Here is a 72,089-nt window from a genome sequence, read left to right as displayed (position 1 = left end):
TACCTTCTTCACCTGGTGTGTGTAATTTCTTTTTATAGGGAAATTAAAAAAAAAACTTGAATTAAGAGATAAGCAAGTTTTTGTAAGAATGAACTTTCAACCATTCAATGGATGGACTAGGTTCCCACTGAGAGAAAGAGGCACATCTTTTCTTTATTGCAATAGAAAGTCAAGACAGTCCATGCCTTCTAAGAATGTTTTTTTAAATGGTTAAAAAAATTAAAAGAAGAAAATCTTGTAATGTGAAAACGATAAGAAGTTCACATTTTAGTGTCCGCAAATAAGGTTTTATTGGCATACAGTCATGCTCATTCATTTTTTAAAATATATATTTTTATTGATTTCAGAGAGGAAGGGAGAGGAGAGAGAGATAGAAACATCAATGATGAGAGAGAATCATTGATGGGCTACCTCCAGTATGTCCCTCACTGGGGATCAAGCCCACAACTCTGAGGATGTGCCCTGACCAGAATCAGGCCAGTGTTCTCCTGGTGCACAGGATGATGCTCAACCAATGGAGCCACACCTGCAGACTCTCTCTCTTTTTATACGTGGCCATTAAATATATATATATATATTATTGATTTCAGAGAGGAAGGAAGAGGGGGAGAGAGATTAAAATATGAATGATGAGAATCATTGATCGGCTGCCTCCTACACGCCCTCTACTGGGGATCGAGCCTGCAACCTAAGCAGGTGCCCTTGACCAGAATCGAACCCAGAACCCTTCAGTCCATAGGCCAATGCTCTATCCACTGAGCCAAACTTGTTAGGGCAACTGAGCCCTTTCGTGGGACTAAAGTTCCAGAAAACATGACTTGTTGATAAATAATGCTGAAAAATAATTGGTGAATTATATATATACAATGGGAAGGAGGGGAAATCCTGCTACTAAAAAAACTGATAATAGAATTTCAGAGGGAAACCTATTTTTTGTTTTACAAAACACGTTAGTAGGTCATTTGGTCATAAAAAGCTAGGCTCAAGGAACTTGATCTGGATGATGGAAAATGGAAACAAAGAGAGTTAGATAATTTTACATATACAGCGAGGGCAATTTGGAATTTGGGGCTAAGATTGAGAGGTAGACAGGGCAGGCAAAGAGGGAGATGAGAAGGATACTTGGGAGCTTGAGAAGAATCAAAGAAATCTAGTGGGTAAGGTTGCCAGTGAGAAACTCCCTAAGACAGAAAGGGCCACACATCAGAGCAATGACAGCCAGGACTGGCTAGATAATTTGTGGAGTCCGTAGCAAAATGAAAATGTCCAAAATGCAGCAAAAGGTGCTGTAGAGTTACTGAGATATGAACCTTTCACTTTCAACTGCTCTCTCTCTCTCTCTCTCTCTCTCTCTCTCTCTCTCTCTCTCTCTGTCTTGCTGTTTTTAATTTGCCATTTAATGTCATGCTTCCTCCTGGCACATGGAATCCAGGAGCACAGATCCTTCTGGGCACCGTGACTACGCCTGTCCGCCCTTGCTGCCTGCCCCTGCGGCCTGCTGGCTGCAGCCCTCTCACCACCTCTGCACACAGATGCTCTGCCCAAGTGGGGATGGGGGGTGGGGAAGTGGGGCCTGGGGAAGTCAGACCGGGCATCTCCCCTTCCCATGTGCCCACCATCCCAAGCCATACTGGATTGAGGGGAAGTTTTGGAGGGGAGGTCATTGGGTGAGGGGAGGGAGGGGCCTGGACACCAGGCAGAGAAGGGAGGTAGTTGGATGGGAATGGGAGGTCTAGCAGAGAACCTGGTCCAGGAAGGCAGGGAGTTGGTGGGAGGCAGGCCTGAGTGTGTACAGAGACTCTGAACCCCTGGCATATGCACCATTGACCCGCCAGACTTCACATACAAACACAAACTCAAAGATACAATTATTAAGCATTTCAAGATGACCACTGAGCATGAAACCACAAATTTGGGATCCTGCTGAGCTTAGGGCCTGTGAGACTGCATTAGCTGTACACCCATGAAGCCAGCTTTGGTGATGCCGGATCACTTTGACTTTAAAAAAAGGAACGATCCCCACACCTTTATGTCCACACCCTTGGCGAAAGCTGCTGCACGAACAGCCCTGTGAAAGCTGCTGCACGAACAGCCCTGTGTTGGGCCAGCAGTTGCCTTGGCAAATTAAAAGCAAAAGGGGCTGATTTCCCTGTTTGGGTCCATGCCAGCTGAGGAAACAAAACAGTAGTGAGCAGGCAAGGCTAGGAGACTCATATTTCAGCATAAACAAGACACGGGACGAGAGGTGACCGTGAGAGCACAGTCCCACTGGGAACATGCAGACATTTTGGGTTTCCAACCACGCAAGTGACCAGAGCCAGCGGGAGGACTTGGAGACAGCCAGATGGCCAACGCTTGGGTTTCCCATAGTTTGACTTATGTTTATGGGGAATATGTTAGAAACATGTAAAAATCATCAGAGGATATTTACTAGTCGGTGTGCATTTCTCTACGCTAGCAGTCATCTTACCTGTGGTCTTGTGCTCCTTTAATTTGTCACTGTTAATCATTAACGACAAGGAATCAGCAGAGAGGGATGGCAATAAATCTTAGCTTAGTTCTGGTTCCTACATCATGCCTCAGCTTCCATGTGACTTGAGGGAGAAGCTGGCCATATGCCAAGAGCCACTCTCTCCAAGTAAAGAATATCTAATGCATCTTTTTAAAAAATGTCTAACATGGCCAAAACCGGTTTGGCTCAGTGGATAGAGCGTCGGCCTGTAGACTAAAAGGTCCCAGGTTCAATTCCCGTCAAGGGCTTGTACCTTGGTTGCGGGCATGTCCCAGTAGGCGGTGTACAGGAGGCAGCTGATCGATGTTTCTAACTCTCTATCCCTCCCTCTTCTTCTCTGTAAAAATGCAATAAAATATATTTTAAAAATAAATAAATTTTAAAAATGTCTAAGACAATGGGGAGTAGAATCACATCTGTCCAACCAACCTGGCTTGGATCAGAATAGGTTGATGGAGAACTTGGGGAAAGAGGGTAGTGACCTTGTTTAGCTTACCTGCCCAGGTTGAAGACATTGGGTAAGTAAAAATAATTAACTGACACAAACCACTATTGATGGAACACTTTCCAAGTGTCAGGCATCTTCTCCAGGCATTCTCATGCATTACCTCACGTCATTGCCACATTGATTGTATGAAGTGAATTACCTCTTATTTCACAGATGAGAACACCGAAGCACAGAGAAGTTATACTTGTTTATGGTCACACAGCCCCTAAGTGCCAGAGCCCTGATCAAACCCAGATCTGTCTGCTTGCAAAGTCCCATCTCATCTGTCACATCTAAGAAAATGAGCTTATACAGGCTTTTGCCAAAAGCTGAAACTTTTCTTACCCTGACATATCTATATTCAGGAGGTCCTGAAGCTGTTTGAAAAGTTTGTTAATAGTAGTAACCTCAGATAAAACCACTTTTCCAAACATAAAATAGAGTCAATGAGGGGCTCGGTGGCATTGGTGTCTGATATTATTCCTTTGATTTGAAGTGCTTTATATCAAAAGTTGAGGACTGAAGTCACGTCTCTGTTGCCTCATTATATCCTCAATGCCTTACACCTAGCAGTTAGTCAATAAATGCTAAAGAATGTAATGCTTAGAGAAGGACCTTATGATTGTTCATCTTCTTGAAACTTTTGGAAAATAACAATGTACAGCTGCTTTAGGAAATAATAACGTATAAGGAAAGATCAGGCTCTAATTTGTTATTGGGTTAATCTGTGGTTTAAAATAAAGTGGTATTACAATCAGATATCACCTACCAGTTGTCAGAATGGTTATCATCAATACAACAACAAACACGTGTTGGAAAGAAGATAGAAAAAAGGGAACCTTTGTGCACTGCTGATGGAAATTCAGAGTGGTGCATTCACTATGGAAAACAGTATGGAGGTTCCTCAAAAAATTAAAAATGGAACTGCCTCATGACACAATTCCACTTCTCAGTATATTATCTGAAGAAATCCAAAACACTAATTCTAAAGAATATATGCACCCTTATGCTCATGGCAGCATTATTTATAATAGCCAAGATACGGAAGCAACCCAAGTGCCCATCAATAGATGAGTGAATAGAAAAGCGGTGGTATATACAATGGAATATTACTCAGCCATAAATCTTACCATTTGCAACAGCATGGATGGACCTAGAGGGTATTATGCAAAGTTAAATAAGATAAAGACAAATACCAAATTATTTCACTTACATGTGGAATCTAAGAAGCAAGTTAAACAAACAAAATAGAAATAGGTACAGGGATCAGAAGATGGTTGCCCAGGAAGGGGGGCTGGAGAGTTAGTGAAGAGATTAATAAGAACAAACCGGTAGTCACAAAATAATCACAGGAATGTAAAGTACAGCATCGGGAATATAGTCAATATTATTGTAATTACTGAAGCCCTTTCTCCTGGGAGCCTGCCCATGCCTTTCTCTTCCCATCCTTTTCCCTTCCCCCTCTTTTCCAGCCCCAGGCATGCTTCCATCAGCTTCCTCACCCCAAGCTCCAAGAGCCCTTCCTTTACCTCTATAACTTGTTTCCTAAGCCCATGTCTTCCTGGAATTACTTTTTCTACCTCTGTAATTACCCAATAAATGTTCTCTTACCAAAAAAATTAGAACATACAATGCTAGGTGCGTATATGAAATATTGGGGTGACCACTTTGTAAAGTATATGATTATCTAACCACTCTGCTGTACAACTGAAACTAGTACAAAATGATATTTAAAAAAATATTACTGGCCAAAACCGGTTTGGCTCAGTGAATAGAGCGTCGGCGTGCGGACTGAAAGGTCCCAGGTTTGATTCCGGTCTAGGGCATGTACCTTGGTTGCGGGCACATCCCCAGTAGGGGGTGTGCAAGAGGCAGCTGATCGATGATTCTCTCTCATTGATGTTTTTAACTCTCTATCCCTCTCTCTTCCTCTCTGTAAGAAATCAATAAAAATATATTTAAAAATATTACAAAGTAAAATGTATTTAAATAAAAATGATTTGAAATGAAAGAGTAAACATTTAAATATGGCCTGTGTGACTGTGGAATGGAGTTTTAAATTTTACTTACTTTTAATTAATTGACATGCTTGCATGTGACTAATGACTACTGTATTGGACAATGCAGGTCTGGGATGGCATGCAAATTACTTAGCATGGCCCTCAGGGCCTTTTATGTTGCCCTTATGCCCTCTTCTTATCCTCATTTTCTACAGCTTACCCCTCCACACTCTAAGCCCCAATAGAACTGCTTGCTTTTTTCTTCTTTTCCCCTTCCTGGAATCCCCTATCCTGTCTTATTTGCCTGACAAAGTTCCTACTCAGTTTTCATGACTCAGTTGAAATTGCCTTTTCCTCGGTGAGGCCTTCCCGAATTCCCTCAGGTTGAATTCACATTCCTCCGCTGGGCTTCCACCAAGGCCACTGCCCAAGCTAGGGGCCACCATTTACACCGGAGTCCATGCGAAGGACACCTCGGTTTGTGCAATGCTCAGTATATGTGGCCTTCATGGGTCAAAGTCCAAACTTTAAAAAAAAAATATGTTGATATTTTGACACAACACTTTTACTCAATTCATTCATTCGTTCACTTGTTCATTTATTCATTCATGAGGCACTGGACTTGGCTTGCATAAAGCTGTTGTCATTTGTTCCTCTGTCCTACTCCTGTGTCACTCTGTGCCACTGTAGGGAGTCACCTTGTTCCTAAGACCTGGCTTAGTGCCTGGCACATAAACTCAAGTCTCAGTTATCATGCAGTATTAAGTGTGAGTACTGTAGTTGCATAATGTACAAACTTCGCTGCTGGCTCTTCAGTCCACGCATCACTATGAAAGTAATGGTTGGCAGCATGACCAGTGAACAGTTATGCCACTGGTTTTAAATCTGTCGGTGACTGATTACTGTGCATCTGTTATCCGGTTTATGCAGAAAAGCACCTGGCTGGGTTGCCTCCTTGCCTCCCAATGTTAAACCCAGGTGACATTTTATGTAAATGGTGATTCAAAAGCGGGAATTGGCCAACAAAGACGAAAGTGCAGCCAAGAAATGCACAGTGATGACACGAGAAGTGAAATGGATGTGATTAGAAGATTGGAAAATGGGGACAGCAAAGCAAGGATAGGGCTGAGATCAAAACCTGCATGAAACGATGGCACAAACCGCATTGGAAAAGTCCGATGGGTATGAAAGCAAACTAACGTCCTTCCACACCTTGTAGTTGAAGTTGCACTAGGAACAGAAAGCTGCTTATGGTTGAAATGGAGCATTTACTTCGGCTTCGGATTACCTGCAGCGTGGCAGTAACTTGTACTCCCCTGTACAAATAACTTTGCCGGGTTTGAATCTCTTATGATTGGAATTAGAGGAAAGATAGCTGGTCCCCGGAATATTGATACTACCGCCGTTAGAGAGACTCTATATGTGAGGCCAGAGGAATATAGTGAAGGGGGACTTGTTGGCATAAATGAGGAAAGTGGTTGTGACAAAAATGAGGAAGATGTCCCAGAGAAAGTGACATCTGCAAAAAAACATTGACATTAAAGGACCGCTTAGCGATATTTCACAACATTGAAAGTGCGATGGATAAAATGTTAGAAAGATCCAAAAGAGTAGGAAAATTCACCAAGGCATATCAATGGTGTTCACTCTGCATTGTGAATTACATAATTATGTAGAAAAAGAAGCAAGGCCTTAGCTGGTTTGGCTCAGTGAATAGAGTATAGGCCCTTGACAGGACTCCTGGGTTTGAGTCCTGTCAAGGGCCTATACCCGGGTTCCAGGCTCGATCCCCACTAGGGGGCATGCAAGAAGCAGCCAATCAATGATTCTCTCTCATCATTGATGTTTCTCTCCCCCTCCCTTCCTCTCTGAAATCAATAAAAATATATTAAAAAAAAAAAAAAAGAGGCAAGCACTATTCAAACTATTCTTGTTAAGGTTTTTTTTGTTTGTTTTACAAAGAAATAGAGCATGTTAATTCTCAACATTTCTAATGTGTTTTTTTTTAATATATATATTTTATTGATTTTGTACAGAGAGGAAGGGAGAGAGATAGTTAGAAACATCGATGAGAGAGAGTCATCGATCAGCTGCCTCTTGCACCACCCTCACTGGGGATATGCCCGCAACCAAGGTACATGCCCCTGACCGGAATCGAACCCGGGACCCTTCAGTCCCCAAGCTGACACTCTATCCATTGAGCCAAACAGGTTTTGGCTCAACATTTCTAATATTTTAAATAACAATGTACTATATAAATATTAGAGTTACTATTTTAAAAATACCCCTCTATATTTATAACTTTCAGAGGGTTTTTAATGTTTTGACAAAAATTTTAAAGGTCACAGAACCATCATAATTTTTCCAACTTACTATTTAGGTCACTTTGAGTAGTTTCAGCTTTGCACGGCCATGTTCATGGTCCCGTGCTGTCCTGCAAAGTGAGGGTTGCCCATACTTCCTTGTGGAAGAGTACATATCAGACTCTTGTTTTAAATTGTGGTAAAATATGCATAACATAAAATTTATTATTTTCACCATTTTAAATGCACAATTTAATGCATTTATTACATTTACAAGGTTGTATAATCATCACCACTATTCATCTCCAGAACTGTTTCATTCTACCAAACTGAAATTCTATGCCCCTTAAACATAATTCACCATTGCCTTCCTTTCTCCCCCTCCCCCCTGCCTCCCCTGCCCCCTTTTCCCGGCTTCTGGCAACCACATTTCTAATTTTTGTCTCCGGGATTGCTACAAACATGGGTGTCCTATTAGAGAGTTAAGAGTAGTTCTCTCTGGAAAGTGGGAGCAGGCTCAGAGAGTACTGTTACTCTTCACGTTAGATCCTTCTCTACCATTTAATTTTTTTAAAAATTAGAAGCACATGACATTTAAAAAATATATGTATATTTTGGAGAATTTGGAAAATCTGATCACATAGGATTGGGTTTAATGTGGACAATAGGTGTGAAGCACTAAGTTTGGAGCCAGAGAATAGAAGGCACATGACACCTGCTACTTATATGGAGTCAGAATCCCATATGCTTTCCTTTGGAGAGAGGGCGTGGCAGTACCTGAGATGGACAAGAGGGTAGAACTCAAAGGCAGAGGATATGGGGTTACATTAGAATTTGGGGGCTGCTGCCTTCACTTTTGGGGGTTTCCCTTGGTTAGCCAAACAGGGTGAGGATTCCCAGTGGGTTTGGCTACCGACTTCCTAGATCCGGAGTCGGCAAACTGCGGCTCTTTGGCCCCTTGAGTGTGGCTCTTCCACAAAATACCACAGCCTAGGCGAGTCTATTTTGAAGAAGTGGCATTATAAGAAGTTTAAGTTTAAAAAATTTGGCTCTCAAAAGAAATTTCAATCGTTGTACTGTTGATATTTGGCTCTGCTGACTAATGAGTTTGCCGACCACTGTCCTAGATCAAGCTGTGAGCCCTGCACACTGTAGGTGAAACCATTAACAGCCTACCATTAACAGTTTTAAATTTTGTTTTTGTTTTTTTTTGTTTTTGTTGACCTAGGACTGGAGATGCATCTTCCATAAGGGCCAGCCTTGGGAAGCCAAGGCCGTCAATTCAGATGCTCATCACCCCTAGGACTGGAGATGCATCTTCCATAAGGGCCAGCCTTGGGAAGCCAAGGCTGTCAATTCAGATGCTCATCACCCCTAATGACAAAAGTAATAAACAACAAGAGTAGTAGCAATCATTAAGAGTTTACTATGTGCCAGGCACTGTGTTAAGTGATCTGTAAACATTATCTCTCTTAATCCTTACAACAACCCTAAGAGGTAGGAACTCTCATCTTATAGATGAAGAGATGGAGGTTTAGAGAAGTTAAGCTATTTATCCAAAGTGACTCCTAAGGGAAAAGGCAGAGCGTGGATTTGAATCTATACGACTAACTCTAGATGCCTTAACCACTAGGCCACTTGAAGAGATGACTTTTTCCTGTAAAACTTTTAATGGAAACTCTGAGAACATGATGGGCAGCCGTGTGGTGGCTGATCCTGGGGAGATATTCCAATGCCCTAAAAGTAGGCACTGGCTGTCAGATTCCCTCCTCTCCCCTTCTCTCCCTCTCTCCCCTTTTCCTTCCCTCTGTCTCCAGCTTACCCCTCTTCTCCATTCCTCTCCTCCAAATCGCTGTGGCCTGTGAATGGGACTCCTCACTCAGATCAGCTGGCCCAGCAAAACCCTCAGAGCAGGGTCCTCCCGATCCTCCCACCTGTGTCCTCCCATGCAAAGACCCTGCCTCCTCCAGCTCCCACAGCAGCCTGGTGACATCCAGCTGCCTGCTGGGTTCAGAGCTCTTGGCCTGAGACTCTGGGGACACTGGGGACAAGGGGAAGGCAAGGCCCCCTCCCAGCAGAGGGGGGGGGGCAGGCCTGGCAGGAGCGGTGGCCACACAGTGATTGCTGGGTCTTGGAAGTATTCGAGGCAGATGCAGCGGGTGGCTTCCTCCTTGTGGTGGGAAGCAGGCCAGCAGCAGCCAGGGCTTTGGAAGTCAGGGGAAGGGAAGGGCTGTTTTACTCCCCTGGTGTCCACACCCTCTGCTGCGTCTCCTCTGAACTGACGGCGGTGCCTGTGGCCGCCCAGACCAGCCTCTGCAAGTCATCAGAGCCTTTTGGCTTTGGGTTCCTTTCAGTGTCGCAGGCAGAAGCTGCTTCTCTCAGCCCAGCCGCTTTTCCATCAGCAGTAACTGGGAAGGAGACTGTGTAAGGTGGGCAAAGTGGGGGTTTATCTCTCTTTCCCATTCCATGGCCCAAGGGGCTCCCTCTTTGTCAGGTCAGGATCTTTGGAAAAGGGCTCTGCCTTCACTGCTGTGCTGGCCCGGAAAGATGGGAGCCCATGAGGGCTGCGATGGCCGGTTCCCAGAGTGGCTCTACTGACCCCACAGCTCGGCTGCTCCCAGGGCTGGGGGAGGGGCCGGAAGTCTGGCTTCCTAAGGATTAGGAAGGACTCTAAGAAATTGGCAGGGTGACATTGCCTGAGTCACATCTCAAGAGAATTGGGGAGAAGTCACTTTCTAAAACTTTTCTTTGTTGAGAATTAGTTTGCATTCAATAGGGAGACAGGAGAGAGTGTTAGGTAGGAAGTCAGACCTGAGTGGCTGGGGTGGGGCCTGCCCTGGGTCCTGAACTGAGACCGGACCCACAGGACCCACATTGCCTTCAGACCGCCTCTCTCTGGCCGGCCCAGCAGCAGGCAAGTTCGGAACCAGCCAGTTCTTGGCACCAGCTCCGAAGAAAACGACATGACCTCAATGTGACCTTCCTAGGACTCTGGACAAATAATAATAAAATTTGCATTGCTGTTTTGATGCCCCCCCCCCGCAACCCGTGGGTTTGTCTGTAATGCATTATGGGTAAGGGCATGCGCACAAGAAATATAGTTATATAACCCTTTTCTGTCAATCATCCCTGAATGCAAATGAAAGTCTCCAGCCAGAAAAATCCCTCATTTAAACCATCTAACCCAGTAGTTCGGGGCCATTGTCTCTCTTGACTGGTGCACTCCTCGCATGCAATGTATCTTTAATAAATCCCACTTTGCTTTACTTTCATTTTCATTGACCTTAAAAATCTTTTCTTCGTTGACTAGAAGAACCAAGGTTCCGGTCGGTAACACAAATCAGTAACAGTAGTGGGCTGGGCGTGCTTTTCCAGGGATGCCTCACTGAGAGGGACACCTGAGGCTTATGGAGGGGAGAATGGGGGGAGGGAAGCGTGGACATCCCAGTTCTGTTGGTGGCTGCTGCAGGATGTAATTAAATCATCCTGATGACCGCAGGGTGGGAGCTCCAGCCTCTACGTTGACCTCTGCTCCGGAAGGGGAGGCTGTGTGCATGTTGGTGGGGAGGAGGGGAAGAGGGAAGAAGGGGAGGAGGGGAAAAGGGGAGGAGGGGATGAGGGGAGGGGTCTTGCCCTGTTTTGAAGTAGGTTCTGGAGCCCTGGACGGGAATCAGAGAATTGCTGTTCTTCCTTGGCCCAGGGAGGTGAGCCTACAAAGAGGAGATTATAAAAAGGGGATGTGCTTTACCAATAACTGAGCCCCAGACCTTTAGGGAAGACCTGCTCAGTGGTGGGAGTAGGCCTCAGGGTTGGCCTCACCAGCTCAGCTCTACCAGAGAGAAGAGTCCAGAGCTGACTGTGGAAGGGCTGTGATCAATAGGACTGTGAACTTCCAGTGAAAAGAGAGAGGCACCAGGGTGTGGGAGCAGTGAGAACCCTCTGGCGGGCCCAGCCAGACTGCGGCAGCTTTGTGTGAGAACAAAGTGTGGAGTGGCCTGTTCCATGAGCCCCTTCTCCCTCATTTCCATTTCCTCAGTACTTCGTGTGCCCCAGGCAATATTCTGCAATTGCATGCATCCTTTAAAAAATGACCGCTGCTGGGCTTACTTACAGCCACCTTCAAGTTCAGGGGGCAGAGGCCAAACTTACTGGGCAGCAGTGGAGCCCAGGTCAACCTGAGGTTAAGGCCGAGGTTTTTTTTTTTTTTTACATGAACACTAGTGACCTGGTGCACGCTGTGAAGGACTCCAAAGCAATAAGACAGGACCTGACCTCTGGGTGGGGTAAACATTCTCCTTGGAGAGAGAAGTCTCAGAGGCTTTTTTTCTTGCAGCAGCAGAGAGGACCTTCTTTGCTCCGTGCACTTCTGTGTATCTGGAGAGAGGCAGTGTCAGGAAGCTGCTGGACTTGTCCTAGGCATTCGAGGGGAGAGTCCTGCCCTGCCCTGGTGTTCCCACATTCTAGCCCGAAACATCTGGACTGGGAGTAGCCACATGCTCTTCTGCAGCCACCAGCAGCGACATTTCAGACTCGGCTCTTAGGACATTTTCTCTCAAGAGGGCCCTTTTAGTCACCTGACCCTCTGCTGCCCCTCCCAAGGATTTGGAGACCTGAAGTTACCCCCTACTCTGAGTTGGACTGGAAAATCGCAAAGTCACGGGGAGGAGGTCTCAGGCCGAGGGCCAGCTGTTATCATTCCGAAGGAGACGAGACCCACGCAGTTTCTGACCGCCTAGAAGCACCTGTTTCAGAGATGAACTGAGGGAACAATCTTAGTAACACGGATGGAAAGATGACAGTTTGTCAGATACCGACGGAAGCCAGCAGAATAAATTTGCACTTATGTTCTACATGGGCTCCTCTGGTGATTCACGGGCCATCCACGGGGGGCAGGGGTGGCGGGGGAGGGTTGTGTGAGGGTTTCTAAAGTATTTCCTACAGCAAATTCAGTTCCACATGGAACAGGGCCTGAGAACGAGCATTTCAACAAACACGGCGGCAGCAAGATATGCTTTCCTAAGTGAAAAGCTTCCCAATTGTAATTTTCAAAAAACCGCAGTTGACAAATTAGACCAGGCAGGCAAGGCGAGTCAGAAGGGCAAAACGGCTTGCAGAGTCAGCAGTTTGAAGGGCTCTGTCAGGAAGAACAGGGTCTGTCTCAAGGTCTCCTAATATGGGCCTTGTTTCAAGTGTTTAGTAGGAGGCTAACTCCACCCCCCTTCCCACTCAGAGAGGGAGAGAAATGCAATGTCAGGTCTGCAGGTGGGTGAAGGGAGAGACCACTGCCCTTGAGAGCCCTCATCCTTTCTTTTCACAACATTGCACGTATGGACAGACAGAAAAAAGGCCCGGGGAAGCCGCCAACTGTGCATGGTGATTAACTCTGCGTGATCTTTTATTTTTTACTTTTAATACCCAAATGTATTTTTCAGGATTTCCACAAAGAATGCATGTTCCATGCAAAAGGAGAAAAGATTGTAAATATCTCTCTCAGCTAGAAAAATAGCATTTATATAATACTCTAATTTATAAAGTCCTTTTCACACCCATTCTAATGTAATCCTCTCCACAGCCGGCTCCTGACGATTGCTTCCAGTTGGGCTCCAGAACGCACTCCTCAGGAGGTTCAGAGTCTTTCTCAAGGACACACAACCCCGAGGGGCTGAGCCGGAGCAGGGCCCAGCCTTCTCCCTGCAGCTGTCATTGTGGTCCAGAAGCTAGAACCTTGGGATGAGTGGGCTGGGGCTGCAGAAGGGAGTCTGGGGGCAGGTTGAGGGAGAAAGCAAGGGGAATGCTAATGAACCTCCTGAGAGGTGGGGGTTTGGCAGCTGCTGTTTGGAAAACTGGGGTCGTGACGCTACTGGTTCTGTTTGGGCCCCGGAAACATTTCTGGGTTGAGTGGAAAGTGCCCTCGGAGGAGACTGGTCCTCTGCGGCTCCTTGGCGCTGGGTTGGCTCTGCCTGGCTCGCCCCTCTAGTTGAAGACAACTGGGAACGGAAAGGGGCCTAGCCAGTCTCCCTCTGGCCAGCCTGCAGTGTGTGGGTTCTTGATTTTGCGCAGGAAAGATTATTTCCCCAATGTGAGTCCAGGTGATTTTTGAGAGTACGTTCATGAAAGCTGGGGACAGTAAAACAAGGGCCTAGGAGAGATGAAGCACTGGAGAACCAAGGCAGGGCTGCTGTCAGCATGGGAAGTCAGAGAAAAGGGGGCCTTGGAGGCAGGTTCAGAGAGCTAGCCCAGGACAAGCTGCAGCTGCCCATTGCTCCCCTGGTTGCAAGTCCTGTGGGGTTCCTTCGAGTTTAGGAAGTGCACGCCCGTGGGGGAATGAAGAGGGGGAAAATCCCAGGAAGGAGAGCAAGCCCTGGGTCCTTGGTCTTGAGGGTTTTAAAGGCTGGGAGTTTAGGGGAGGACCTCAACAGAATATTCATGAGCTTTATGCTGATGCACCAACATGAGATTTAGTCCCTCAACTTCATCTGTCAAGTGGCTGCAGCAATATATGCTTCACTAAGTGAAAAGCTTCCCAATTCCTGCTATCTGTCTCCCCGAGTAGGGTGATTTTAAACTACTTACCCTCTGGTTGGGGAGGAGAAGCGAAGGTAGGATTTTGCAATTTACTAGATGGCTGTAAACTGCTTGCCTGGTTAACTATCTGTCTCAGTTTCTGTATTCCACTTGACCTGGCTAACTAGCCTGTCTCAGTGCATGGCTCTATACATTCCTCCTTTCCTGGGCCCAAGGCAGAACCGTGTGTGTGTGTGTGTGTGTGTGTGTGTGTGTGTGTGTATGTGTGTGTGTGTGTGTGTGAGACAAGTGAGAGGCACAGTGTCCAGAGCTACCAGCTACCTCACACTAGGGGCCCAGGCCGCCCCTTGACCCCACCCATGAGGAGGAGTTTGGAGATGAGGTGAAGTGTGAGAGTCCTCTTCATCATGGGTCATGATGTTTTGGGCATTCTCTCTTTCCACAGGTTAGAAGTGAAAAGAAATGGAAAGAGGGAGGGAATAAGGGAAGGCAGGGAAGTGGACCATTGGCTAGACTAGAGCCACCCTGAAGATGCTGACAGGACACTCCAGGTGGTACTCTCTGTTCTCTTTTTGGGGCCGGCACTTGCTGATCTGTCTCTGTTCATTGATATGCACCAGCTGGAATCATTCTGGAGTCCAGTCAATTGGGAAGGATATATATATATATATATATATATATATATATATATATTCCCTCTTGAGATTAAAGAAGTGGTATGTTGGGGCTGACTCCCATCAGATTGCAAAATTTTAAATTTTCAGCAATCTTCATGGAATCATGAAGTGAATCATCATGCTTGTAGCTTGAAATTGGTCATAATGAGAATATTCACACCATGGAGAATAGCAAGCTCTACAAATCAGGACTTCCCTCTGCCAGAGAGGTGGTCATTAAACACCCCTGGGCAGTTTTACCTCATGGTTTGGGGTTCACTGTGGTCTTTGGGGGAGATGATGACAGCATGTGGGTTTGGCTTGCTCTCTGTGATGCCATGCTGGGAAGTGGAGTCATCTTTGCCTGTGGCTTTTCTGTTTTGCTTTTCCTATACGGACATCACAGAGGGTGGGCTCGGCTGGAAGGAGACCGCCCATGTGCTCCATTTCTCCTCTCTCTGGACCACATGGCAGCGAGTACAGTGCCCAGGGCAAACCGCAGTTGCACAGGCACTGTAGGAACAGTTAGTTGTTCAGGGGGCTGAGGAAACAGTATCACCTATTAGAGTTTCATAATTTTCCTGAATGTCGTCAGCAGAGGGCACTACAGGACTGATAGTTTGTGCGTTAATAGCTCCCTCTGATACCCTGTCTTTAAAAGGGGGGGGAAAAAAAATCATTAATTTGAATGAATTAGGAAGGGGACAAACTGAATTGGTGATTTCTTTCTTTCTTTCTTTCTTTCTTTCTTTCTTTCTTTCTTTCTTTCTTTCTTTCTTTCTTTCTTTCTTTCTTTCTTTCTTTCTTTCTTTCTTTCAAGGTAAAGCACCAGTTTGAAAACAAAAAAATAGAAGAAAGGTTCAGTGCTAATAGTGAAGAATGCTGTAGCACTTGACAATTTACAAAAGGCACTTGGCCTACATCGTCTGGTGTAATTCTCGCAGTAACCCTGCAAAGGCAAAGCAGGTGGAAGCATCACAGTACAGTCCATACTTGTGTGGGCTCAGGGGTCAGTGTCTGGGCTTCAAATCTTGGCTCCGTCAATTACGACTCTCTGACAGTCACAAAGCCTCCCTGTGCTTTGGGATAACACTGGCATTTGACCTTGGGCTTGGTGTGAAAGGAGAAGACGCACACGTAGCACTTAACTGACTGCTTTGCAGGTAATAAGCACTCAGCAGATGTTAGCTCTTACTATTCTTGTTACAAGAATAGTAAGGCACCTGATCTGAGCGTGAAGGGAACGCTGAAGGTCCTATCACTAGTAAGGGCAAAGGCAGGACACAAGTTCCACCTCTTCCAACCCAGGATCTCTGCCTTTGGCCACCACCCATCCCCCTGTTGTCACTGCTGACAACCCTCTCAGCCATGCTAATAATGCTCGTCATTATGGCTGAAGCGCTTGAAAATGACTTCTTTACAAATTCCCTTTTGAAATCCTATTTATGCTATTAATTTGGTTAGTAACTAATTTTTCTTTTTTTAATTTTAAATATTTTTAAAGAGAAAGAGAGGAAGGGAAAGGGAGAGAGAAAGAGAAAAGGAGAGAGAAAGAGAGAGAGAGAGAGCGAGCGAGCGAGCGCTAAAACATGAGAAAGAAACATCTATCAGCTGCTTCCTACATGACCCCTACTGGGGATTGAGCTCCAAACCGGGGCATGTGCTCTGACCAGGGATGGAGCCGGCAAACTTTCAGTGCACAGGACAATATCCAACCAACACACCGGCCGGGACCGTAACTCATTTTCCTTAAAGATCCCATAGCTAGTTTAAGCCAGTGCTCTCCGGGCCTCATGATTCTAAATGTGGATGCCCAAAATCAAGTAAGTTAAGCCTGGCATCATGAACTCCAATGCCAGCGAGTGTAATGAAATAGTACTTGTGGGGACTCCTGCCCTGTGTGAAGTAGGAAGTGGCTATATGGCAAGGGATGGTCAGATTTGCTGATTTTCCCAAGAGAATCAAAGACTCCATATTTTTAAGTGAAATATCCCAAATAATAGATCTTGTCAACTAAATTTTGTGAAACTTAACTGTGGGGTCCAAATCAAACATGTTTGTAAGCCACATCCATTCTAGCTACCAGTTAGCAATCACTGGATCAGCCTTAACAGGGGAATGGGGGTGGGGGTGGGATAGTCATGACACATGGTCTGTGTTCCCAGGGGTGACAGAGTAATCCCACTTCGGTCTAGAGAGCCTTGTCTGAAGCCAGTGTATTTTACTCACTTACATTTTCTCCCTTTGGCTAGGTTAAGTAGCTAGCTTCAGCCAGTTTTTGCTTTTTCTGTGAAGAATCAATTCCTTGTCTAGGTAGTGCTGGAAGCTTAAAAGGGAGAATTGGAAGGAGTGACATCTCTCTGGGACCCTGTGGTGTGACTCCAGGCAACACCCGCCCCCTTCATATTAGAAACAGATCTCCCCAACGCACCCAATGCAGCTGGGTTTCTATCCTATTAAGATCAATAGTGGCCTCTGTTCAGAAACTTGCTTAGAGAAGGAGGCTCCAATTATTATGTTCTAGGCCAGGAGCCTTCTCATGGGTCTACATTAGGTGCTCCCCACTGCCAAATTTTGAATTATTATTTTCTTATTTTTAAAAATATATATTTTATTGATTTTTTACAGAGAGGAAGAGAGAGGGATAGAGAATTAGAAACATCGATGAGAGAGAATCATTGATCAGCTGCCTCTTGCACACCCCTTACTGGGGATGTGCCCGCAACCAAGGTACATGCCCTTGACCGGAATCGAACCCGGGACCTTTCAGTCCGCAGGCCGATACTCTATCCACTGAGCCAAACCGGTTTCGGCTGAATTATTTTCATTTCTTCTTGTTCTTTGACATCCAAGAGTCTTTTGAATCCTACATACCTGTGGTTTGTCCATGCAGTAAGGCGAGGCAGGGGTAAGAAGTTTGTCATTTGGGTCTTCTGAGAAGCAGATGCCAAGATAGAACTAGGAATGCAATAATTATATTGGGGAGAACACCTGGAAGGATAAAGGGGGAGGGAGGGAGGAAGGTGAGGAGAGGAGAGCCTTCAGGCAACAAAGCAGCCTGACACTTGCCAAAGGAGGGAGGACAAGAACCTCAGCTACATAGCACTGCTCCAAGCACTTCTTGGCCAGGCTGCTGAGAGCCGGCTTTCACCTTCGGTACCCCTGCTGGCCTCAGTGTGAACATCGCAGGGATCCTCAAGCTGTTGTGACTGGAGGCTGTCTGCTCACTGTCCTCCTTGCAGCAGGTTCTCTCCCTCAGAGGGAGGTGTGAGCGGAGCTCTCTCCTGTCTGCCACCATCAGCAAGGTTTCCATTAATGCATGGTGTTACTTATTTTTATACAAAGAGAGGGAGCAGAGTGTGGGGGTTCAAAGTTAGTCCTAGGTGTGTGACTCCACAACTGTGCTTGGTAAGGAACTATATTTTCTAATCTGTTCAATAAAAATAGTGAAAGTGACTCTTCTATGCAGCTGCTGTGGGAGTTAGAGAATGTATGTCAAGTGCTAAGCACAGTGCCAGGTACCTCACAAGTGCTGAATAAATATTTTTACTTTGGAATGTACTATAAGATGAAATATCCAATAACCTTTTGTTCGATTTTTAGAGGTCTTGCCCTCTAAAAGGACACTGTTAAGGTGAGTCTGGTCAGTAGGTCATGGACAACAGCTATCCACAGCACTCTCCTGTCAACTGTGCGAGGCAGGTTCTATTATTACATGGTTTTACAGATTTAGCAAACTAAAGCCCAGAAGGGTCTTGGTGATTTGCTGGAGCAAGTAACTAAGGTATGATTAATCAGGTCATTGCAATGCATCCTCTTGGTTCAGGGATGGGCAGGAGACCCAATCAGAACCACGTTGATATAATGAGACTGGCCAGAGTAGCTGCAAAGATGTTGGGTTCTTTTATTAATGAGCTTCAACAAGGCAGGGTGTGAGGCTGGTGATGCTGAAACTGTCTTACCTCCACAAAGCTAAGGCCCTCGAGATTGAGGAAGAAGCAGTAATAGTTGGCTGGCTAACACAATACTCATTCAAACCTTTTCCCCCATAACTGCTCTGGAGGAGATTGCTAATTTTCCTGCAATACACTCCCCATCCTTCATATTAGAAACAGATCTCCCCACGTTTTAGCTAGACATGTGGATACCCAAATTCTGCAGTTCCCAGGTTCTCTTGCAGCTAGTTGAGATCATGTGACTAAACTCTGGCCAATGGAATGTGTGCAGGACAGAAGAAGAAGTGATGAGTGCAATTTAGGTATCACATCCTTCCTTGCTCTTCTCTTCTGCTTTCTCTCCTCCTGGCTAAGAAATGACAAAACGGAGCAACCAATCAGAGCCTGTGAATGAAAGGCAGAGACATCCCACATTTCTCCATTGTATGGAGAAAATAAAACTAAAACAAAACTTGCCTCTACTGTAGGGTCCAGAAAAACCTAAAAACATGCTTTCCTAGCCTCCTCACTGGACATGTACATGTGACACTGGTGTGTCCAATCAATTGGAAGCAGAAATCAGCTGGGGGCTTTGGGGAAGGATTTGCATTTCTGGATAACTGAATCAGATGCAACTATTTCTTTTTTCTGCTTCAAATGCCTGGAGATGGAGCAGGCCTTCTGTGACCCTAAAGAGGTTGAAGCAGAAATGAGAAGGCTGGGTTCTTGATAATATTACTGAGCTGCTGTGAGTTTAAACATATTCATGTCATTTGTGCCTATTCTTGTTGTCTGAGAAAAATAAACCTCTCTCTGGATTTCTTATGTGAGAATAACAAATCACACTTTGTTGAAGTCTCCATTAGCTGAGTTTTGTCTTATTGCAGCCAAAGCACCAATACATCAGTAGAACTTGGTGAGACAGAGAGTACAGATGTTGATGATGTCATCTGGTGTCCTGAACACAGCTGTGCCTGAGACTAGCCCAGAATCCTTGACTTTTCAGTTATAAGAGACAGTAAGTTCTCCTTCTGCTTTAACAGTTTAGTTGGGTTTTCTGTTGCCTGAAATGAGAAGACTCCTGATACAATTATTAGCAAATAGCCAAAGTAGACTGGTTGAGTTTTCACTTCCTCTCTGTCCCTCCTCCAAATTTTGGGGAAGAAAAGTGAAATGAAGGAGAGGAAGGAAACCAGAGAGAGATAAAGAAAAGAATAACAAACAGTAGTTAAATGAGCACAATGAACAAAAGGATTTTGTTTTTATAGTTCCTTGATCAGAAACCTTGGTCCTGGTTTCCCTCTGACTCATGATGTGACATGACCCAAGTTAGTTAATTTGTGCCCTGAACCAATCCCATTGTTCTTCTGGGCTACCTTTAAGTCCACGGGCCATAACCCTCTTGTACTTACTGATCTCCAGAGTTTTCATCAGTGCTGAGAATAGGCCGTTTAGTCCAACTTGGTGCAGACCAGCATTAATAAGCAATTGCCATAGGGAGATAATACAGGAAGAAAAATGGCTAAAAATACACAGTGAATCACAGAAAATTACATCTCTTAAAACCTACAGTGTATCCCTATCCCCATAGCAACCCCTGGCTAGTAAAGGCAGAGCTGATTTATTACAGGGTTTCCCCGCACTCAATTCTGCCAGAAGCACGTCTGGCCTGTGGTACCCAGTCCCAGCGAGGGGGAGGAGCAGGGACATCACAGACCCAGTGTTTCTCTCCTCCGTGACTTCCAGTGGTGTTCTGTGGTGAGGAAAGTTGGGTTCCTTCAGTACAACCCAAAATGCCACTTTTCTGAGATGACTGTTTCTAATCTCTGACAAAATATCTGTCTTCTTCCTATACAAATACCTGCAACAGCAGAGGGCTGACTTCGTAGAGGAGTCAGTGTGAGTGAGGCACCAGAGGAGGTGGTAGGTACCAGACCAATCTGAGTAAATGAGGAGAGGAGTTCCTTCCTCCTACTTTCTTCCCCCTCTCCGTCTCCTTCTCTCCTTCCCTCACTTCCCTGACTCTTTTTTTCTCCCTTGCTCTTTCCTCAGTAGATCCCCTGTGAAAAGGACTGGCCTCATATCAGGACTAGGAGATGTGATTGGGGGGTCAAGCCTTGATTTACCAAATGAGTCTGCTATGGAGAAAGACAATGAAATCTATTCAAATAAACATTTCATTATTCCATTGGAATTCACTGGCATATAATGTGTGTTTTGTTATAATACTAAAAATGAGATTCTTAAATGCTATTTAAACTTTCATGATTTGGAGAAATATTCTGGACCAGGGTTCTGGAGCATCCTCTCTTTAAACATAGCACTGTCTGAGAAATAAATGAATGGGACTAAATCAAACTAAAAAGCTGCTGCACAGCTAAAAAAAAAACCTGCCAACAAAACAAAAAAGGAAGCCAACCAAATGGGAAATGATATTTGCAAACAATAGTACTGACAAAGGGTTAATATTTATACTCTATAAAGAACCCATACAACTCAATACCAAACAAACAATCCAATTAAAAAATGGGCAGAGGACAGGAACAGACACTTCTCCCAAGAAAATATACAAATGTCCAACAGAATATGAAAAGGTACTCAACTTCATTAGCTGTTAGGGAAATATGGAGCAAAACCACAATGAGATTGACACCTGGTTACCCTTCAGAAGGGCCTTCCAGGGACTGCACAGGCCCCTCTGGACCTCTTACATGGACTCTGGATCGGCCACTGTTCTCCTGTCTCCTTTTCAGTCCCAGCAGGAAAAAGATGGCATGGGCAAACAATTTTCTAAAAGGACTTTGGCAAAGGGACTGTTAACAGTTACTTACAAAGATATATGTACCCATATGTTCATTGCAACATTATTCATAGTGGCTAAGACATGAAAATAACTGAAGTGTCCTCTGATAGATAATAAAGAAGATGCTATATATGTAATGGAATACTACTCAGCCATAAGAAAAATTGAAATACCTCCATTTGTGTTGGATCTTGGGAATATTGGGTTAAGTGAAATAAGTCAGACAGAAGTCAAGAATCATGTAATTTCACTCAGATGTGGGATATAAAACTGAAAGCAACACATGAACAGGCCTCTAGCCTGGTATCTTACTTAATTGGTTAGAGTGTCATGTCGATACACCAAGGTTGTGGGTTTGATCTCCAGTTGGGCACATACAAGAACCAATAAATGAATGCATAAATAAGTGGAACAACAAATCAATCTCTCTCTCTCTCTCTCTCTCTCTCTCTCTCTCTCTCTCTCATCAATCAAAAACAAAACAAACAAAAACTCATAGACACAAACAACAGTATGGTGATTACTAGAGGGAAGGGGGTGGGGTAGTAAAAAGTAAAGAGGGTCAAATACATTGTGACAGAAGAAGGTTTGACGCACAATATAGGCACCAATATAGGTGATGTATCATAGAATTGTACACTTGAAACCTATGTAATTTTATTAACCAATGTCTACCCAATAAATTTAATTAAAAAGAAAAAGTATTGAAGGTAAAAAATAAAAAGAAATGATAGGCCCTAACCGGTTTGGCTCAGTGGATAGAGCGTCAGTCTGCGGACTGAAAGGTCCCAGGTTTGATTCTGGTCAAGGGCATGTACCTTGGTTGCAGGCACATTTCTAGTAGGACGTGTGCAGGAGGCAGCTGAATTGGTGTCTCTCTCATCGATGTTTCTAACTCTCTATCCCTCTTCCTTCCTCTCTGTAAAAAACCAATAAAATATATTTTAAAAAAATGATAGTCCTGCCTGGACATGTCAAGAAGATAAAGACAGCTGGAAGGAACTCTCACTGGCAATCTGAAATTAAATAATAATAATAATAATAGCAGTATTTTATAGCCCATTGACTAAAATAAGAAATGTAAGTTTATACTGATGTAAACAAATAAATGCAGGAAAAGAAAAAGCCCCTTTTTACAGTAAAATTCCAACTAATAAATAAAATAATGATGGAATTAGAAAATCATCATTTGGCAGCCTTCATAGTAGTAACTGAGCCCAGCAAAAAATTGATCAATGGGTGTGTAAAACCAGTGAGTAAAAGGTTTGGTGAGAAACAGTGTATTTATATCATCTTCAAGTATTTGGTGAGAAACAGTGTATTTATATAATCTTCAAGTATTTTCTTACAAAGTACCTATTGATTTAAATGAGAAAAGTAGTAATTCTATAGTGGAGGGGCTTGACAGGCCCCACCTGACCCAAGTGGTAAAAGTTAACATCTCAAGGGGCAAATGGGACACGTGAATATCATGCCTCCACTGATGTGATGAGCTGAGCAGGACACAGCAGCAGCTCTGTAGAATTCCCTCCAAAAACGCACAATCTGAACCTCATTGTGAGGAAACATCAGACAATAAATGGCTATATTCTTCAAAAAAGGTCAATGTCATGAAAGACAAAGACTGGAGAGCTTATTCTAGCTGAAGGAACCTAAAGAGACATGACCTTGGAGGGCATTCTGGATAAAAAATAAAAATAAAAATAAAAATTGTTTCCTCTTTTGTTATAAAGAACATTGTTAGAAAACATGAGAGTTGAAACAGATGTGCAGTTTGATAATAGCATTGTATCAACATTAATTTCCTGATGTTGATAGTTTCTTGGGGTTGTGAAAGAGAATGTTCTTTTTAGGAAATACATGCTCAAATTCTTAGAAATAAAAGGACATTGTATCTGCCACTTATTTTCAGTCAGTTCAGGAAAGAAAGTATATTATACACATAAAGAGAAATTGATAAGCAGATGAGGTCAAGAGTGTGTGGGAATTCTTTGTACATATTGTATTTTCTGTAAAAACTACTTTTGTGTAAGTCTGAAATGATTTCAAAATAAAGATTAAAAAAAAAAAAAGCCTCATCCGCAGACAAAGTCCTTTTGAGTGAATCTTCTTCCCACTCTCCTCTTTCCCTCACACTGAAGCTTCAGCTGAGTATTTAGGTCCTCACTGTTCCCTGCGCAAAGCAGGAGAATCCAACCTTACTTGGGCAGATGAGGAGTGTGTGTGTGTGAGTGTGTGTGTGTGCGCGCGTGCGCGCGTGTGTAAGATGCAAGTACTCCCTCAGGGTGCACAGAGAGCTGGGATAAAGTCTTTGTTCCAATGCCCAAATCAGAGGCCCTTGGGCAACTCCTCTCAGGTTTCTGAAGGAAGGGAGCGTGGGCGGGATGTACTGACCCAGCTCAGCCTGTGATGTGAGAAAGCCCAGGACTGAGCTCTTCTCTCTCTCTCTCTCTCTCTCTCTCTCTCTCTCTCTCTCTCTCTCTCAATCTCTTTCCTACAATCTTTTCAAACTCTGCACCTGGTGAAGGGCATTTCTATCAGGGGTAAAACGTCTCTCCACAGAAGGAGGTGCTTTCTTCCTCTGGGGACACAGATTGTTTTTTCTTTTCTTGGAGGGGGGCACAGAATTGAAGATCCTATGATTGAAACCTGTTAACTTTGAGGCCCAGTGCCATTCCCTACCATCCTACCCCCCCCTCCCCCGCCCTGCCACATGTAGTCCAGCCTGTCTAGATCCTTGTATCCAGGTCCAAGGACCCGATATACAAGTCCTGAGGTGCTTAATCCAATGCCTACACAATGGGCACGGCATGAAAAAATCCCAAAGTTTGCCATATATTACATAAAACTCCCTCCCCTACTTTCTCTAATAGTCGTTTTGTTCAATTCACTAATCTGAATATTGAGAGCTGCAGCGAAGCAGAAAGTGGTTCTGCTATTTATAACTGATCCTGATGGAGCAAAATAATGTCTTGATTCCTTATCAGTGGTCTAGAGACAATAACAAGAGAGGCCTGAGGCATTGGGGGGGGGGAGGAGTAGAGTTTCCTCCCCCTTGGAAATGGGCATCTGTCCCACCCCCAGCTTTTAGAATACTGCCTCCTGGTTGGAGAGAGGCATAGGAAAGGGAAATAATGGAGTCATTTTCAGTTCTGAGAAGATATGTCTCAATCTACCAACATCCGTCAGATATGAGTTGTACAAATGAAACAGGCACAAGACTGCACTGTGAAACAGGCTGCGCTGTGAAAAAGAAACTTTAAATATTTAAGAGCTGGCCAGCCATAATCAGGCCAGAAAATACAGACATGAAGTCTAAGCCCTCTTTTAAAAAAGAGGCCACAGTCTGTATGTTTCTGCGGAAAAGGTGGAGCTCCATGGCTAGGCCCAAGGCTGTGTATAGATCACAGGGGGTCCAACTTTCTGCCCGTCATGTGGCCCATTTGCCCACATACAACCTCCCAAATGGATTTGTTTCACAAGCACTATATACCCAGTAGCAGCATATTTTTATCAGTCAATTTGAAATTAGGCAATGAATGACTTTATTAAATTTAGGCCGTGACTAATACCTGGACAAATCTGTAAGAGACAATAAAACTAGCTTTCAGATGGGAGTGGGTGTGCCGTCACAATAACTGTGATGGGAATAGCTAGGTTCTTTCCATCTGACTGATTCACTCAGGCATCTAGGGCCCAGGGAGATGAAAGGGTTTTATTCAAGGCCCCAATGTGGAGAGAGATTATTAACTTTCATGTGGGAAATTCATTATTTCTATGGGATTCCTTATCCCTTTTTTTCTTTTGCCAGTGTATCAGTACTTTTCAGAGCCAATATTGATAATTTCAGCAGTAAGATTCTTACAAAGATCTCAACATTCATCTAACCCAAGCTTAGGAAAGAATGACTATCTATCTATATATATAAAAGCGCAGTGACCGGACGGCAGAATGACCACAATGACCACAACAACTGGTGGCTATGACATGCACTGCGGCATCCAACCAGCCTGATCTAGCCTCCTGATCAGGGGTGGGGCTGGCCTGCCAACTGCCTTCGGCCCCTCCCCTCAGCCAGCCTGGCCTGATGGGCCTGTATTGGGGTGGGCTGGCCAGATTCCACCGATGCATGAATTTGTGCACCAGGCGTCTAGTATATATATGTTTTTATTGGTTTCAGAGAGAAAAGGAGAGGGAATGAGAAATAGAAACATCAATGATGAGAGAGAATCATTTTTTCAGCTGCCTCCTGCATGCTCCCCACTGGGGATCGAGCCTGCAACCCAGGCATATGCCCTGACTAGGAATTGAACTGTGACCTTCTGATTCATAGGTGGATGCTCAACCACTGAGCCATGCCAGCCAGGCCAAGAATGACTATATTTAAAGAGTGAGGAATTTGCAAAAAGAGAAGCAGGTGCCTTGCCAAAACCCACGGGCAAGTGAAGCTCCATAGCAGAGCGAGGAGTTGGGCCTAGATGCCCAACTCCGAATGCCCTTCTCCAGCACTGTGGGTAGGGACTGTGGGTCACTGTGGTCTACTGTCAGGGATTCCATTTCCCACATGCCACCCTGGCAATTTTCTCTTTTGTTTACTGCTCTGAACTGGGTGGGGCAAATTCTTCTAGCTGGTTGAGTCCACACTTGGGTCTTAGTGGTTTGCAACATAGTAATGTTCCATGTTTCTTGATTACAGAAGAATGTTATAACCCTTTGTCTTTAAAAAAAAAACAAAAAACTTTTACTTCAGAGAGGGAGAGAGGAAAAAAAAAACACATCAGTGATGAGAGAGAATCATTGATCAGCTGCCTCCTGCATGCCACACACGGGTTCAAACCCGCAACTTGAGCATGAGCCCTGACCAGGAATCGAACCATGACCTCCTGGTTTATAGGTTGATGCACAACCACTGAGCAACACAGACTGGGCAACCTGATTGCCTTCATCATATTTACTGTAGTAGGTTAAGGATTCATTCTTTGAATCTAGACTGACCTTGAGACTGGCTCTGACAAGCAGAATGCCCTGGAAGAACACACAGTATAAATTAAGGACTGGTCCGTAAGACGTCAGCATCTTCTAATTTTGTCTTACCTGGAAATAGTTGCCATGTCAAAAGTCTGGCCACCCTGAGACTGCCATGCTGTAAGGAAGCCCAAGCTATCCGTGTGGAGAGTGAGAGGCCATGTGGAGAAGCACTGAGGTGCCAGACATGTGTGAGTGATCTTCTTAGGCCTACCTGCTCAGCCACCAAGTAAATTAAGTCAACGGCTTATAGAAGAGAAAAAAAAACATCCACATTGTTGACCCTGTTCAAATAGCTGACCCCCAGAAGTATAAGCAATTAAGATGGTTGATTTTAGCCAGTTAAGTTTGGGATAATTTATTATCTAGTTAGTTAACTGAAATGTTTACAATCAAACCTCATGGGATTAGTGACCCAGCCATCACTACCACACATAAACAACAGGACCCAGATGGATAAAGGCTTCTTTATGTCATTCAAATGGCAAAAACTCCACTGACCTGGAAGCAGAAAAACTCCAGGATTCCAGCTATGGTCTACATCATGTCACACAGAAATAATATTTCTCTGAGCTCTTCTCTCTTATAGTCCCTTTTCTGTACTGTGCCTCAGACTCTGACCCTATCTGGCCATTATTCTCCCTACCCAGGGTTTCATTCTTTTACTTTTAAATGCCATAATAGTAACATTTGTAAATAGCTAACTGTGCAACAATAGGCTGCATAAATAATTTATAGTATATCCATATAATTAAAAAACCTTAAATGTGTTAAAATTGATACTATAGAAGGGTATCAGAGGCACAGAGAGGTATTCCCAGTGTGTATTATGATACAATATGATCTCATTTATACATTTTATATACACCTGGCTGGTATGGCTCAGTAGTTGAGTGTGGACCTATGAACCAGGAGGTCACGGTTTGATTCTTAGGCAGGGCACATGCCCAGGTTGTGGGCTCTATCCCTAGTAGGAGGCAGCCAAAAACATTCTCTCTCATCATTGATGTTTCTGTCTCTCTCTCTCCCTCTCCCTCCCTGAAGTCAATTTAAAATATTTTTTTTAATGTAAAAGTAAAATTTTTTATGCCTGCAAAAGGTAATCATATATACCTAGAAAAGGCTATGAGGATTTGCAACAAGGCTGAGTAGGCTATGGGAACTTTATACTTTTATTTGAGTTGCCTAAAGTAAGTACAGCAGGTCTTCAAATAACTTCAAATGCCACTTCAATATAATGTTGTTGAGATGCCATAGGATCTTCACTCTTACTTGTATCCATTAGCCTATGGCAAAATTGGTTTTGTTACATATCCTTTTCCTTAAAGGGCACAGATTCTATTGACATTAAGTGAAGATTTACTGTATGCATATAGCTTTTCTTTGTTGTTGTTGTTAATCCTCACCAGAGGATTTTCCCCCCCATTGATTTGTTAAAAATATATTTTTATTGATTTCAGAAGGAAAGGAAGGGAGAAGGAGAAATAGATAGAAGCATCAATGATGAGAATCACTAATTAGCTTCCTCTTGCATGGCCCCTACTGGGGATTAAGCCTGCAACCCAGGCATGTGTCCTGACCAGGAATCGAACTGTGAACTCCTGTTCATAGCCGATGCTCTACCACTGATCCACACTGTCCAGGCTCCATTGATTTTTTAAAAATTAATTAATTAATTAATTAATTAATTTATTTTTTTAGAGAGAGAATGGAAGGAAGGGAGTGGAGAGAGAGAGAGAGACTGATGTGAGAGACACACATCAGTTGGTTGCCTCCCACACACGTCCTGACCAGGGAGGTGATGGAACCTGAAACCCAGGAACGTGCCCTGAACTGGAATCGAATCCTCAACCCTTTGGTGCATGGGCTAATGCTCTAATCCAGTGATCGGCAAACTCATTAGTCAACAGAGCCAAACATCAACAGTACAACGATTGAAATTTCTTTTGAGAGCCAAATTTTTTAAACTTAAACTTCTTCTAACGCCACTTCTTCAAAATAGACTCGCCCAGGCTGTGGTATTTTGTGGAAGAGCCACACTCAAGGGGCCAAAGAGCCTCATGTGGCTCGAGAGCCGCAGTTTGCCAACCACGGCTCTAACCACTTAGCACACTGGTCAGGGCTGCATATAGCTTTTCCAATATGATAAAACAGTAAGAGAAGTATTATTTAGGAGGTGGAAGTGGTGATGGGATGGTAGAAAGTCTTCCAGGCCCCTAAGGAAAGACCACAGACACCAAGCAAATGTCTGGGCTAAATGATGTTGTGTCTTAGATTGAAATCCATGTGGTTTCTTGGGACCCCACGTGGCACTTGCCCTCCTGTGCACAGAACCTGCTCCAGGCAGCCTTCGGACAACATAACCTCTGGTAATGGCAGCTGAAAACCGGGCTCACGCAGATTCTTTTTTATTTTTTTAAATGTACCTGTATTTCAGATGTCCCCCCCTTTTTTCCCATTGACCCCCCTCCACCCCACCCGACCCTCCAGTTATCATGCAGACTCTTAAGTCATAAGTGTGGTTATTATTTTTTTTTAATGTTTCTATTGGTTTTAGAGAGAGATCGAGATAGAAACATTGATGAGAGAGAAAATTGTCCTGCTGCCTCTTGCACGACCCCAACTGAGGATTGAGCCTGCAACCTGGGCACGTGCCCTAACCAAGAATCGAACCAGGGACCTCTTGGTGCATGGGTCAACACTCAACCACTGAGCCACACCGGCTGGGCAGAATCGTGTTACTATCTAAGTGAGCTTGTCAGAACTTCATCATCAAATAGTGTATATTAAACTAAACACTCTGTTGCTTTCATAGGGTTCTCTTTCCCTTTATCATTTATAGCCGTGTTTCGCAGCATGCGTAGGGCTTTCTTCCTAAAATGGACCAGGACCTTCATTTTCCTGAAGCCAGATGACTAGGCAGGGTTTTCCAAGGAAGGAAAGTGTTGATTCAACCACAGACCACCAAGCGAATGCCTGGCTGCTCTCTGGGACGTTATGTCTGGCTCTCATTTCTCAGGCTGGCTCTGCCTGGCTGGCCTGGGCAAAGCCTACAGTCGTTTCCATGTGACACGTGCAACTCTCAGGCCTCCAGTTTCCTGGCTCCTGCTGGTGTTGAGAAGCCCCGTGGGCACTGGAGGGGGAGCGGGGGCAGAAGGGTGCTGGCAGGAGCCTGGCCCTGTCCCAAGCCCTCAGCCGGTCTCTCTGTGTGTCTCCTCCCACGTGGCCCCTGCTTCCTCCGTCGCTCCCCCGCCGGGAAGTGAAAACAGCTCATTATCTATTTATTTTATAAAGTGCTACCTTCGGTGTTCAAATCGCCTCAGGGCACAGAGCATGCCATTTAAAACAATTAAAAGATATAAAACAGAATTGGTGACGGCTAGCAGTTCTTTAAAACCAGCAATAAAACGCCAGTTTGAGGAGCCCTGGCTCACCTGGTGCAGATCACCTGGGGGGCTCTGTCCCCGGGAGGGGCAGGGAGAGAGTCCAGCAGCCTCGGTCTGAGCTGCTTGCTCTCCACCCGCTTCCTTCAGACTTTCCCCGTCTGAGTGGCGATGACTCAGCTCAGGCCTGATCCACTCATTCTGTTTTCTTTTCTTCCTGTGGCGGCTGCAGAGGTTTCAGGAGGCCAGCAATGTCCTGGCGAGGGACAGAGGGGCAGGTTTGTTCCAGGGGCCCGCGGGGGGGGGGGGGGGGGGGGGGGGGGGAGGGGGGCAGCTCAGCTGTTAGTGTCACTGCGTGGGCCTAGTCGGTAGTGGGTGAGCAAATAATAATACAGACAGTGACAGTTTTTAAAAAAAATATATATTTTATTGATTTTTATACAGAGGAAGGGAGAGAGATAGAGAGTTAGAAACATCGATGAGAGTCATCGATGAGCTGCCTCTTGCACAGCCCCTACTGGGGATATGCCCGCAACCAAGGTACATGCCCTTGACCGGAATCGAACCCGGGACCCTTCAGTCCCCAAGCCGATGCTCTATCCATTGAGCCAAACCGGTCTCGGCCAAACAGTGACAGTTTTAATAACAAGAGCTGAGCTTGACTGAGGCTTCTGCTATGCGAAGGGAGGAGTGTTGACTCAGTGCTAAGGTGTCTTCAGCTTCGAAGGATGCGTGGTTAGAACCAGAGGGGCGACGCCAGGCAAAGGCAGCCAGGTTACCCAGGTGGGAAGAGAACTTGGGAAAAGGAAAGAACCACGTGCAGTCATCTTCGCTTGAATGGGGGGTGGGGCGCAGCTGGGGCTCGCATAGTGAGAAATAGAAACATGCTAATTGCAGGCAGGTTTGCCCAGAGATCTGAGCCACGATCCCCAGCTTCTTCAGGGCCTGCACGGCCTGGGCAAGTCACTTCGCTTCTCTAGAGGTGAGTGCCCACACGACAGAAGGAAGGAATTGGCTTACTCCTCTATTAATGCCGTGTTACAGGTTTCTGAGTTTCAGAACTCAATCCTTGGCAAGCACTTATTGACCCGTCCTACCTGCCAGGCACCTGCAGAGGTCTCTTAGGGAAAAACACATCTCATCTCTCAGTATCACACAGGTTTCTCTCCAGTGGCTGCAGCCCATTTGCCTCTTCAAGGTAGGAGAGGGCAGGGGGTGATGGGGAGCTGATGGGGGGTGGGGGGGAGAAGAAGCATCCTTTGGCTCAATTATGCATTTATTAACACCGACCTTCCCCACCCTCTGAATTGGTGTTCCATTTGGTTCCCATGCAACCATGTTCTGAAATCCTCTGCCCACGACTCCCCCTGAGGAGCAGCCCCGCCTCTCTCTGGCAGAAATGGGGTTTCCCTTCTAGTCCCGCTCAGGCCCAACACCTTCCATCCTGATGAGTGTCTCTCTGGCTCTCCCTGCGCCCAGGGTTGTGCAGCTCTGTTTCCCTCTGTTCCACAGGCTATCTGTTCCCGAGGTCACGGCCCAATTCGAATTCCCGTTCCCTTTCCCTCTCCCTCTGCCCTGTGCGCTGAGCAAACTTGCATTTGGCATTTCAGCCGCGGAAGTTCCCCTGACCCCCTTCACTCTCTCCTAAAATGGAAACCTCAATGGCTTTTGCAGAAATGTTTATGTTCTCTGCCACGTAAATGCAACAGTTATTTGCTGAATACTTATACGTCATAAGTTTAGCTTTGTCATGCCCTCAAGAGGCTGATCATGTGGTTGGTGAAATAAACAGACACATGTGAAACGGATTGCACACAGCGAAGCACTGTGATGTTGTCAGTATTCCCATCAGGTGCCGACATGTGTGGTGCTGTAATCCCACCACGAACACCGGCAGTACACGCTGACGTGCCCGAGCACGTAGGCACGTTCATTTCAACCTCAGACTAGGCCTAGGAGTTGGGTTGTATTGTCCTTGCTTTACACTCCAGCAAACAGAGTCGCAGGGAATTGAACTGGCCTCCATTCTCATAGATAAGAAACCCAGCTCTTTTCAACTCAAAAGTATGTACATTATAAACCCTAACTCCACCGCTGCTCTCTCAGCTCCATGAAGGTGGATCTAGATCCGTGGTCGGCAAACTGCGGCTCGCGAGCAACATGCAGCTCTTTGGCCCCTTGAGTGTGGCTCTTCCACAAAATACCACGTGCATGCGCACGTACAGTGCGATTGAAATTTCGTGGCCCATGCGCAAAAGTCGGTTTTCGGCTCTCAAAAGAAATTTCAATCGTCATATTGTTGATATTTGGCTCTTTTGACTAATGAGTTTGCCGACCACGGGTCTAGGTGCTTTGCTCATGGCTGTTTTCCAGGACCATTTCCCCAATGTTTATCATAATAAATGCTCATTTAAGAAAAAAATTATATAGGATGTTCCAAAAATGCATGCACATGCTTTGAATAATTATAAAAGCAGTGTTTATTAAAGTATATTTCCTTTTCACAATTGACCTATTAGCTATCTTAATGTGTATACATTTTTGGCACACCCTATATACCTCTATCTACATATCTATCTATCTATCTATCTATCTATCTACCTATCTACCTACCTACCTACCTATCTGTACCACACATACATACATATTGCATGCTGCACCTCTTGTGAACAGAAAGGACAAATGGTCTATTTCCTAGAGTCAGAGTCGGAGGAAATGTTGAGGAGTTTGGATTGTGAGAATCAGGTTTTGCAGCCCCATAGCCTGGGGGATGAACTTGATGATCAAAGAGTGGGGGAGAAAGTAAAACAAAACAAACCACACAACAATTACAGAACACACCACAACAGCCAAAGCCCTCTTCTGGAATCTCAGCTCCAGCTCTCGGCCCTGCTGCGTTCCCCTGTGCTCGCAGCTCCGTGCTGGGAGGCCTGGTTAGTGTTACTCTATGTCTGAGTCTCTCACAGAACTTGGGCCTGGGAAGGGCAGGTGCTGGTTCCCATACTTTGTATTCCCCTGTGGGTTGGACCCACAGACCAAATGTTTATTGAAATGAATTGAAATTAGGAAGTGTGTCATCTCACTCAGCCTATTTTTTTAGGCCCCCCCCCCACCCCTTTTTTCCGTTTCTTATGTGATGCTTTTATTTTTATTTTTTTGAGATGGTTACTTTTTAAAAAACATATATTTTTATTGATTTCAGAGAGAAAGGAAGAGGGAGAGAGAGAAACATCAATAATGAACGAGAATCATTGATTGGCCGCCTCCTGCAGGCTTCCTACTGGGAATCGAGCCTGCAACCTGGGCATGTGCCCTTGACTGGAATTGAACCTGGGACCCTTCAGTCAGCAGGCCAACGCTCTATCCACTGAGCCAAGCCAGTAAGAGCCTATGTGAGGCTTTTTGGGAAGTAGCAATGCTATAGGAAAAAAGAGCTGTAGAGAAATCCCTTGGTAGTTATACAGAGAAAAGAATAGGGTGCCATTTTTATTTTTTTTAAGCCTTGGGTCTTATTTGTCCCAGGTTGCATTCCCATTTTAGAATAAAGGAGGGAAAGAAATGAAGCTGCATCTCCCCATCCAGTCCGCCAGGAGGGTCTGCCTTAAGGAGGATTGAGGGGGAAATGTTCAATTTTATTGATTTGTTCTGCTGGGTCCTTCTCTCCAGGACACTGTTTAGTGTGCCGATCAGAGTGGAAAATGAAGAACAGATGAGCAATCAGCTGTGAAAAGCGCTAATGGACCCAGCACCCCTTTGGGAATGAGGCAGGGCTCTTGCTGGCTCTCAGGACCAACTCTCTTCCAGTTCAGTGGGCTTTGTTTCTGTAACGGGAATTTAACTCCCTCAGGTGGCCCCGGATGGAGGAATATTACAGCCTGCACAGCGGCGGGCTGCAGCATCTTTCAGGAGAATAGAGGCCACCACCCGGGAAGGGGCTCTGGCTCCTTGGGGGCCTTTGCAAGCCTTAAACTTCCCAGATGGCCAGGGGAGTGGGTCACATGACCCCATAACAGTGATGCTGTGATTATCTGGGGGCTTCCAAGGAATGGAGCTGGATGTTCTTGGATGTTCTTGGAGTGGGAGGACTGTGGGTTGGTGTGGAGCCTGACCCAGGGGCTTGGGATCAATACAGTGTCTTTGTGGGAGCAGCTGGGTGGGCGGGCCTCTTTTAAGCTCTTTGAGTGTTAAGGAATGGAGATTCAGATTTGGACCGGGAGGCTGGGAGGCTGGGAAAGGATGTCTACCTGACAGTAATGAGGGGAGGAGCAGGAGTAAGAGCAGGCATTCTGCATTTACTATATTGCAGACCCTGGGCTAAGCACCTTACTTATTAATGTGTGAGAGTGACGCCTTCACTCCCTCACTAACAAATATCTGGTCTTTGTTAATTAGCTTCTTCCTCTCTCCTGCCCTGCCGGGGTTTTCCTGGCTCCTGAGCTTTTAGAGATAATAGAGTCAGGGGAATGGGTTATAGAGAGGAGGATCAGAGAGGCAGAGGCCGGGGGAAGGAAAGCATTCCTTTTGCTGGGCCAGCTCTGAAGCTTCCTTTGTTGTGGAGAATGATGGCACTGGACAAAGTGTACATGAAAAACTTTAAACGGAGTGGCTGTAGTTGGCTCAGTGGATAGAGCGTTGGCCTAATGACTGAAAGGTCTCAGGTTTGATTCTGGCCAAGGGCATGTACCTTGGTTGCAAGTTTGATTCTTGGCTCTGGTCTGGCACATGTGGGAGACAATCAATTGATGTGTCTCTCTCACATCGATTTTTTCTTTCTCTGTCTTCCCCTCCCTACCATTCCCTGTCTACAAAAAAAAAAAAAAAAAAAAAAAAAAAAAAAGGCAATGGAAGAATATTCTTGGGTGAGACTTAACAAAAATAAAAAATGAAGCAAGAGAAACTTACTTAGTGAGCCAAGTCAACCTACATAACAAATATGGGATGGAGAGGAATGAAAGCAGAAAAAAATTTTGTGGGTTGGGTGTTAGCAAGAGTTTCTAGACAAAATACAGGACACCAGTTGCATTTGAATTTCAGATAAACAACAAATATGTCTCAAATATTACATGGGAAATATTTATACTAAAAATGATTTGTCATGTAGCTGGAAGGCATATGTAATTGGGCATTCTTTCTGTTCTTTGTTTTGTTTTGCTAAATCTGGCTAGTCTAGTGTTGGGAAGAGTTTTGTGAGCTTTCTCGAGTTGAGATTTGGGAGCAGTGGGTGGGGGCAGAAGAGGAAAAGATAGTTTAAGAAATGTTGCTGCTGTGATTTTTAAGTAAGATCCCCTTTTATGCTCTTCGAGTGATGCTAGTAAGACTAGAAAACTTTATAAATTACATTTGATTTTAGAAGTATCTTCAAATGTAACTATGTACAGAGACTGGGTGATGTGAGATCCTGGCTTATGTCTGGAATACCTATACCGTAGCTCAATAATCCTTATAATTATGCAAGGTGGGCAACATTATTCTTGTTTTATAGACGAGGAACTTAAGGCTCAGAGAGTTTAAGTAACTTCCTCAGGGTCTCACAGCAGGTAGTGGAGCTGGCGTCCAGGCCTAAATTCATTTGTTAACCTGTGCTTGAAACCTGAAGCCTAAACTAAACACTACTGGGATAGACTTGTAAATAATGCTTGAATACAACATGCTAAATGTATGTAGATCAGACCCATGGATTTTAACATTTCTTTTTCTAGTTAAAGAAACAATTATCTAGAGAAGATAAGGCTTCCACAGGTAGTTATTAGAAGAACCACAGCTAGAACCTGGGTCCCCAGAAGGGACATAGGGGCTGAGTGCCCCAGGGACAGCTATAAAAGAGTAAAGTAGCCGAAACCCGTTTGGCTCAATGGATAGAGCGTCGGCTTGGGGACTGAAGGGTCCCGGGTTCGATTCCGGTCAAGGGCATGTGCCTTGGTTGCGGGCATATCCCCAGTAGGGGGTGTGCAAGAGGCAGCTGATTGATGACTCTCTCTCATCGATGTTTCTAACTCTGTATCTCTGTCCCTTCCTCTCTGTACAAAATCAATAAAATATATATATTTTTAAAAAGAGTAAAGTAAGTCGACCACCACTTTATTGTCAGCCTCCACCTGCCTCAAATTCACCCCACCTCTCCGCCTTCCCATCCCTCCCTCTCCAAGCATCGAGCTGTGTCCCATTTCTATGCATACCTGCTCTGAGCCAGCTGTCCTAATCCCTTCAAGGTGTTAGCTGATAAGAACCTGTGGGAGAATCGGAAAACGTTAGCCCAGCATAGGCTATTAGAGGCTGCAGAGGTCTGAATGCAGGTGTGTGCCGAGGCAGAAACTGCAGGAGATGCCAGAGGGCCTGGCCACCAGGCAGCCTGGCAAGATGGCATTTACCTTGGGACATTCACTATGGTCCCACATCCGGTCTGTCCCCTGCCTTGCTAGTCCAGACACTCTGTCTTCTCATGCTTACGTCTGACTGGATCCAGCGAAGGTGACTCATGGTGACAAAGCTAAAAGAAAGAAGCACAGCAACAAAAGGCAATGTGTTAACACACAGTTAGACATGCACCTGCTAAGCTGCCTTGCACCTGACTGGTGTCTTCTCCCGCGTGGGGGAGGAGCTACGTGGAGAATCGGGTAGCAGCTGGTTTGCTCAGGGCCCCTGGAAACAGTGCAGGGGGAGTGAGGCAGAGAAGACCAGAGAAGACATTGAGGGCTAACGTCTGAGGCTCTCACCTCCATGACGGCAAAGTGCAAGTGCCCCTTAAACCAGGCACACCCTCTTCTAGGATGTGGCAGGTGTCAGATGAGGTCTGGGAAAGGAATGATCAACACACTCAAAAGGGAGGGGAGATGGGAGAGAAGGGAAAGAAGAGATTTCAAAACCAGCAGGGGATAATGGATCACACACACACACACACACACACACACACACACACACACAGCTAGTCCCACGCTAGAAACCCTGTATTTACCATCTCCTGGGCAAAAGGAGGAAGCAGTTACCAGAATCTGGAGGGGGCTTAGCTGTGGCTCCGAGAGAGGGCGTTTCCTCCCTGCTCATAGGTCACCCTCAACCCCGGAGCCATGCCGGCTGGGCAGGTTTGTGTTGTTTTAAGCCACTACATTTGTAGTAATTTGTAACAAAGTCGTATGTTATAAAAAACTAACGCAGAGGATAGTTTGGGGATAGCGGCACCTTTCCAACATCCTTCCATCACAGGTTACAGGAAGACTTCTCAGGCTGGCTTTTTCTGCCGCCCAATTTTGGTCTCTACGCAGACACCAAAGAACTGGAAATCCTGACCATAGAAACGATTGTGGTCCCTGACATGCACAGCTGATGCGGAAGTGGGTTTCTGCCCTGATAAGCATGTTCCCAGACCTTGTGTCTCACTGCTCTCCAGGCCTGGCATGGCAGGGGCCTCCTCCTGAGCTGAGAGCCCTGGGTTCCCAGAAAGGCCAGTGAAAGGGGCAGGCAGAGGTGGCGGGAGGCCTCGCCGGCAGGGATCATTGGCAAAAACAACAACAAGGAGTGACTCAAAGGACACCTTTCCTCTAGGCGCTCCATCACAAAAGTAGCCCAAAGAAAGGGCTTTGAATCTGCTCTGAACTGGTACACTTGAGGGAAAATAACCCATGACATGAACTTTATGTCATTTAGCAGATTTCCTTAGATCTAGTCTCCATCCCTGAGGTGACCCCCATGGGCTGTCAGGAAGAGGTCCTTCCTCTCCTCTTCAATTAAGTTGCATACGCTAAGTGGGAATGAAGAGGACGCGGCTCAAACCATGCCTTTAGAATGAAATGGAATATGAAACGGCCCAAATCCATTTCAGAGACAGCCCCTCCTGTCAGAAATCAATAGAGCTGCTACGTCCTACAGCGTGCCTGCTCATAAAGTGGAAACGGCTCGAACTCTCCATTTAACGTGTTCCAAGCTGATATCAACTGTCAAGATTTTATATCTGCTGTTGCCTATTTAGGACCAAGTTATAAATCTGAAGTCTCTCCTGAGCTTACGCGCCTGACAGGGCTCGATAAAAGCTTTTATAATCAAGTTCGATAAAGAATCCGAAATCTCCGTCTTGTGATTTTTTTTTTTTTTTTTTTTAGCTTACAACGATCTTCGTAAAGAACATTTCTTGCCTTGATGTTTGCCAATACTTATCATTTTTAAAAAGGAATGAAATAAAAAGCTATGCAAACCCTTACCTCGTGGATGGAAATTACGGTTAAGAAAGGAGTCTGTGAGTGAGATGTCTTCATAGTGGCATTTAGAAAGAATAGCCATGAAAAGTCAGAAGATGGAATCCTGAGTGACAGCCGTGGTCTGCTACGGATGGCGTTCACAGGAAACAGAAGACAGGCCATCAGCTGCAAGTCTTAGAAAAGTCTCCCCTTTGCTCATTTGCATTTAATCCCGTCCTGAGATGGACAGCCATGCGCCCCTCCTTCCAAATGATCCTTAGGTAGAAAAAAGGCACTGGTTTCACCTCCACGCCTGTTTTGGGTGAGCTCCTTTCTTTAGAATGAGCAACTTAGAGAAAATTAATAAAAGATATTTTTATCCAAACGAAGGAACGCTGAGTTCTCTGTGTTTTCCTATCTGTAAAAAAAGAGACTGAATTCATAGTCTATATACATATATGTATGTATATACACACATAAATGTACACACATTATACATAACATGTGCCCTGTGTAACATGTAGTAACGTTAGGAAGATTAGTGTGGGGAACAGTAAACAACAAATTCAGGACAGCCGTCACCTCTGAGGAGGAGAAAGGGGGATGTGATGAAGATGACACACAGGAAGCTTAGGTGAATGTGTAATGTCTTACCTTAACATACTGGGTAGTTCACAAATGCTCATTATGTTATCATCTATGCCTTTTTTTATTTGCACATCTGCCACATTTTATAATTAAAACAAAATGTTTTAATTTTTTTATTTTGAGGGTATGTTTATTAAAGTGGAGAGGGCTTGGAATAGAAGAAGCAGCAGGAGAGAGAGTAGGCAGCACTGCTTTCTCTCACTGAGGAGTCGGAGGAAAGGGGCCTTGGAGACAGGGTCAGGGAGTCGGCCCCAGACAGAGTTGCCGCTGTTCATTGCTCCCCTGGTTGCAAGTCTCATGGGGTCCCTTAGAGTTTAGGAGGTGTAAGCCTGAGAGGGAAGAAGAGGGGAGAGGGGAAGGTACGGGTGTGCTCCTGGGAGGGAGAGCACCCTAAAACAAATTCTAAAGAAAGGTTTAGGGTTGTGTGATGGTTAATTTAATGTGTCAACTCGACTGGCCTAAGGGATGCCCCAATAGCTTTACTAACGTTATTTCTTGGTGTGTCTGCGAGGTTGTTTCTGGAAGAAATTAACATTTGAGTCAGCAGACAGAGTGAAGAGTTTTCATCAATGTGGGAAGGCATTGTCCAATCCACTGGGTATCTGAATGGAACACAAAGGTCCAGGAAGGGCAAATATTCTCTCTGTTCTTGACCTGGGATGTCCATCTTCTCCTGCCCTTGGGCATTGGGGCTCTTGGATCTCGGACCGTGGGACTCCAGACTTACACCAGGGCTCTCTGGTTCTTAGGCCTTCAGACTCAGACTGAATTATACTACCGCTTTCCTGGTGCTCTGGCTTGTAGAGGGCTGATTGTTGGATGTCTTGGCCTCTGTAACCAATTCCTGTAATAAATCTCCTCTCATGTCTAACTATAAATGTTCTATAGATTCTGTTTCTCTAACTAATACAGATTGGGTCATCAGAGAAACGGGAAACTGAGGGAACAGTCCAAATGCCATTCAAATTCAACATGACTTTTTCACCCTGCTCAGGGTTGCTCTTCAGACTCTACATTGAAACGGGGACCAGAGTATGTTAGTGACAAGGGACAGTAGTCTGGTTCAGGAACTTTGCCAGCTGTTAAATATTCATTATTAAGTATTAAATTATATATACTTATAATTAAATAAAGTATGTAGAAACAAAGGTAACAAATACTTATCATTTATTACATCTTCATTATTTTACTACACTTTACTACTATCTATGTTCTTGAAGTTCTTTAAAGCAGCTGTATCTGCATGATAGGTATTCTATATAATGCAACTCTGCATTTGGTGACATCTTGTTCATAGCTTGAAACTGACCATGGTACGAGTATTTACACCATGAAAATTGGCAGATGCTACTATTAATCAGGGCTTCCTTCTCTTCCCTCTCCCCTTTGAGAGCCTGTGGTTAAACATTCACCAGCATACCACTGGGAAGACCACCAACTTCTTCAGCAGCTTCTGTGCTCTAGCTTCATTCTGAACATTCTGAATTCTCAATCCCCAAGAAAAACTCATAATTCATTCCCCCACTAGGTTTGGATGATGTCTACAAAACCAACTGAGCAGATTTTCAGGAGTGAGATGGTCTGTATAGCCACAGACCCCAAAATATCAATTGTCAATGTCCCTCATAGTCCTCTGCAAGGGTATATTTGATTGTTGGGATATTCCAATCCTGGACATCACATTGTCAGGCCAGAAGCTTCTGCTTGGTTATCCCTGTTGTAATTCTCTTTCCTTTTTTCAGTCCTGACTTGTCTTTAGGTGGTGACTCCCTAGAGGCCTGAGACTTTGTTTTACCAGAATGTAATGTGAGGAACTTTCACTGCAGTGGGAAGCTGGGAGGCAGAAACTCTGAGATGTGTAGACTTGCACATATGCCCAATGGCCAATTCCCTGCTGGGTTGAAAGTTTGCCCTTTGGTGGGCAGCTCCTGGGCACCAGGAGTTTAGCCAGGGAAAAGCAGCAGCTGGTTGAAGAATTATTACCCTGCCCCAAGTCCCAGTAATGTCTGGGCTTGGGCTTCCAGCCCCATGAGCACCAGTTAGAGTCAGAGAGCAGGATCAGTTCTAAAGGGGTTGGAGGGAGGTTGGAAAGCTGCTGCTAAGAACCGTCAAAAAGATGTTCTCTCTTGAAGTGGATCCTGATTTTTTTTTTTCTCCTTCCCAGTTCCCCTTCAAGCCATTTCACAAATAAATTCCATGAAAGATGGAAGACAACCTAAATATCCATTATTAAAGAATGGATTAAGTATATTTATTTTAAGAAAGAAAATTATGGATCAATGAAAAATTCTTTCCTTTTGAATATTGTATCATGTCCATGTAATAATTGTTAGAAATGTAACATTAAAAGAACCTCACAAAACTGTAAATGCTCATGTTGTAGAGATCACATAGCACATGAGAAATCTACTTTCTATTTTTTATCCCTGCCTTAAAAAAAAAGAAAAAGAAAAAGAAAGTTTTATGTAGAACTAACTGTTCCACTTGTGGTTTAGGGTAAAATTTCCAGTGACAGCCAATGGATTCAAAAAGTGCTGTAACTCAGACAATTAGAGGAGAAGGTAATATATTCCAGGAAACTCTGAGATGACTCAAAAAGTGGCTCTGGGGAAGACAGAGACACTAATGTGAAAAAGACAAGAAGAGAGGCTAGTGGGGTAGTTCAGTTGGTTAGTGCATTTTCCTGATATGCCAAGGTTTCAGGCTCAATCACCAGTTAGGCACATATAAGAACACATAAATAAGTGGAACAACAAATTGATGTTTTATTTTTCTCTCACTCACACATAGAAAGAAATATTTTTTAAAAAATATATTTTATTGATTTTGTACAGAGAGGAAGGGAGAGAGATAGAGAGTTAGAAACATCAATGAGAGAGAGTCATCGATCAGCTGCCTCTTGCACACCCCCTATTGGGGATGTGCCTGCAACCAAGGTACATGCCCTTGACCAGAATCGAACCCGGGACCTTTCAGTCCCCAAGCCGACGCTCTATCCATTGAGCCAAACCAGTTTCAGCAGAAAGAAATATTTTTAAACAAAGAGGAAAAAAAATATTATGCCATGAAATGTGAGAGTGGAAAAATGTCTTATATCTACCTTAGTATGTTTTTTATACAGCAGGTAATTTTAAAGATGTACGTGCAACTAAAGTAATGTATAATTTAAGTTAAAAATCATGTTTTAGAAGACCAATGACATAGAGAAAAGGCCATGACAGTGATAAGTCAGTAAAAAAGGGTTGGTCTATAAAAACTATTTAACTGTAAAAATAAATACATATGAAAGAAAATTAAATGTAATCACTTCTCAGCCTTTTGGCTAAGATCAAATGTAGAAAATTAAATGTATATTGATCTGGAAGGAAAGTTACCTCAAAGAATCAATGGTTGTATTTGTACAGGTGACTTTTATTTTCTTCTTTATATATTTTTATAGTTTCCAAAGTTTGTACAATGAAGATTCATTATTTTCCTAACAGAAAATGACCTTGTTTTTTTTGTTTGTTTGTTTTTTTAAAATACAGTAACATATCTGCCAGTAGTCTTTGCTTCACCGTGCCCCACTGTGGATTTTCATAAGTACATTAGTGTAGAATAGAAATGAAAAAAAATCGGTAACTTTTATTGAGTGTAAGTCATATACCCAAGCACTATGCATGAATTAATTTAGGTAATCACCATACCAGTCTTATGAAGTTGGCATGAATACTCTGATTTTGTAAGTGAGGAAACCAAGGAGCAGAGTGGTTTAATTCTTTGCCTAAATGACACAGCTAGTGAGTAGGGGTGCTGGCATTTACACCCATGCAGACTGACTGCAGAGGGTCACACTCTCAGCCCTGGCTCTCCGCTGTGCTGCCTCCCAGCACACCAATGCCCATCTGGCAGGATTTCAGAAGCTGTCAGGCTAGCCCATGGGAAAATTCCTAGCCAAGCATGCTAGGCAGTTCTGCACAAGCTCACACTTAAAGAAGCTGGACATTTTAATGGAGTGAAGCAAGTTTCTCACCTGGAACTGTAATGATTGCACGAGTAAAGGGATGAGATGAGCTTGTTGAATGAAATGTATTTATCGATACCTACTGCTTAGGCAGGAAAGCTTCTAAGGAATGGGACAATTGGTGTGCTGGTTTTAGACAGAGTCTGTGAGGATGTGTCTGGGCTACTTCGGTGGCAGGAAGAGACCAAGATTATGAGGACTAACCAAACCAGGAATGGAGCACCAAAGGAGGGGGTTCTGAGTAGTCAGGGGCAGCAGAATCAGGAAAAGGGGTAAAAAACCAGCTTTGTTCAGCAAAGGAAGAGGTTTTTTCTTTTTCTTTCTTTCCTTCTTTCTTTCTTTCTTTCTTTCTTTTTTTTTCTTTTCTTTTTTCTTTCTTTTTTTTTTTTTTTTTTTTTTCGCACTTATTGAGCATGTACTGTATCCTGGATATTCATAGTTGCTCTTTCACTTCATCCTCCCAACAACACTCTTTGATAGGAGTCCTGGTCTCCAGTTGATGGTTGGAAAAGGGGAGGTTGGAGAGATTAACCCGTCTGAGCTCACATAGCTTCTGAGTGGTCAGGCCAAGATTCAAATTCTGGGCTTCCTGGCTTTGAAGTGTTTCCAGTGGTATCAGCCCATGTTCCAGCAGGAAATGCTCAACTGGAGCAATTGAGAAGCATTTAACAAAGGGGCTGATTACAAAGCTGAGCAGGTGATGGGGCTTAGGACATATTATCCCAAAATATAGTACCTTGGCATATTGAATATCTTAAGCTGACGGATATTTTCCCATTGCTTTTCAGAGAAAATGGAATGAAGGGAGGGAAAGGGGAAGAGAGAGAGAGAGAGAGAGAGAGAGAGAGAGATGTGAGAGAGGCACATCGACTGGTTGCCTCCTGCACCTGCCCCAACCAGGCACAAGAAGCAAACTCAAAATTCAGGCACCTGCCTTTGACCAGGATTCAAATCTGAGGCCCTTTGGTGCATGGGCCAATGCTCTAACCATTGAGAAACATCAGCCAGGGCCTTTTTTCATTGTCTTGGTAATAACACCCTCAACCCCCCACTCCAATGGCTGCTGGCAGCCTGCTGCTCCGGTTGCTGGTGGTGAGGAGATAAATGCATCTGAGTGCCTGCCTGGGGATAATGCAGGCTCTCAAGAGGATCTCAAAGAAACGGCTGCTCTGAGGTTATTCACCTGATGGGAATAGGCTGGTGAGAGAAGGAAAGAAAATTCTGGTAGGGTTTTGGCCTGAATCCTGCAAAATAATGGAATTTGGCAGCTCCCAGTGCATGGCCAATGAGATGAAAACAGGTCATTCACAGACCAAAGTCCTAATTCCAGGGACTCTACTCACACCCCCAGCCCCATTGTGAGGATGGACATGTGGCCGGGCTGGACAGCCCCCACATCTTGTGGGCTGAGTAAACTGTCCGGACTAGCAATCTGAGCAGCTGCACAGGGCCCACGCTTGGTTCAATGCACTGCTATTGCCATCTTGAAATTCTTCATAATTTTTTTTTTTTAAGCAAAGGGCCTTGCATTTTTATTTTGCACTGGGACCTGCAGTTTGTAGAGCTGGTCCTGCCTATAGGGTATCAGAAGAGGAAACATTCCACCCGAATTCATTGGCCTAACAGGCCAGATGGGAAGGGAGAGAAACCTCCAAGTTGCAGGTCCAGTGACAGCAAGGAAAGCAGAGCAAGTGCCCTGGAGACAGGGGATGGCAATGTTGGGGGAAGAAAAGATGTTCGTCTACCCTTCCAGGTCCTGTCAGTTGTTCTAAGAATTAAATCGACATGACACAGATTAACAAGAGAAAATAACCAAATTTGATTACATATGTACGTATGCCCATACATGAATCATAAACCCCATATACACGATAAGTTCAGAAACAGAAGGGGAAATGATGCAATATGACATTCTGAGCTAAGGATGAGGGAGGTAGGCACCTTGGGGCTTTGGGGAGTCACTGCAGGATGATGAGAAGAACAGCTGCTCAGTAATTAGCAGTTTGCCCTGCCCTATGCATAGGCCAAAAAAAGTTATTTCTGGTGATAGCTCTTACTATGGGCAAGGTTCCTAATATAAGTTCTTTAAGGGGAAGGTCAAAGTTATTTGAAACCTAGCCAATCTGGCTCAGGGGATAGAGCATCAGCCTGTGAACGGAAGGTTCCCAGGTTCGATTTCAGTCAAGGGCACATGCCTGGGCTGTGAGTTCAATCCCATAAGGGGGTGTGCAGGAGGCAGCCAATCAATGATTTTCTCTCATCATTGATGTTTCAGTCTCTCTTTCCCTCTCTCTTCTTCTCTGTAATCAATAAAAAAAAATTTTTTTTTTAAGTTGCTTGCCAACCTGCAAGATTTTGGTTGCCGTGGGCTCACAATAATCTATATACCACAAAGGCACATCCTGGGGTGACTTGTTTTGAACCCTTTTTCCAGCTTCTGTATCAACCCCTTTTATGAGAAAGCTGTGGAGGTAAACCCCAGACATGGGGTCAGGGGAGGGTGGGGTGGTGAGTACAGCTCCACTCTTTGCCTGTCCATCTCCTTTGTTTTCTCTTTTGCTTTGTCCTTGGTTTCAATCCCAGCCTGGACCTGGGTCCGTTATTCACTATTAGAGTTTTCCTACCCAACATTTCTACTTGTTCTTTAAATTTCTTGTTTCATATTTCTTCTGTCTTATCTCTTTAATTCTACTTGAGGCTTGTTTTAGATTTTTGTCTGTTTGTTCTTGTTCTAATCCTTTGGCTTCAGATAACACAAGTGTGGTTTGCTGTTTTTCTTCTGAAGGAGTGACGGTGCCCTGTTTGGAGGGAATACCGGCTGCTGCGTCTGGCATCGGATACAGGAAAGTGCTCAAGGCCAGGCCCCTATCTGAGTCATCACTCCGGAGGTTTCTCATACCTTGTTGTTATTGTTGTTGATTCCTGGAATCCCTGTTTCCCTCTGTAGTTTCTCCAGCCTGGCTTTGGGAAAGGGAGCCAGCAGCTCTACTGGTTGGCCAATTTGGCAGACTCTGGAAGTCTTTCTGACTCACCTCTGTTTCTTGTGTTACCTATCCATACTACATTCTCCCTCACTTATAGGTGAAACCTATTTCATTGTAAGTTGCGAGGCATGGATATTTTTCTATAGCAACCAGTTCATTTCAATTCATTTTCAAATGGCCAATAAAAACAAACAAACAGTCCTCGCTAGTTTGGCTCAGTGGATAGAGCATTGGCCTGTGGACTGAAAGGTCCCTAGTTCTATTCTGGTCAAGAGCACATGCCTGGGTTGCAGGCTCCATCCCCAGTAAGAAGTGTGCAGGAGGCAGCCAGTCAATGATTCTCTCTCATCATTGATGTTTCTATCTCTCTCTCCCTCTCTCTCTCCCTCTCCTTCTCCCTCCCTTTTTCTCTGAAATCACTAAAAATATATTTTGGGCCCTGGCTGGTCTGGCTCAGTGGATAGAGCATCAGCCTGTGGACTGAAGGGTCCAGGGTTCGATTCTGGTCAAGATCATATGCTTGGATTGCAGGCTCGATCCCCAGTGGGGGGTCTGCAAAAAGCAGCGATCAATGATTCTCTCTCATTATTTATGTTTCTATCTCTCTCTCCCTCTCCCTTCTTCTCTGAAATTAATTTTAAAAATCCTATATAATAAAGAGGTAATATGCAAATTGACCCTCATGCCCTCACAAGATGACTGCCTAAGACCAGGTCAGCAGAGGGTTTAATGAGGGATGACCAAACGACTGAACAAGCAGGCTGCGTGAGGCAACAAGGCCAGTAGGGGGACTAGTGAGGGATGACCAAACAACCGAACAACAGGCTGAATGGGGCGACCAGGCCAGAGGGGGGACAGTTAGGGGAAATCAGGCTGACACACAGAGGCAGTAAGGGGTGATCGGGCTGGCAGGCAGGTGAACAATTAGGAGCCAGCAGTCCAGGATTTTGAGAGGGATGTCCAACTGCCGGTTTAGGCCCAGGATCGAAGGGTCCCAGATTAGAAAGGTTGGAGGCTGGGCTGAGGGGACCCCCCTCCCTTTGTGCACAAATTTTGTACACCAGGCCTCTAGTATATATATGAACCTTACCCTACAAATGATCTCTTATCTCTATATCTCAAAAAATATATATTTTGGAAAAACAACAACACACAGAAAACTAATTAACTAATTAAATAAACAAATAAAACAAAGTGCCAACCAATCAACTGCAACTGCTATTTAGTTACAATCCCGATGGTAGAGGCTTACAAATAATGTATGTATGGGAGAATGTGATCATTTCTGAATTCTGATTAGTTGAACTTTCTTGCAGTCTGATTGGCCAAAATGTCAGGCAAATATGCAGGAAAATGTTCTTACTTTTTGGAGAGAGTGTTTAGGGGTGAAGATATTATGTCTATAATTTACTTTAAAATGTTTCAGCATTAAAGAAAGAGTTTTAAAATAAGTATTTTTAAATTTAATTTATGATATTATATTTGCAAGACCATAGGTTGCCAGAATCATTCCTGTAGGGAAGTAATATTTATATTTTATATTGCATATAATTTGGCTTATATTATATATAAACATGTTATTTATTCTACAGAAATGCTATGGTCTGAATGCCCCATCCAAAACATATGTTGAAATCCTAACCTCCCACATTTAGTTTTGGGAGGTAGGGCCTTGAGGAGATGGCTAGTCATGAGGGTAGGGTCCTTATGAGTAGGATTACTGCCTTATAAAAGAGGCTCTCTAGAGAGTACTGGCTTCTTCCACCATGTGAGGCACAACCAGAAGGCACCAGCTATGGACCAGGAAGCAGGCCATGAATGTGACCATGCTGGCACCCTGACCTTGATTTCCAGCTTCCAGAACTGAGAAGTACAATAAATTTCTGTTGTTTAAGCGACCTATTCTGTGCCATTTCATTAGAGTAACCCAAACAGACAAAGACAGTAAATATCTAATTTGATGAATTCTGCAGAAGTATTGCTCATTTTGCAAATGAGAAAACTGAGGCCCACTGGGCTTGTGACTTGCCTGGGGCTACATGTGAGATAAGATCTAAGTTCTGTTGGGCACAGATCCAGGGCACTTTCTTTCTTTCTTTCTTTCTTTCTTTCTTTCTTTCTTTCTTTCTTTCTTTCTTTCTTTCTTTCTTTCTTTTAAATATATTTTATTGATTTTTAACAGAGAGAAAGGGAGAGAGATAGAGAGCTAGAAACGTCGACCAGCTGTCTCTTGCACACCCCCTACCGGGGATATGCCCGCAACCAAGGTACATGCCCCTGACCGGAATCGAACCTGGGACCTTTCAGTCCGCAGATGGACGCTCTACCACTGAGCCAAACCAGCTTCGGCAGATCCAGGGCATTTTCCACCCCAACCCACCCACTCCATCAGGAATCAAGGAGTCCAAGCTGACCTGCCCAGTTCAGCCATTTCACCTTCAGAGCCACCGTGGTTATAATTAATAGGGTATCCACAACCCAGGGTGGTGGGTGGCTGTTCTTTTATTTATTCTTTCTGGTCTTTTAAATATGCAGGGATGGAGTATTACAAACCAGAGAAACTCACCTAAGCTGTGATATTAAGAGATTTTGCGAGGGCTCCATCATGTAGGCATGATTGGCTGATTGCCTGCATGGTTGATCTCAATCTCCAGGTGGACTGACCCTGAGTGACCCAAAGCCAAACCCTAAATCATATTGTTGGTTTTTCTGGTGTGGCCAGCCTCCACCATGAGTCACTTTGTTACTGTCTGGCCAGCCCAAGGCCCCCAGGCAAACAAAGATTGTCTCCTAGGAGCGAAGTGCAAAGTCCAGACTTCTTTTGGGGCAAGTAAGTTCTTCACTACAGAGGTAGGAGGGTCTTAGGCAGTAGCATGGCTCTGAGAAAGGTTCAGGCAGGTGGATGGGGAGTCCTCCATTGAAACCTACCCATTGGAGAAGTCCTAGGTCTGGAAGGAAAGGTCTGCATTAGTACTGTCCACCCCCGATGCTGAGCATTGCCTGGCCGTAGGTCTGGGGAGAGTGGCATCAGTATGAATGTGGGGGTGGATCCGGAGGAGCAGTCATGGGGCCAAACCTGCTCCCCATAGCAGGACCGCTGAGTGGCTTAGGAAGGGGCAATGAGGGTGGTAGTGGGTGCAGCCAGCTCACTAGTTTTTAGGCTTGAATGCACTGAGAAGCTTCCTTGTCTGAAATGTCTGTCTCCTCTTCCTCTTCCACCTCAGTCTCCTGCCTCCTGCAACATGAAAAAGGGCTGGGGCAGGGCTGCCAACCGGGCCACTGTGGACCAGGCCCTGCACTGCAGCTCCCCTCCTGCTGCGGTGCTGTAGGGCTCTGGGGCACAGACACTGATGAGTAAGAACAACACAGGAAGGGAAGAGGTTGGGGTGTAGATTGTCTTCCGTGAGGGGTGTCTGCTGTGGCTTCTGCTCTGGCTGCTGCTCTCTTGGGTTCCTATAGCTTCGCCTCAGCCTCACAGGGCTGTGCTCCAGGGTCTGTGACTGGGTTCCTTGCTCTGGGACCATGAAAGGCACCCAGAGTGACCAAGGAGGCGGCCAGGGAGCCTCCAGAGACAGAACTGCTCTCCCAGACTTCTCAAGTCTTGTTGATTTCTCTTTCTTAAACTCCACAAACTGCTCGAGCAAGACACCAGGTGGGGGAAACCAAGATTATAGAGAAAGTGTGGCGTGCAGCCAAGCAAGTAGAAGCAGGAGGCGGGATGACTCAGAACAGGATGTCAGCGCGAGGTGTGTGTTTTCCGCCCGGCACCCAGGGCCTGCCCGGGTCCTGGAGCCTGGTTCCTTCTTCCACGTCTGCTTTCACATTGCCTTAGTGCCTTCCTCTTTGGTGGTCAGATCCCAGCCCTGAGGATGGTGCACGGTGAGGACCAGTGTTTGCAAATAAAATCATCCAGGCCTAGGCCACGTCTGCACCAACACAGTCCAAGGGTAGGGACAGGTGGCCTCCACAGCCAGAGGAGATGAGATCTAAATTGTGTTGGGCAGAGATCCAGGGCATTTTCCAACAGGACAGAATCCCACCCCTGGAACATTGTGAGCTTGGGGACATGACACTGGCCACGGACTTATATATGACTTCGCCATTGACTATTATTCCTTCATTTTCCTGATTCTCAGACATCATTGATTGTAAAGTCGACGTAATAATTGCTTTGGGGAGAGAAGAAGAAACATGCAGATGCACACATCAATCCAAACAGCCCTCTTGATCCCAGGACTGTTAACATGTGAAAAATAAAGGGCATCTTAAAAACAAAATAAAAAAAGAAAGAGCAGAATTTATTTTAAGAAAATTAGATAAAAGGAGGCTTTTTCTAATTCTGAGACTGAGATGCAAAACCAATACCAATATTTTTGAATAATAGCAGTAACAGGCTTTTTACCATGTGTCATTGCTATTTTTTGAGAGGAAGAGGACATGAGTTGACCTGATAGATGCTCACTTAAAAGTGTGGTATATTGATGACACTTCTCTTTAGTAAGCTGTGCAGGGTTCAAATTGGTTACTACAATAGATATTTGCATCTTTTAATTACACAGCCAAAATAAGAGAACTACAGGGTATTTCAGTTTTAGGATAACAATAGCTAATGTTTGTGGAGCGCATTTTATGTGTAGGTGATACTCTAGGGCAAGCATGTCAAACTCAAAGGCTGACATGGGTCAAATAAATACATTTAAGTTTATGTGGGCTGCAAAAAACCAAAATCTTCAATTTTCATAGAAAAGTAGTTTATTTCGATAGAAACATGCTGAATACAAAGGGCTGAAATGAATAATCATTAACATAAAATAATAAAACATTTTAATAAAAATCATTATTTTTTTCTTGAACATTACCTTACCAGTCACTGAATAACTGCACAAATAAATAAGTGTAACGCAAATAAACCTATTTTTCTTGTTTTCTGAAAGCAAAATATTTCCTGTTGTGCACACCAAACAAGTCAGTCCAAGACTAATGACGTGGCAATTGGCTGCTAAAATATTTGCTGCTAGTATTAGTGGGGAGGAATGATGTGCCTGTATGTAAGGCGTGAAAGAGAAATGAATGCAACACGATTATAGTAATCAGTCATTAGTGAACATTATAGTTCATTATTAATAATTATGTATAACAGGATATTGTAAAAGTCAAGTTACAAAATTTTTATTAAAACATTTCTTGCATACCATTATATTGGCGGGGCCACAAAAATATTCATTGTGGGCTGCACGTGGCCCGAAAGCCTCGAATATGACATACTTGCTTGCTCTAGGGACTTCACTGTATCAACTGGTTTAAGCCCATGGAAATTCTATGAGAAGGTGCTCAACCTAGAGAGGGGATCAACAAGGCACAAAGATTAAGTAGTGTTCTCTAGGTCTCACGGGTAGGATATGGACTTGAACCAGGTGGTGTGGCTTCAGAACCCACCTCTTAACTGCACTGTACAGCCTCTCTTCATGCAAAAGGGAAGGAAATAAGCCCAACAGAACTGAATGTTTCTAGTCATTGTCTATGGGCAGAAGGAAATGGTGGGTTGGCCTAACAGTAGCGGTATGCTGGTAAACTGCCCCCCCCCCCCCCCCCCCCCCCCCGCAAACAAAAAAAGTCCTGCTTTATTACATTTGTCAATTTCCTTGATGTAAACACTTTCATCTTGGCTGATTTCAAGATATCTACTATCTGATTTCAAGATATCTCCTATCTGATAAAATTCCAGAGTATTTAATAATCATCTCTCAGGAGTTTTTATGAGCCCGCTCCAGCCCAACAATGGCTGAAAGTCATTGTTCAAGTGGATCTGAAGTAGTTTGGCCAGTGTCAATGGAAGAACATCCAAACCTGTAGAGAATGTTTATGAGTTTATTTGAGCCGAACTGATGACATATGCTACGGAGCAAGATCTCAAATGCTCTGGAGAATAACAACTTGCATTTTCTTTTCTTTTTTCTTTAATATGTTTTTTTTTTTTTTTTTTTTTTTTTTAACCATTATTTATTTCAGAGAGAGGAAAGAAGGAGAGAATCACAGATCAGCTGCCTCCTGCATGTCCCCTACTGGGGATCAAGCCCACAACCCAGGCATGTGCCCTGAGTGAAAATCGAAAATATAATCACTTAGTTCATGAGTTGACGTTCAATCACTGAGCCGCACTGGCTGGGTTGCAATTTCTTCTATGCATTTGAAATTAAGGAGGGACCATCAAGGTTACAGGAGGTGAAGAAAGCAAATGGGGATTGGATTACAGGATGGTTAACAAGATTATGTGTTCTCTTGAGAGTGGTTATGGTTTATTTCTAAGGTATGTTGCCCGGCCGGTGCAGATCAGTGGTTGAGGTTCACCAGAGGGTCATGATTCAGATTCCTGGTTAGGGCACATGACTGGGTTGTGGGCTTGATCCCCAGTAGAGGCTTGCAGGAGTCACCCAACCAATGATTGCCTCTCATCATTGATGTTTCTATCTCACTTCCCATCTCCCTCTCTGAAATCAACCCCCTCCCCCTCTCTGAAATCAATAAAAATGTACTTAAAGAAAAAAAAAAGGGTATGTTAACTTAGATGCATAGAAACAATAAACAGGGCTTGCTTAAGGCAAAGATAAATCTTTTACTAAAAAAGTTATATGCGCTGAAACCGGTTTGGCTCAGTGGATAGAGTGGGGGGTCTCGGGTTCGATTCCAGTTGGGGGCATGTACCTTGGTTGCAGGCACATCACCAGTGGGGGTTGTGCAGGAGGCAGCTGATTGATGCTTCTCTCTCATCAATGTTTCTAGCTCTCTGTCCCTCTCCCTTCCTCTCTGTAAAAAAAATCAATAAAAAATTTTTAAAAAGTTACATGCTTGGGGTGTGACTACTCACCATGACCTACCCAGTTAGGAATTTATGATCAGATCACCCTGTGAGGTTACTTTCCACAGAGCTCCTTTTTTTTTTTTTTTTTTTTTTTTTTTTTTTTTTTTTTTAATCCTCACCAGGAAGGTGTTGTGCATGAGGTTCAAGTAAGCCAAGCATGCATGTACAGAGCTTAAAAATGGTTTCTCTCCCTCTGTTCCCCACCTGCCAACCTGGGGAGCCAGCCCCTTGTTGGGAAGGTGAGTGCATGCTCGCCATGCTGCAGCTGGCCTCCCTGAGCGTCACAGGGGAAGCTGAAGACCAAAGTTCCCACTCCAAGGGAGGCAGTCGTCAGAGTCATGCTCAAGGAGCACTTAGTGCTAACCTAAGGGCCTCCTTCTGGAAGCAGAGTGGCAGTGGTGAGATGAGATGGGAGGGAAAACAACATGAGGTTAAAAGGAGGGCAGAGGGCCTTTGAGGTGGTGAAGCTGAGGGTTAGGAGGAGGCCGGTGAGCTGTGTAACTGGAAAACACTTCAGTCGCTACCAGGACAGTTCTAGAAACAAAGTCAGGAAGTAGGAGTCACTGCTCAGATGCCTCCAGGTGCCAGACAGGTTCGTGGGCAAATTAGACTCTGTATGATAAAAGAGAGGGGGATAGGGACTGTGGCAAATTGTGAGCAAGTGACAAAAGACTTTGAGATGTCCTTTTAAAAGATGTTTTCATTGATTTTAGAGAGAAAGAGGAAGGGAGAGGGAGAGAAACATCAACCAGCTGCCTCCTGTATGCCTCCTACTTGGGATCCAGCCTAAATCCAAGCATGTGACCTGATAGGGAATCAACTGGCAGCCTCTTGGTGCATGGGTTCAACCAACTGAGCCACACCAGTCAAGGCTGTTTTTTTTCTTTCTTCTTTTCCTTCCTTTCTCCCTCCCCTCCCTCCCTTTCTCCCTCCCTCCCTCCCTCCCTCCCTCCCTCCCTCCCTCCCTCCCTCCTCTCTCTCTCTCTCTCTCTCTCTCTCTCTCTCTCTCTCTCTCTCTCTCTCATTATAGACCAAACAGAATAGGTCCCTAACTTGGGTCCAGGCCTCTGCTTTGTGAGTTCTGTCACTAAGTCTGTCTTTACAGGCTTTTGAAAGCCAGACTCATCTGAGCAGTGGGGCCCCAGGGGTGGGCAGGCAGTGGAATCTGCCCATCACAATACAGGCAATAAAGGGGTGCATTATCTGTGGCAAATTTAAAAACAATAATAAAACAAACTAAAATCCAGTCTGCTTTTTATTATCAGTATGCATTGACAATTCTAAACAATGTCAGTGATAAAAATTCCCTCCTTGAAAAAGTCTTTTGTTGTCCTAAGTTCTAAATAATTGCTCTGGTTGTTGTTGAGTTTTAATAATACATATGTAAGCTTCCAATGAACACATTTTAATAAATTATTATCTGTTCATGAACACTGTATTCTACATGAAAGTTAATTTGAAATTTAGCCCTTGACTCAAGTTTGACTCACCGCAAGCATTTCTTTCCAGAACAAGTACCTGAAGATCTGGAACTCTTCAGTTCTGAACCCTGTGGAACCATGTATTCCTGTGTGTGAACAATAAATGCAAAATACGCAACAAGGGAACATGATTGTAAACACGAGGGAATAGAATAGGAGTCAGTCAGTTCCATTTTGTGTTCCATGTGATCGCACCTGAGGAACTCAGAAGGACAGTGTTTAAATGCTGGGTTGTTTTCATTAAGAGGGGAGCACTTGTTTTAAAGCAACATATCAAATCATTCCAATTTCACCGTCAGTCAGCCATTTTCTCTGAAGAGAAGCTTCAGAAATTTACCAACTATAATAGAAATCCATGGTGAATTTTCTGGTGAAGAAATTTTAACTGATTTTTTTTTTTTTTTTTTTTTTTTTTTTTTACTGTGGAGACGTTTGAAAAGCAGCTAAAATTGATCCCATAGAAACAAATACACGGACAGCATTACAACTTCTGAAATAAACCATGACGCGGAATTTTTATGAATCTCCGACAAACTTATTCTTATGTTTAAGACTTCCTATTTATCTGTTGATTCCTGTAAAACAATTTTTTTTCTGGATGAAAATTAACTAAGAATAGAGATAGATCAACACACTGCCTATTGAACATAAATATGTGAAGATCAGTCTTGACAAAGTCATTAACAAATTTGTGGAGGTTAAGCCTGGAAAATAGAAAATGTAATAGTATTCATTCCTTCAACAAACTGATATGTAGGTATGTTTGTCCTAGTTTCACAAAGTACTGATATAATTAAAACATACAAATCCGTTACTTTTTCTATTTTTTATGTTTTCACACAGACTTAGTTATTGTTGCTGGCATGATTTCACCGTCAGTCAGCCGGTGAAATATACGAGGCTCAACAAAAGAAAACTTTTATTGTCTGCATTCTTTTTCTGGCCACTAGTATCATGTTTCATTTCATGATTGCTGCTGAAAATCATCATGTTGAGGAGAGGGATGTTAAAAATGATCTACCCATGGTGTCCTGGTATTTATTGAGGTATTCTATTACTCCTACCACTGTTACTACCACTGTGATGTCCCCTGTTTCCTATTTGGCGTGTTCCTGTGAACACACCAAAGTGCCATCTAGAAGGCCTACCACATCCGCCCTCAAAATGACAAGGGCGACCGGCTCCTCTGTGGCTACATTGGCCTGGTCACACAGAACCCTGCAGGTGAGAGGCGGAGAGCAGGGGAGAGTTTATGAGGAGACCTGGATGAGGAGACACCTGGGACAGTGGGACAGGAGGAAGAGAATGGTAGAAGAAGGGGAAAGGTCTGGACCATTGGCAGAGAGGAGAGCCTGGTCCCCAGGGACAGGACAGAACAGGCAGCGGTGTTAATCCTCCTTTTACGGGTTTAGCACAGGCGTCTAGAAGTGTTGTGTGCCAGGGAGAGCAGGGTAGCAGGGTACAGACACTCCAAAGGCAATGGATTTCTTGGAAGCTGTCAAAGGTATTGATTTAAGTTGTGACAGGCTCAAGGACACGAAGAGATTCTTTCTAAAGGAAATCAAGACGTGGGGTGGTGAACACACAATACAATGTACAGAGGATGCATTATAGAATTGTACACTTGAAACAATTTTATAATTTTATTAACCAATGCCACCCCAGTAAATTCAATAAAAAAGTTAAAAACAAAAACAACAACAACAACAAAAACACAAAAGGAAACCAAGCTGCTTCTCCTGCTTTTTATAGAGGCAGGGATCTAAATCTACTGAGGTGAAAGCGCCTGGTCTCACCTCTGGATGAGCAATCTGGGAAGTCCTGTAAAATTTATTGACTGGAATTACTTAACCTACTCTGACCAATAATAAAACACCGAGGCCCATCAGTCAGTCCCCAGGCCTCCCAAGAGAATGCTTACAGGGCGGATTGATTCCTCCTCAGAGAGGGCAGTTAATGGGGAGAGCGCTGAGGGGGTCAGGACAATAGATGCTCACAATGACATTCGAGGACAGTGTACCAGGGAAGCCACTTCTCGCTTACCAGGGTCCAGGAGTTCTCTGGAACAGGCTGCAGAGAGCTAGACAGTTCCATCCAGAAGGTGGTGAGAAGCTGCCAGATTTGTGTTTGCCAGGCGAGAAAGGGTAAGAGAATTAGAGTGTTGAGGCAGGGCAGCTAAGGAGGGTGTGTGGAGAGGAGCAGACAGCCAAGATAAGGAGCGGCCAGCACCCCTGCCTTGAAGTCTGGAGCAGGGCCCTCTAGAGGGCATGCTGTGGGCCTGCCTTTGCCAACTGGAAGGACATTGGAGGAATGACTCCGTCCAATTCACCAAGCATTTCTCGTGCCTTGGGAAGTACGACATGTCCTTACTGGAGGCTATTTGCAGCCTTGTTGAGAGACAAGATGTTCCCACTTGAATGAGATAATGACCTGAGACCTTGGACGATGAAATGCCAAGTCAGCGGCACACGTTCCGAGTGCCATAAGAATCCAGCAAAAGGGGTGCTCTGTGAGGGCTTGAGGGTTTGGAGAGGGCCTCAGAGAAAAGTTAGACTTGAACTAGGCTGTCGTTGTCTAATCGGGCAATTCCTGAGAGGCGATTGTTAAACATTCAGGAATTTTATCAGCTAGTTAATATCTTGAAATCAGCCAAGGTGGAAGTGTTTACACCAAATACTTACACCAAAAACTGTCAAATGTCGTTAACCAGGGTGCTTTGCTGGGGGTGGGGTGGGGGGAGGAGTGCAGTTTAACAGCACACCACTGCTGTTAGCCCAACCCAACATTGCCTTCTGCCCACAGACAGTGACTAGAAACTTTCAGTTCTGTTTGGTTTATTTCTCTCCCTTATGCTTGAAGAGAAGCTGTATAGTGCAGTTAAGAGGTGGGCTCTGGAGCCACAGCCCCCGGATTCAAGTCCACATCCACCCTGTGGGACCTTGAGCACACTGCTTAATCTGTGCTGCAATGATCCCATCTCTAAGATCGAGGCAGTCACAGCACCTTCTCATAGGATTTCCACGGGCTTAGACAAGTTAGTGCACGTAAAGTACACAGAGCAGTGCCTGCACATAAGAAGCTTTTATTATTCTAAAGCCGAAATATTCTTTAGTTCTCTTGTACTGAAGGACCCTGGGATAAACAGTGGTTAAATGGGTGAGCTCTGAAGTCAATGTTTGGCATCTAGCCTGGGCTCTACCAATTACTATCTGTATGGGCAAGAGACTTAACATCTACAAGTCTTAGGCTCCTCATCTATAAAATGGGGATAATCATAGTACCTATGCAGTAGAGTATTTGTAAAGATTAAATGAGACTAATGTCTATAAAGCACTTACCACAGTGCCCCGAGCAGAGAAAGCGTTCAGTGAATGATTATTATAATTGTAAGTGGTGATAATAACAGTATTTCGATTGTCACCAGCTTCTGGAGTGCTCTGGTTCCTTAGTCTGCTTGAAGGAATAAAGGACAAGAAGGAATTCTATCTCTATCCTGAGGGAGGTGACATGGAACCATATTCAACGTTCGAACTTGCTTCTCCCAATGGAAAGAACTTCCATGAAGTTAATACTTTTCCTTCTCGGGCCCAGCATGTCCTCCCTGGCCAGTTGTCCCTCCCTCCCAGAGCCCATTCAAGCTTTCCTGACGTCTTTCCTTCAGCTCCGGGCACCAGGCTTTCTCCTTGAGCCTGATGTCCTTGCCTCTCTGTGGGCATGAAGTCTCGAGGCTGACATCTGTCTTGTCAAGTCTCTTTTATGCCTGTGCTGCATTTCCCCAATGAGGTTAGTATTTCTCAAGAGTAGGAACTGAAAAAAAATATAGGTCCATGTCCTCCAAAGACCTTAGAAGAATTTAATTGTGTTGCAGCTGCAAACTTTGTTCTTTGTTGAGATTGAAGGGTCTGAGCTCTCTCTGCTATCCCATCCCCATTCTTTTTTTCTCCAAGTCTGTTTCTCAGTCCCTGGAATCCAGGTGCACTTCTGCTCTGGATCTCTGTGAACTTCTCAGGATGCCTGAGCCCCATGGGCGAGTGGGAACAGTGCCACTCAGACCCGGATTTTGATCTAAAATCCTGCCTGCTTGGGTTCCCAGAGAGGTGGCCATTGTAGTGCCAAATGGGTCTTAATATGTTTCCAACAAAGAGATCTGAGCCCACTCCAACCTGACAGTGAGACAGATTGGGGTCTGAGCTGGGAGGATGGAGAATGACACGGCCTTCTTGCTTTTTTTGTGGCTCTCCTTCAGGGCTGGGAATCCCTTTTTAGTCACTTTCTGTATCTTGGTTTTCAAAAATCACCGGTCTGGGTAGCAGATTATTAGAATAATTTCTGTTCCTCCCACTGCTGTTTTGTTTTCTAACCTGCAGGGGTGGGATTATATGGAGATACGTTGCTGGGTGATGAGAGACAGGCCACGGAAAGAGAGGACAACTGAATGGGGATCACCTTCATCAGGAATTAATCATCTTCAACATCATGCAAGCACAGTGCATGCAGGCCAAGGGAAACCATTCATATACAAGATGATGAAACTGAGGTCTGGCCTAAGTCCCTGCTTCTTTAAGGAGAGGCATTTTGGCTCAAATGTCATGCGGATTGCTCTGTACATGGGCCCCCAGTGCTGGTTGATATTTCTGCAGCCCATGCTAGCTTCTTTGAGTGACATGTGTGTTCTTACCTAGAACCTGAAGGGCAGGGAGAAGAAGCCCAGGCGCCCACTGAGGAGTGAACAAGGGCATACCACAGCTGGCAACCAGCTAGTTTAGTGCCGGCAGAACAGAAATAAATGACCCCCAATTTTTATAGGACCTCCCCCGAAAGGACCATTGGAGAGCTGGCAGGAATATATGGAGGAGAGAATGAAGCTTTGAGTTTTGAATTTGAAGTGGCCTAGAGAATAAATAGGTGGAAGAAACTCTGAGACAGTCCTTTGGGGATCCAAGAGAGACATAGCTAGAAGCACTAGCTCCCCATAGCAACAATTATCTAAAGGGACTCCTAACCCTCTGTAAGGTGAAAATAAAGCCATCACTAGTGCAATACCAGAGTACCTTGGGTGATATTTACAAACACCTTCAGAGCTGGGAAAAGGAGTTAGGGTTCCTTACTCATCCTCTAGCTAGTTTTCTTTGATCCTTCCCCCCGCCCCCCCTCCCCAATGCAGCAAAGCTAGTAAGTCCTCCAGAATGGAGGCAAATGGAAATTCTGAAAGCAGGGCTTTCACTGAGTTGGTAGGGATTATTTGGGATCTTTTAGAGGTCAAGCAATACACGAGTCCTTTTTATTTTTAAAATGTTCTTGGTATATTAAAAAAAAAAGTAGAAATGTTTTCAGAACAGAATTTTTAAAAGGGTGATTTTTTTGAAACCTTGTATTTCATAAAATTGGTATAATTTAACACCAAAGGCACAGAGTTATTAACAAGATAATTATAGAACTTTAAAAAAATATTAATTCATAATGTACTACAGGCAGTCAGATCTGGTAAGGGGGACACATTTTAACTTTACGAAGAGCGTTATCTTTCAATGTTGCTATAGTATGCCTCTAAGACTATATGTATAACCTCATTTGGAAATGAGTCAAATCAAAATCGAGGTCTTTGGTTGAACTGGGATAAATGGAATAAATGGTTTCCCACATATTCCTCACCCCCACCAGCCTGTGATAGCCCTGGGATTAGCAAAAGTAAGTAGTCGATATAAGTGTAGCATTTTATGATGATTCAGAAGTCTTAGATAATCTTCTATAATAATAAAAGCATAGTATGCTAATTAGACCAGATAGTCAAACGACCTTCTGGATGAAGCTGTGGCAGCAGAGGCTGAGACAGAGACAGTTAGGGGTGATCAGGCAGGCAGGTAAGCAGTTAGGGTTGATCAGGCAGGCAGGCAGAGTGGTTAGGGGCCATCAGGCAGGTAGGTAGATCGCCCCTAAACACGGGCTGAGAGACCACCCCTTCCCCCTGCACGAATTTCATGCACCTGGCCTCTAGTATTTAATAAACACTTGATCCCCAGCCATGGTTGGGGCTCATGTGAGAGGCAACCAACCAATGTATCTCTCCCACAATCGATGTTTCTTTCTCATTCTCTCTCTCTCTCCCTCTCTCTCTCTCTCTCTCTCTCTCTCTCTCTCTCTCTCTCTCTCTCTCTTTCTCTCTCTTTCCTTTCCCTTCCTCCATTTCACTCCCTCTCAAAAAAAAAAAAAAAAAAGGAAAAATAGGGGGCAGGAGTGGGCTGGAGGGGGGGTCATTGGGGGAGAGAGGGGAACATATATAATACTTTGAACAATAAAGAATTATGTATTAAAAAGAGGAAAAATAAAAAAATATCCTGGAGTGAAGATTAACAACAATAACAAAAGCCTGAAAAGACTGGGATAAAATACTAATTGGAGGGAAATCATCTTCCCTGCCTGCCTGATTGCCCTTACCAATGTGTGTGTATAACACACCTCTTGTGAATTACTTCGGAGGTTAGGGCCTCACCTACCCTTCATTCTGCTGTGTGCAGTTCTGTGTGATATCAGCCAGTTCCCACAGGTATGCTGACCATGACCGACCTCAGGTCCTTTCTGTTCTTTGTTTTCTGTCTTCAGATATTTGAATGACATTGTGGATGGCTGGCACTCATGCATGGGCAACTCAGACATCATGGGGAGAAGCTTTGCAGAGTGGTCTGGAGGGGGTGTGGGTAATAGAGAACTGTTTTCCCCTTTCTTCCTGCTTTGGTTGGTGCTGAGACACCTTTCAGACAGCAACTCCATGATCTCCAGGGATGGGACAGCAAATAGCTTGTAGACAAGGCCAGCTCCATAACTCAGCTCTGCACTGCTTCTTTTATTTTTCTCTTCACCCTACCACTTCCTCACCTCTGTTCCCTTCATTCTCCAGGAAAGAATTTGCAATTAGGCCTCTGTCTTAGGCTCTGCCCTCCACAAAACCCAAAACCTTTTCAATAGAATTGATGGTATACTTGATCTTCCTCTACTATATATATATATATATATATATATATATATATATATATATATATATATATATATTTTTTTTTTTTTGCAGCTGATTTTTTAAAAACCTAAACGCAAGATTTAATATGGAGATTTGTGCCATCTATGAAAATGTTTTTAATTCTGATTTTGTAATTTAACAGTGTTAGCTCTTCTTCCTAGCCTTGAGTTATCTACAAATTTGTTCATAAAATTTATTGGCTGTTTGAAAAAAGCCATCAACAACCAACCTCTGTAACCTCATTCATGCTTCACTCTCCTTGATAACTACCCTCTGGCAGCTTCACCTCCTACAAGTGCACACATGGGCCAAGCGCTTCCCGCTCAGGGCCTTGCACTCCCTGTTATTTCTGCTTGGAATCCTCTTCCCTCAGGCTCTTCACATGAATATCTCTCTATCATGCCTTGGGGTGCAGCTTAAATGTCACTTCTCAAAGAGGACTTGCATGGCCACCGTGTTTCTGTCATGACTCTTATCCCAATCCACAGGGACCATGGATCCAACCATTTTTGTTTGCTTTTATTGTTCATTGCCCTAATGAGAATGAAATCTCCGGGAAGGCAAGGATGTTGTTTGTTTTCTTTGCTGCGTCATCCCTAGTACCTAGCCCAGGTTCTGACATCTGACAGAAGCTCAATAAATATTTGACTTCTCCTCTGCATGTATGTCCTAGATCCATCCCCTCTACTCATCTACTCATAGGCACATGTTAGGCACTCAGTACAAGATTGTCGACTGAATGAATCATTTTGCAGAATGAATGACTAAAGTAATAACAGAAAAAATGAGTTTAGATCTTTAGCAATGTCTAAATAACTTTTTCTAAAAATATATTCGATTGATTTTTCTTTTTACAGAGAGGAAGGGAGAGGGATAGAGAGTTAGAAACATCGATGAGAGAGAAACATCAATCAGATGCCTCCTGCACACCCCCTACTGGGGATGTGTCTGCAATCAACGTACATGCTCTTGACTGGAATCAAACCTGAGACCCTTGAATCCACAGGCTGATGCTCTATCCACTGAGCCAAACCAGCCAGGGCATGTCTAAATAACTTAAAAGATCAATATTCAACTTAGCTGATAGATATAAGACAACTCTGTAGGTAAAGATATATGGTGTCTATCTAACTGTGTAAGTGATAGAGGGAAGAATTCTCTTCCCATCCTCTGTCTTCTAACGGAAGGCTCAACAGGGCAGTGCAAATGGAGAAGGGAAAACCAGTGAGAGACTCCTCAGCATTTAGATAATGGCAGGCCTTGCCTTAAAGATGAAAAAACTAAGGCCAGAGTCATAACTTTCCTCAAACTCTACATTCTCCCCTCTATGGTCTGGGGCATAATCCTCTACAAAACACATTCAGATAACTTTCTCACAGTCAAACAAAAGTTCTTATCCTTTCTTAGAATTGCATTCTGGAAAATTTGCACGCAATAATAATGCCAGCCAGAAGGTAGAGGTGGTCACCCAAGGGTAGAGAGCAGCTGGGACCTGGCCAGGTCAGGGGGGTGGGTCAGCGAGGGGCCTCTAGGGAGGAGAGCCCCAAAAACAGGGCTTTGTCTCAGAATGCCTCATTCTTGTTGGCTGGGCCCCCATGAATAAAGTGGTTGTTGCTGAAAAAGATACATTGCTTAAAACCTCAGATGTAAGAGCAACTACAAATCCAGTATGGTTGGCAGATCCACAGTCAGGATATTTATCTCAGATTCAGGAGTTTGAAAATCTAGGGCAGCTCCTTAAAAACCCAACACTGACGGTCCTTTTGTTGGACCTGGCCAGTGTTCTCCCACAGGAATTATTAACCTGGACTTTGTGGTCTACCAGCCACTGCAACTGGCTGTAAAGTTGTGTGTGAGGGTGGGAATTGGGGGATGTGCTGATACTTACAGTTCCTAGAGAGGCAGCTCATTATTTTCAGCTGTCCCTCAGAGGGCCTCATAATTCAAAAAAGTAAGAGCCTGGCTAGCATGACTCGGTGGTTGATTGTTAACCTATGAACCAGGAGGTCACGGTTCGATTCCTGGTGTGGGGCTTGCAGGAAGCAGCCGATCAGTGATTCTCTCTCATCATTGATGTTTCTATCTCTTCATCTCCCTTCCTCTCTGAAATCAATAAAAAAAATATATATTTTATTGATAAAAAAGGTTAAGAAAGTACTCTAAAAATGTCCCCACACGCCAGGCCTGCATGGCTGTCTTTGGGAATGTTGGAAGAACTGCAAACTGCAGGCAAATGCTTTCATGAGAAGGAACTGCCACTGCCAGAGTGAAGAATGAGAATAGAGAGACATGTTTAGGAAAAGGAAACCTAGGAGAAGCAGACAGAAAGGAACGAGTCCCAACTTTCCCCTGCAGCTTTGCTGTCTCCCTCTGGTGCTTCCCCTTGGAAGACCTAACCTGGAGCCCGCTGGCAAAACTGCAATGTTTGCTGAGTCCCAGCTCCAGCATCACACTCAAGACTGGGTACAGAAGGGTAGGTTTGGAGCTGAGAGACAATAAGTTCAGGTCTCCTAAAACATATTTACTGTAATATTCACAGCCATTATCCAATCAATTCATCCAGAGGGAGTTAAGCTCTTAATAGATTTATCATTGGGTCTGGGGGGAAGGGGCACATGTAGTGGATTTTTATTTTATTTTTTATTTAAAAAATATATTTTATTGATTTTTTACAGAGAGGAAGGGAGAGAGATAGAGAGCTAGAAACGTCAATGGAGAGAAACATCAACCAGCTGCCTCTTGCACACCCCCTACCGGGGATGTGCCCGCAATCAACGTACATGCCCTTGACTGGAATCAAACCTGGGACCTTTCAGTTTGCAGACCGACACTCTACCACTGAGCCAAACCAGTTTCAGCTATTTTATTGATTTTTTACAGAGAGGAAGAGAGAGGGACAGAGAGTTAGAAACATTGATGATGAGAGAGAATCATTGATGAGCTGCCTCTTGCACACCCCCTACTGGGGATGTGTCTGCAACCAAGGTACATGCCCTTGACCGGAATCGAACCTGGGACCTTTCAGTCTGCAGGCTGATGCTCTTTCCACTAAGCCAAACCGGTTTCAGCTATAGTGGATTTTTAAACCAAAGTTTGGGTCTTGCAGCAATGAGAGCAGTGGTGGTTCTCGCCATTTTAATTCTTGGCTTCTAAGTGGGGTGGAGAGAAATGAAAACCTCTTGGCCATGACTCCACAGTGGCTGTGGACACTGGCTTATTTATAGTTGGTATCATCTCTTCAGTGAAGTGTTCTAGGATCCTGAAACAGAGTCTAGCTCATAAACCATAGCCCACTCTTTCCTTGGGCATTAGGAAACCTCCTAGTATTAGAAGTATAAATGATCCTCATTCTGAATAAGCATGACTCATGGAGTGTAATCGAAGTAAATTTGTTTTGGTCTTCCACTGTCCTTTCTAATTTAGTCAGGGGAGTGAGCTTTTCCCTGGCCCCAGATAAAATTTAAGGAAAATCCATGAGTTTCTGGTCATACTACATAATACCAATAATCCTCTGGTCACTTCAAATCACACAATATAAATTTAATAACTAAAGTATTCAGTCTTCATAACACCTTACTTTGAGGTTGAAGCTTCCCACCCTTACACCAAAGAAATTGGCAAATGTCATAAACCAGGTCTTTGGTGGGGTGGGAAGGGGGAGAGCAGAAGGGTCCAGTTTACCAGCATATGACTGCAGTTTACCAGCATATGGTAACATTTCCTTCTGCCCAAAGACCATTTTATTTGGTTAATTTCTCTCCCTTATGTTTTAAGAGAGCCGTATAGTGAAGTTAAGAGGTGGGTTCTGGAGCCATACCACCTGAGTTCAAGTCCACATCCTACCTGTGTGACACTGAGAACACTGTTTAATCTGTGCCTGGTTGATTCCATCTCTAAGGTCAAGGTAGTCACAGCACCTTCTCAGAGGATTTCCATGGGCTTAAGCCAGTTAATCCATGTAAGGTACTTATATCGGTGCCTAAACATAAAAGGTGCCCCACAAATATTAGTTATTATTATTCAAAAGCTGAAATATCCTTTAGTTCTCATATTTCGGATGTGTAATTAAAGGTCCAAACATCTGGTAACCAATTCACCCCCTGCACGGTTTGCTGAATGTACACATTACTAATATACCATCCTTTTGAGTGAGTGTCTATCAAGTCAAGTCATGTCCTATTCCTCTAAAAAAAATAGCAATGGCACATAGTAGAACACCTATTACTAGTGTTATTCTAAAATGTGGGTATTTGTTTTGCATCTCAATCCCGTCACTGCCTGCCTTATCTTGGGTGAGGCCCACATCTGGCCACACACTCAAATAGCCTCTGTTGTGTCAAATTTTGGCAGGGCGAGGCGGGGCTGGGACACACACACACACACACACACACACACACACACACACAAGCTTTCATAACTCCTCCTCTCAATCTTCTCTTTAATCCACAATCAAAGCCATAATCAGCCCATCACTGCCCTTTAGATTTTCTAGGTGGGAATTGGATACCTCTACACTGTGTTCCTTATGCTACCAGTTCCTTATGTTAAGCTCTCTTAGTGGACAAGCTGAATCTCCTTTTCTGAAGCTTGGAACAAGTCCTTACACTCCTTTCTCTACCCCATGTGTGGGAGTAGATTCACAGCATACCAGAAACTTTGCTCAGAAATCCTCTTTTCTCATCTGCAAATTACCAGTCATTCTGTTACCATGAATGAGGAGTAAGAGAATCATGGAACTGATTTTCTCTGCCTTCCTCTTTTTTTTTAAATTCTCACCCGAATATATTTTTCCATTGATTTTAGAGATAGGAAAAGACAGAGTGTAATATTGATGTGAGAGAAACACATTGATCAGTTGCCTCCTGCACGCACCCTGATCAAGGCCCAGGCTGCGGAGGAGCCTGCAACTGAGATACGTGACCTTGATGGAATTGAAACTGGGACCCTTTGGTCTGCCAGCTGATGCTCTATCCACGGAACCAAACTGGCTAAGGCCCAGTACCTCTTTTTGGAATGTGATCTCTAGTGTCTTCAGGCCTTAGCAGGAACTTCTATTTTAAACTCTTGATACATCTGTACTTTGAGAAACATGAATAAAGTAACTGGGTTGCTTATTAATCCAAAAGCGTCAAATTCTCAAAACTTCCAAACCTGAATCAAATGGCCAGAATGAGTCATTTTAGGACCATTAGGGACTGTTCAGGTAGAGGATCGATGCTGTAAAACTTCCCTCGGAATCATCTCAACTGAGATCACTCAACTGTTTCTAATCCCATGTAGAAGGATCGAGAATTCCGGATTGCTTCAGAGGACCATCATCCACCTCACTGGTTTGCCACAGGATTGTATGAGGTCACATACCCAAACGTGTTGTGTAATTTTGTAAACTGGAAGGCAGGATGCACAGCCATGCATGGACTATCATGACTATGGATACTTTAAGGGAGCCTGGATTGGCTAGAATTTCTACAGACAGTTCCAAGCAGGCACTCACAGTTCAAAGAGGAAATACTCTTTAAAACTAAATCCAGAGCAAACAATAGGGCTGTTCGGCAAGTGCTTCTGAGAAGAAGATTAATTAGCGTGTACATTAGCAACAAAGGGCGATTACTGTGGAGCTCGCAGGTGCAGCCCCACCCACACATCGATGTGCTGGCTTATCCCAGTTGTTCCCCAATGTGCTAATAGTTCCTGCTTCTTGCTGCCCTTGGTCATGCTCTGGCCCCTGCCTGAGCAGGAAGTAAATGAATGCCCCACGAGCAACCCTTCTCCATGGGGGGTGAGTGTGAGGTCCTCAGAGACCACTGTGACCTGTGTCTCAAACAATTTCTATTGTTTTCCACTGACTCCTCCTTCCCCACTCCAAGGTAACCTGCTCACTAACACCCTTTATTGGCTTCCTCCTTCCCTGCCTCCACTTCCCCATTCTCTCACTGAGTTTTCTGTAATCACCACCCAAATCAACTACTTGCAAGTCTTCTTTCGGGGAGGATTCCAGATAAGGCAGAGAAGTGTGGAAGGCTTGTCTTTGGCAGGAAATATAAATTACACTAATTAAAACAGTAACTACTTGGTAAATCTAGCTATTGGGTCCTAGTAGAAATTGTTAAGTAATAATAACTTGCATTTATTGATAGCTTACTTCATGACTAGCATGAAGCAGGAACTTTTCACAATGGTGACCAACAATGGGTCTTTGGAGTCTGACAGATAGGGATTTGACTCTTTAAATCTAAGGATTTACTGTTTCTACCTTTCTTTCTTCCTTAACTAATTTTGGACATGTTATTTAATCTCTCTAGTCCTCTGTTTTCTCATCTGTAAAATGGAGACAATAAGACAGTATGGCTCTGGTTGGGTTTTCTCAGTGGTTAGAACATTGGCCTGTGGACCAGAGAGGCTTGGGTTCAATTCCCACTCACAGGCATGTATCTCGGGTTGCAGGTTCCCCAGCCCCAGTTGGGGCACATGTGTGGGGGGGTGACCAATCAATGTGTTTCTCTCACATTGATGTTTCTCCTCTCTCCCCTCATCCTCCCTCCCTTCTACTCTCTCCCTAGAAATCCATGGGGGGAAAATACCCTTGGGTGATGATTAAAAAAAACACAAATAAACAAAAACCAGTACAGTGGAAAGGGTTAAGTAAGGCCATGCACATAAAGTGCTTTGCACGGTCCAGCACATGTAAGTGCCTAAAACACGGTAACTTCTTTTATCACTGTTGATTTTATGAGAGAAAGCCACTCTGAGCCTGTAGGGGAGAAAAAAAATCTCTCCTCTTCTATTCTAGGTTCTTTGGGCTGGTCTAACAACCAAATAGACATAAGACAGATTAACAAGAAAAAAGTGATCAAATTCAATTACATTCATACCTGTGGGAACTCCACCTACATGAGAGCCTGGGGCACAAAGGGGAAATGAAGCAGGAATGACATTCTGAGCTAAGGATGAGGTAAGGCACCTTGGGGCTTCAGAGGGGGAAAAGGTCATTCCTAGGACAATAGGAAGAGCAGATGTTTAGTAGTTACAAGTTTGCCCTGTCATAAAGAGAGACCATAAAAAGTTATCTCTGATGATAGCTCTTATTATGGGCAAGGCCCCTAATTTTATCTTTTAAGGAAGAGATAAAAGTTTCTCCTGAACCGTCAGAGTCTTGGTTGCCTTCTGTTCAAAATAATTCTTATGCCAAAGTGGCTCACCTTGGGGGAGGCCTGTTCTGAACCCCTTCAAGCACCATCCAAAGACAGGGGTGGGGTTGGGAGGCTGATTTTACTGGCTTTACAGGTTAGGTAAGAAAAGAACTATTAGCCTTGCCCACTGTGACTCAGTTGGTTGGGCATCATTCCATGCACCAAAAGGTTGGCGGTTTGATTCCCAGTCAGGGCACATGCCCATGTTGTGGGCTCGATCCCTGGGAGAGGGCATGCAGGAGCAGCCAGTCCATGTTATGTTCTTACATTGATGTTTTTCTCTCTCTCCCTTCCTCTCACTCTAAAAAAAATAAGTAAATAAATAAATAAATAAAAAATATAAATATTTTAAAAGTAAAGAATTATTAACTGTTTTCATCTACTTAACAGAGTGAGAAAGCCTCAACTGTCATTACATCCCTGTGTACATTCAGATTCTATACACCTTGCTAAAGAAAAAGATAAGGGAGGTTTGAAGAGAAAACAGTTTCAGAAGCCGTTAATAAAAGTAGCAATGATGTTAACACAAAAAACAGTTAATCCAGGCAGTGAATATACATGAATTTCTTAAACATAAACAAAAGCCTTTATTTCTGAAGTTTGGTCCTTCCCTAAAACATTGTACTGGTTTTACAGGGTGGGGAGGGGAGCTGGGGGAATGCAATGTGCTGAGCTGGGAAAGAACCGGAAGGGCTGGCAAGATCGTCCTCTGCAGCCCAAGGTGTGGACTTGGAAAGGAGCAGAGCAGGGCAGACATGTGGGCAAGGAGGATTAGAAATTGGAGACACAGGCAGGAAATGGTCAAAAAGCCAGCTGGCCTTGGCCTCCCACCTCAAGGCAGGCATCTGATGGATTGATACCCTCCTCACCCACCCCAGGGACTCATGGGAGAGAACCTGCTGGGTCTCCCTGACTCTTGCTTCAGAGGGCTTACCTGCCTATGGGAGGGAAGGAGGCTCAGCACTTGTTAACTTGTCATGTGTAAAGGAAAGGAGAGACGCCTGACATTTTCCCAACCCCCGAAAGCGAAAGAAGAAAGGGTTCTTTGCGTTCAGGGCCACATCCTGAATGACAGAGGTCAGTGTTTGCAACTGATCCGTGTGGGCGCAGGCTTCTAATTATTTCCTGGATAACCTGTGATCTGCTAGCCATCAGGCTGCTTGCCAGCATATGCTAATATCTCATTCTGAGGAGCAGCTTGCTTTGTTTTTGTTTTTTAAAGGGGAAGTAGGAGCTGGGCCTAAGCTAGCTATTAGTTCCATGGGCAGAAATGTTGTCCTTCCCTCCGCCCTTAGCCTGTGGCGGAGGAGGGAATCCAGGGCTCCATCCACGCTGACGCCAGTGTGGAGCCCAGCAGTATCTCCCCTTTTCCTGGCTCCTTGACACACTCCTTTGGGAGATTTGGCTTGATCAGAACATTCTGGAAAACTTTCGAGAGAAATGCCTCCCCCCCCCACCCCCACCTTTGGTGCTGATATCATTTGCTTAGAGAACAAGGAAACTTTTCAAATGATCTTTGAGGAAAGGAGGGAAGGGGAGGGTGTCAGAATTCAATAGCCCTGTTTTTTGGTTGAGTAGGGGCAGAACTTGGCCACCACCCAGGTGAGCTTATCATCAACCATCAATTACAACCACAGCCTCTATGTTTGTTCTAAGGCACAAAGAACTGTCACCTAATGGGAAGGGTACACAAATATAGGGCATCATTCTTCTTCTTATTATAAAAAAAGCACATGTTTATTATTTAACATTTGGAAACTCTAGAAAACAAAACAAATCCCACTAAAAATTTCGCTCCTTGGAGATAATCTCTGTTAACCTTTTGATGTATGTCTGCTTTTTTTTTTTTTCTATGCAAATTTATACCTATCTGTGATAAAGGGCTTTTGATTAAAAAATACAATGGTGCCCTTTGATCTTTTGGAAGCAGCTGGAGGATAATACGCTATTCAACACTGGGGTTTGTCAATAGCTCTCTAATCCTCAGCGATCATTCTGAGGTGTGTTCCAAACAATTTCTTAGAGGGCCCCAATGGGATAATACTTAAAAACATTTTTAAAAGATTTTTAAAAAATTATTTTTAGAGAGAGGAAATGAGGAGAGAGGGATGGAGATAGAGATAGATAGCTAGATAGATAGCTAGATAGCTAGATAGATAGATAAATAGATAGATAGATAAACATTGATGTGAGTGAAACATCACTCAGCTGCCTGCTGCACGCCTCCTTTTGAGGATCAAGCTGGCCATCTGGGTAGGTACTCTGACCAGAAATCGAACCAGCATTCTTTCGGTGCTCAGGACAAAGTCCAACCAACTGAGACACACCGGCCAGGGCTTCAAATAAAAATACTGATAATATGAGATGTTGGTGAGAAAGTGGAACAACTGGACACACTCTTACACTACTTTGGAAACCAGTTTGACAGTTTCTCCTAGTTAGACATGCACATCTCTGTGAACCAGCAATTAACAATTGTAGGCCTTTACCCAAGAGAAATAAAAACATGTCCACAGGAGGCTTGAGCAAGAATGTTCCTGAAAAAAAAAAAAAAAGAAAAGAAAAAAAAAGAATGTTTCTGGCTCTGCCGCTTAACTGGGTGAGTGATCCTAAGCGTGTGAATTGACACTGATGTTAAATGGGGTTCTATCAATGCAGTGGATAACCTGAAGGGAGTATTGTGATGCCATGGATACAGCCTCAGAGAAAAGTAGCACAGGCAGTCGGTCTTTTTCCAATGTTACTGTCATAGCTTTTTAACACGAGCTGCTGGTGGCCCAATTTTACCGCCCTGGAGGCAGAAGACAGGATGAAGTCTGGGCACAGGCTGGAAGCAAGCACACCATGGAGGTTTTGGCCAGGCCAAGACTGATGTTAGATCCGTCTGCATAAGGAACTTGCATCACTTCTCTTCCCAGGCCTGTATTCCTCTAAGGAGCTGTTTCTGCCGAAGAATCTCCTGCTAAAGGGAAAGAAACCTTGAGCAGCATTTGCATTTGGGATTCAGAAATTGATAAGTGAGTCTGAGAGCCTTGCAGGCTACCGAAGAGAGTACTAGGGCCCCTGAGGAAGCATTTAACCTAAATAGGGATCCAACTCAACCATGGGGAGGGGAGGTGTTGATTCATTAGCTTACCTTCAAGCCAGTGGCGATCCCACTCTCCTTGTCAGAGATTGGTTTAAGAATAGGCATGTACACAGTTCTGGCCAGTGAAACATGAAAGGAATTCTACAGGGGACTTTGGAAAAAACCTGAGAAGCAGACCCAGGATGTTATTAACAAAGGGAGCCAGCTGTGGAAAAAGCCACATCTTAAGGATAGCAAAGCAGAGAGATGCAGACAACCTGGGTCCTTGACACTTTGAACTGCTCACTGCACTACCCTTATTACTACGTATGGCTTTTCTATTACTTATGGCTCAATTATCCTCACCAACAGAGCATGGAATTGGAATTCCTACATTAGCTCGTGGGGGCTTAGCGATAATAAGACTTGGGCTATAACTAGTATCTCAGGCTGGCGACACCAGGATCATAGGGTCAGACATGCTTCCATACATGTCAGGTGGGACTCCTACTTTACAGCCCAGCTGTGTTCCTCCACATTTTCTTCTTCAGTCAAAGTAAATCTGACTGAGCTCCCAATCCTGTTCGGTGGACGCATCATTCTGCGGGCTCAACCCCCTGAAAGATTGTGTGTCATTGGGCAAAGGGTAGAGGCATCCCATCCACTCAGCAGCCAATACCCGAGTTTTCTTCTGATGCCTCGTGTCTCCCAGTTTGGTGATTTTGCTATTTCTGAGTCATTCTTGGGGCCCAGGGGTCTTTGGTGAGGATGGAAACCCAAAGCCTAAGGCCCCCTGGTCCTGAGATCTGGTTCTTACCTTGGAATGAGTTCCGTTTCATCATCAGAATTTATATATATATATATATATATATATATATATATATATATATATATATATATATGTATAATTTATATATATAATATATATTATATATATATATACATATTTTTTTTTTAATTAAAAAATTTTTTTTCCTGCCTTTCTGTTTCTGAGCACTCTGCATTCTCTCTCCTTGTCCTTCGAAGCCCTCCTGGCACCTTCTCCCTC

Source organism: Pipistrellus hanaki (genome assembly GCF_964339955.1).
Source record: "Pipistrellus hanaki genome assembly, chromosome: 1".
Taxonomy (NCBI): domain Eukaryota; kingdom Metazoa; phylum Chordata; class Mammalia; order Chiroptera; family Vespertilionidae; genus Pipistrellus; species Pipistrellus hanaki.
This window is presented reverse-complemented; position numbering follows the sequence as displayed.